The following is a 69,832-nucleotide window of genomic DNA, read 5'->3' on the forward strand; positions in this document are numbered from 1 at the left end:
TTTATATAAATGGCAACATTTGTTGCCTATATCAAAATATTAAATATGGGACATTTGTAGGAAACTTTCATATATATTAGGTCAAAGGACATTTTTATTCACAAACTTGTATTCCGGATGCGTTTAATTGTTTTACCTATCCACCTTTTTCTTGACGTCTCCATGGAGGGCGCCATTACCGCGAGTGACTTCCTGTTTGATGCTCCACACTTCCGTTTTTTATTTGTTACTATGTAAGAGGACATTTATGTATGGTTAAAATGAAAACAAAAATGCGAACGAGTTTGCCGCGTAAAGTAAATAACATTTAAAGACAGCTCGGTCTTAGCTTCTGCTAAGAAAAAGCTTAGTGTGTCCTGAAGAGATATAAGCATCTGGAATACAGAGGCAGTTCTGTACAAGCTACTGCTAAGACTACTGCATTCTGCCCCTCTCAAAAACACCACAACCTATTGTTTACGTCGTTATTTATTAGGGTTCGAGCGTAGCGCTAGAAACCTATTGTAATTGTGGGTTTTATTCTTCTTCGTTATTATTCTTCCCTAAAACGGAATGGGCAGCCCAAACCGTAAGGCCGACAGAGCTGAGACTTGGTCAGATGGTAGTAGTCTTGCTCGCTACTCAGATACACGGAGCCAGCCATGTCGGCCCATAGGTGGCGCTACAGCGATGAAAAGCGCGTTTGCGCTCGTTACTCCTAAACCGTTTGTCGCACACCCAAGTGTTTTACATCATTGTAATCATTGGCTCAAAACTTAAAAAACGTTTATCTCCGATTTCATTTCCGGTATGCAAATTTCCCCGCTAATTTGCATTTTATGCAAAAAAAACAAATGAACTAGTCCCTGGATTTTTGCCCGATCGGAACCAAACCAACGCTGATCAATTCTGTGGAGTGTGAATGTTGAATAATTATTTAAAAAAGTTGACATTTCGATCGGCGGTCGCTAGGGGGCGCCAAAACGTCTGAACCGGAAGTAGACTTTTTCACTCAAATGTACATAACTCGTGAACCGTTTAAGCTATCTTCATGGGGCTTGGACCATATGTGTAGACACTCAGTCCGGGGTCATAGTAAAAAAGTTTGCGTTTGGCCACTAGGTGGCGCTATAATAGAAATGAACTCGAAAAGGGCTATAACCAGTGGCGGCTGGTGAAAAATATTCTCGGTGGGGCTGTGCCATACTTTTTTGTTTCCGTAACCATCGCAATAAAATTTAACACAAACTGCAGGACAGCAGCGCTCAGTGAAATAGTCAGTAATTATTTAATGCCAATATTAAAAAGTTGAGGCATTCGTACACAAAAACATAAACATCATGATGCACAAACACAAGCCTTTTATTTGCATTTAAACTGAACTTGTAAACAATTGACTATTTCTACATATAAGTAACATCTTTTGGAAAGGCTGTTGGTGCCATTGGTAGTAAATAGGCAACACAATATGCATGCTGTCAGAACAGAGTGGAAAGTGGACAATAACATTAAATTATTATAAAGTTTATAGGAATTCTTACACTGTATAAAGGATGTATAATATAGAAATGGATATCAAGTGGCTGAACTCAAACCTTTGACTGGAAGAATAGCATAAAGTATTTTATGATCAAACTAAATGTAACTAATTGTTAATGTGCTCCAGAACTGCAACAATTAATTGATACAAAACATATATACAGTAATATTAGCAAACACACTATTAACATTTTTTAGAGTACCATATATAACTGAATGATTTTTATGCTAAGGTCAACTATATACAAAGAAACGTGTGTGTGTGTGTGTGTGAAGCTACGGGAGAAGCCGCGCATATACTGCTTCCCTTTTTCGCTAGCCTGCTGTTTGGTTGAGAGGTCAGGTTGATCTGGGCCCAGCTCTTTCACCCGAACTTTCTCCGACAAAGTTCTCCTCTCAAACGGATCTTGGAGGAGAGATTTCACCGAGTTAGGGTTGGGTCTTGGAGGAGTAACGTCCGCGCTCGCCATTGTCGTTTAGTAAAAATGGCGCCCCTAGAGCCCAGTCCTTATTTTATCAGGGCTTGGGGCGATAAAATGATCGCCCTTCTTGGATTCTATTTAAGAACGCTGATTGGCTAAATTTTATGTCATACATTCATATCTTAAATTAGCAATTGGCTTAACTGCTACATAGACCCGCCTCCTTGGGGCGCTTTCTCTATCGCCCCAGAGCTGATGAAGCGGTCAGACAGGCAGAGGAAAGTTTGCAAATATGATTTTGTATCATATTTTACATGTATTACTGGGTGCATTCCATATTTAAAACACACAAATATTGACATACTGATGTTTTTCTCATTATTATTACTATTTTTGTTTTAATTGTTTTAATTTTTTTTTTTTGTGGCTTAAGGGGGGCGGCGCCCTAGCGCCCTCTATTGGCCGGCCGCCACTGGCTATAACTACCCAACCGTTTGCCCGATCTACTAATTATTTGGTATGGTGTGTCTTTGTGTCATGCACCATGACTGTATATAGGGACATTGTCTATCTAAAGAAACATGGCGGTCATCGGCCAAAGAAGTTTGAGCACTCATTAGACAGGGTTAACGTAGGCCGATCGAAACGACACTCGCTGGGCTTGTTCGACTCGTGGTCCTGAAGGTCTGTAAGAAATATGAACTCATTCGGCCACCGGGGGACGAAATAACGCTTTTGGAGTGCATAAACAATTGTATATCACATGATTTTTTACATATACTCAAACTATTGTTATCATATGATAGCTCTTCTCATTCTGAACAACTTTGCCTCTGGAAACACTTCTGTCGATTGAACGGTTTGTGAGTTATCGCTGATGATGTCAAAAACCTACTTTCGCGAACTAGTCCTTGGATTTTCGACCGATAGGATCCAAACCAATGCAGATGACTGTGGAGTGTGAATGTTAATAATTATCGAAAAAAAAAGTTGAAATTTCCTTTCACGGTCGCTTAGGGGCGTAAACATTTTAAATAGGCGGAGCCTATTACATTAAAATGCCCATAACTCGAGCACTATTAGAGATATCATCATGGGGCTTGGAACAAATGTGTAGACCATCACTCCGAGATGACTTACCAAATACCGCAGCGTTTGGACACTAGGTGGCACTATAACAGTAAAAATTGCAAAATTTACACATCTTTTGTTGCCTTAACAATTGTGTATCACGTGACATTTGACATTTACACAAACTATCATATCATATGAAAGCTCTCATAATTCCAAACAAATTTGGCTCTTGAACCATTGATGTCGATCAAACAGTTTGTGAGTTATCTGTGATGATGTTAAGAAGCGATTTCAAAATTTCCACCACCGTACAATTCTCTGGACACTCTAGATCAATAACTATCAAAAACATGTTCAACTTTTTCATTTGCGTGACCATTACAGGGTCCTTTATTATATTCAAGTGAACTGTGTACCTTACAGCTCGCTAATCCTTCACAAATAATCCAATTGACTTGCCATTAAGTACAATCATACATCTTATTACACTAAACAAGCATGTTAAATATGATGGTGATCGGACAAGGGATACGTTTCCTGTCTCACAGGAACAAGGTGTTAGACATATAATGCATTAAAGATTAAACGTTGCTTCATATTTACACATCTATAAATATAGAATATGTCTGGCTGGTTGTAAGATGCTGTTTTGCTAAACATAACACACGCCTTTATTATGTACACCAGTTTAATTGCATGTAAACCAAAATAGCTACTCAGCAGTCACATGGCAGCAACTTCAGGGTCATTTCTTAAATATATGTGACCAAATGAACCTGAAAAGATGATTCCCCTCAAGTGTACTATATGTGCATATGTGTGTAATCATGCATAGTGTCTATGAACCGTTGCTGACCGTATCTATAATTTTTCAGGCGTTGGGAGTATCGTCCACTTGGTTGTTTTAGGATGAGAGTCCTCGGCCTACTTGATGAAGGCAAAGCTGCTTTAGATGCCTTAAAAGTGCTCGAACCCGCTAAATGCTGCTTGCAGCTTTAATTTAATTTTATTGTTATTGCATAGTACATCACTATTGAAGCATACACCCAGGGCTAAGTGACATAATAATTTATAAATGATTTAGTTTAATATTGCGCTGTATTCAAACAAACGTATTCACATTGGATGACACAGGAAATAAACACTATGTAAAAGTATTTTGTATGTAATGTATGTATTTAAGTGTATGTTTGTAAAGGTACGTTCAATAACACAAGCAGCTGTATCGCTACAAAACAGAATCAGTCACACTGAAGCATCCAGATGTCTCCAATACCGCGTTATTCTATAAAAGATCCAACGCGATGTGATCAGGTTTATTTATATCTGATGTGGGTATCAAAATCTTTCCGTTAGATTGCGACTCCCCTGTTAAGAACAACAGCTCCGCTTTGGAAATGTGAACTGTTGATGGTTATGACAAAAAATCCGTCCAATGTTAACTTTGCGCATAAATATAAAGTCCATGGCCGTCTACATACATAAGAGAATATCATGTATATATATCAAATGTTCCTGCTGGCTGGAGTGTAATGTCATCATCCCAGTGGATGTCGCTGTCCAACTTCTTATGATGAGAAACAAAGTTGTTTTTTACGGTTTAGGTTCAAAACTCATGACCGTGCGACCTCTGTGAAATAATGCTCTTTGACATAGTGCGGTTTTAAATGAAATAAAAGTTTTATAACGTCTGTTTAAAAGCTTTCAAGCTAACTCAAACGGCGAACCGGAAGTAAGCATCAGTCTAAACTTCTGTTTAAATGTGACACGTTCAAGGCCACTGAAAAACATGAAAATATTCATGTTACTATACGTGATCTCATCTAACATTTATAATAGTTCTTACACCAACAAACCCAATTATATTGTATCAAACTGTACCACATTCACGGAAAGTGTCCCATCTAACAGTAGATAAGCTCCCTGCATAACAACGGCTATATGTTCAGCAGATACAGCTGAACACAATCTCAGTGCAATTATTTGACTTAAAACAACAGAAACCTTCACCCTTGGACAGTACATAACGGGGGCATAGCATACAGTGGGTGGGGGTGGTGTGTGGGTGGTCCACTGGAACATAAAGTAGCAAATGGTTTAACCTTAAAGCCTAAAATAAAAAACTAAACCTATAATAAATATAGGTTTGGTAAACCAGGACAAAAATGCCTGCATGGCCTGGGGGACCATCCAGTTCCAATGGGCACCGCAACATGAGAATGTATCCGAGAACTGTGAGTAAATGCAACTCGCTGTCTATTAGCCAGCTCTGTCTAATCCTTTACCTGCCGAGCTACTGATCCAATTACGAGTGAAGGGCGATTTGAGGAAGCTCCAAGCTGAATCCATTAACAAATCTGTTACAAGCGTTGCCCTCTACACCGTGGCTTACCTTTGTCCCACATATGCGCCCCATTCATTAGCTAAGGCAGCTGATCGACTCAAGGCTTTTCCAACCTCCTGCAGGGCATCGCAAAATGTGAAGCAAATTAAATCTGATGGAAGAAGAAAGTGGTGTGTTGCTTAAGGCTCATCCGTATACGAGTATTTCCTTTCAGTCTGACTTGGTTTGAGAAATTGTAGAGCGAGCATCTGTTTTTGTAAATGATTTGATAAGCAACACAGTGGCTGTGAGGAAATAAACCTATACGCTTCCCTTTTAATCTTCTCCATGTGTTTGAATAAGGTGCTGTTTTGACACGTGAACACAATGTAAGGAGAAACTTCGCCCTCCTGCGATGACACAATATCGCTGGGTTTATAGTATTTCCCTCTCAGCACTCTTTAGAGAAACCAATTCAAATTATTTAGCAGAAAGGCATTGCCAAAATGCCATGCTATCAATATCATGGTAAATTTGAGATCCTGGGAAGTTTAATAATCACAGCGCCATGCCCTCAAGCTAACAGTGTTTGTTGAGACCTTGTGGTTATATTACATGAAATAGTGAGAAAAGACACATAAGTCAAATCTCTCCTACCAAAATGAGCTTTTTAAAAGTAGCTGTAGATGCTAACTCTCAGATACATGGGATAACTCATCACAACTCATATTTGATACGATATATTTTAGATCCTCATATGAATTAAAAAGCTGCAGAACATTTATGAAAAAGTACTAATTTTGTTTCTATGGAAATCATGCAGTTGGGTAGAAGATTAGAGTAAATAAAAGATGAGACAATCTCATTTTCGTGTATATTAATCTTATATCTATTGAATCCACCTTAAACTGACATCAACAGCTTGTTCAACGCTTTACGCCCTGCTATCTCCTAAAGCTCATCATTTATGACAGACGTACCAATATTGGCTTCACCTCAGTGACCGGCGGACACCCAGTGTTCCACTGGATATAGTTTAAAACATTTTCGACTTATTGACGTTCACGTTGGAATTTGGATAGATGCAACTCTTTAACTTTGAATTCAAGAATCTTGACTATTCACAAGCCATGCCTAAATCAATGCAGGCTTGCTTTCTTGGCTTACAATGAATCAGACGGATGAGGGCATAAACTCACATCTTTGAAGAGCTGCACGTTCAAGTCTCTGGATATAGGATAAGCCCTTTGTTCTGAACCTAGAATCCATCTGAAGAGCATTATGGTTTTTGCCCTATACATCACTGGTTTGACATCTACTATAAAATGCTGCCCTTTTCATCTGACCAGAGCAAAGCCTTTGTAGAATTCGGAGGACTATGGATAATTTCTTGGTTAACCGTGATTTATCATTCCATGAAATCCAATGCAAGAATTCAGATAAATTTGATAACGGATTAAAATTGAACAACTTTGATTTAGCCTATACAAAATAATCAGTGCATAATAATTCAAGCTACATTTTAGACATACTGATTTAGATTGCTTACAGGCAGCAAAACTGAGAGGATTAAACATTAACAGTAAACTGAAATTATTTAAAAAGATGTGAAAACAACTTTTTAAAGATGAATGGAAAATGGATACAGGGGCTGTTTCTCAGAACACTTTGACATGTAAATGGTTTCCTGACATGTGGAACTGGTATTATTAGATACAGATGCTGAAAAACCTTGTCCTTATATTTTTCTAGGCCTGTATATCAACGGCTGTAAGCCTGTTGTTAAGGCTAATGTAAAAAAAAAAACGTAACATGGGGTGAGCTATTGAAGTCAGGCTGAAATGAATCTCCAAGCAATACGTAATGCCAATATATTGAAAAGTATCACTAATTATGACTTGCTATTAAAGAATAGGAAAAATAATTTAACTTGTTCTGTCTATACAAAGTGGTCTAAAAAGGTCCAAAAGTCTATAGAGCGGTCAGGCTGTGTTCTAGAACCAACACACCTTAACTTTTTTGCAAACGGATAAGAGGATGAGGTAAGAACTTATTTTATGTCTCTGCAAGTAAGACACTTATCGTCTTTAGAACATGACTCCACCAGACATGTAACAACAAAGCAAAACAGAAAAGCCAAAAGCCGCATATCAAGTTGATCATTTTATAATCTAACAATTAGCTCGATAGGTGTACAACACCCAGATTCGTTTCAATGGGAATAATCACTACAAAGACAAAAACAAACTTCAAACTCAGTTGTTGCTAATCTTGATAAAAAAAAGCATGTTGGCCATAATTACTTACAGTAAGAGAAAGAGGATGCAGGAACCCTAGTAATATGCATTTCTTTAATTTCAATTTGCAAAAAAGTTACATCAAACCAGAATAAGTGTTAGCTTGAGGTCCCTGCGGTACAGCCAAAACAGTCAAGCTGAGTAAGCAATAACTCTGCATCTTTGCAATGTGCATGAAAAGGGAACCCGTTCTGACATGTACAAAATAGCTCAAGTATTATGAATGTGAAATGTTTGATCAGGCTATTAATGATAGCTCCAAAAAACAATGTCCTCATTTTATTCATGCAAAAGAGGTTGAAAACTGTGCCATCTACTGTTTAAATGAATACGACGAGATATACTGTAGCACATGACAAACAACTGTTATGACAGATTGTACTCCTTAAAACAGAGCAAATGATTCTGTGTTACTTTACAAGAAACTAACTAATAATCACATAAGTCAATCACATGCCCATAACTAAAAATGATATTTGTTTATTTCCTCACAGACTTTCACTTTCAGTACATCCTTGAGATGGAACAAAGGACAAAAATACAACATGTGTACAAAATGTAAATATTATTTTAGCTTCCCTCCAACACGTCTGGCAGTGATAATGTATTCTATTTAAGGTCTAGTTTTGAGATAAATGTGCAAACACATTGCCACCAAATCCATTGTGCCAGACTCTTGATGGCTCTCGTAATTCTGATGGAAATAATCCATATTTCACCAGTTATCCATTAATCTGAAGGCAAAAGGTTTTTTTTAAATAGCTCTGCTGTCAGGTTTAGAAACAACACTTTAATAATAACAACAATCATGTTTTTAACCCACCAATGCAAAGACAACAAATATGCAAGGGCAACAAATATGCAAGGGAAAAAACAGTGGGAATGTATGTGCACAGTAATCCATACACGTTGGTCGACTATATTAAAATGTAATTGTTTTTGCAGTTAATTATGTATGTGTATCGAGTATATATCATGTAGAAATCTGGACCCTTTGAAATTAAGAATTTTCTACTTTAAATTGCTAATAGGTTTACAATTAAACTTATGTCCATTCAACACAGCACTTGTTTGATTGTACTCGGGAGTACTTGAGTTGGGACTGTGCCTCGAATATAAAGGTTTGTTCTCAACTCTTAACAGATATCACTTTCCTTTCATCTGGTTCTTTATGATTCAAGTAATCTCTTGAAATATCAGAATGCAAACAAGGACTACAATAAGAAAGCGTCACACCAGAGCAGATTGTACTTGAGCAGATTGAAGGAAAAGTGATAACTTATAATTGATGGAAAATACACTTTGAAGCCCTTTAAAAAGTAGCCATGAACACAACTGCCAAAGATGTAAATGATGGCTCGTTCTTCCCATAGCAGATTGAGTGCATGAATATAGTTAACAAAACATTTTTGCTCAAATATATCAGTTAGAGTCACGCTACAACAGTAGCAGCACACGTCTTCCCTCAATGTCATTGCTCCATATTTAATACATATTCATAGCACTTTAAAGTAGAAAATTCACAGTAACATTCCATTCAATAAGTTTTGTGGTTTGTGCTGCTCTGTACAGTATTGCAATCAGTGCGGATAATTGATGTGATATAATTTATTCATGTTATTCCAAATCATTTCTAGAACACCAAAGGGCAGAATTGTGGGGACCAACACCCTACGGACCTCATTTCTTCTCATGGGTGCCACAGGGTTGAACTCAAAATGTGAATGAGTAAATGATATACAATTATTCGTTTTATGATGAACTGTCCCTTTTAATTGAAATTAGAGGTGCAGACGTTTTTTTGTATGCCCAAACAAAACTGAAATGGTTAAAAATTCTATTCTATGACACAAACCAAGGAGAAATACTAAGCAGTTAATACACTGTCACACAATAAGCCTTAACATTACATGGGAGGTTAAAAAACACTGACCAACAATAACAGCGTACCGCGTACGACATATATAAATGAAATCTAACACTTAAACCATGAACTCTCCAATAGAAAATCAAAAAAGCTCTTCTATCTATTTGCCTGTTGGTTACTTTTTAACCAAGGAATATTGTAGAAGGGCTTTAACGGCATAAAAAATGAACAGAAGCACAGGATGCCTTGTGACTAAGACGTAAGGCTTTTCTTTGACAAAAGTAACCTTTTAAAGTATATTATTATTGCATTAAGTCTAAGCAAGATGGCAAAAGGCTAAAAATGGCTCAGGGTTCTGAAAAACACTGTTCATCCGATGACAATTTTGTGCAAAATGACTGAAAACAAAGCATCTCCTGAAAGACCCATTCTCATCTGTCGATTGATGGCATATTTCCTGAGAGAATCCTGAGTATTAACAGTTGACAGTTCTTCAAAGAGTGTGATGCTGTTCTCCGTGGTAAGAAACAGAGAAGAGAATATTTGCACAAGGCTGGTGGTGGCAGATATATAGCGCTCCGTGCAGTGGAATAAAACCAACGTCAGGAGTGTCACTTAGTATAAGTGTTCTGTGGTTAAGGGTGTACGGAGGACTTGGTATACGCAAGGTGGGATTGTGGGTGTGAAGATTAGCCTGTTTGCTCCCTCTCTGAGGGCAGGATGTGTCTATTGGGCAGTGCAGCCGGTAGGGGGATGCCTGCTGGGGGAAGAAACAGTGATGGAGATGGAACCGAGTACACCTTCTTGAGTCACCGGGGTGGTCTTGGGTGTGCCCGGAGCACAGGTGCTCTGGATCACTGTTGAATGCGCCACGGATTCTAAAAACTCCTTTGTGCCTTGTGTGCACTGCAAAAAGAAGGTAACATGAATATATAAGCAAAGACAGGAAAGGAAAATCAGAGTCATCAATTAGTGGAAAAAGTTAGTGTCTTGGGTAGCTAAAAGGACTAGTTGATCTTGGATAATACAGAGCATGATGCCAGAGCATTGAAAAGAAAGTAGGTTAGTTGAAAAAAAACTAAAACATTACAATATAAAATGGTCCATGAGCTCAGTCGTGGGTCTCCTGGGGACTCATGGAAAACAAGTAGTGAATGAAAAGACTTCCTACATATAAGAATGAACATGCTTCATGACAGATGGATGGGCGCAACATCTGTCTATGATAAGTACACCGCAAATGAGCATCATCTACAAAGCCCATGACCTCAGTCAACAGAATCCCCAGAGAGCGGGTGACAACGAGATAAGAGCGGCCGAGCCGTGATGACACAGTAATTAGGAAACAATGACATAATATAGGAAAAACTGGCGATCTCTGAAGACAGCACTAATGTATGAACACATGACCATTACAAGATGGAGTGAAAACAGATGTCGGCTAACACATTCGACACACCAGGAGCAGAATGGGAACAAAGAGCAGAAAACAATCCTAACAATTTCCTCTCTCATAAGAAACGTGTCTCATGATTGTGGTTTCAAAGCAAAGAATGAAAGTCAAGCAAACAGTTTAAATAAAAAGCAGAATAAAGCCCAAGGAGCCACGAGGAGACTACGCAATGGCATGCAAGCGGCTCTATGACACACCCTTACCATCAAACTTCACAGGATCGCAGGGCCATCAGGCAGTACATGAGAGAGCAAACTCCTGACAGTTCTCCTCCTGTGTGAGGTTTATATCTTAATTCATCAGGGCTTGATACAAGTACATGTCAAAAAACCACAATGAACGGACCTAAATATGCTATAAATTCCAAGCTATAATCATGAAAGAAATTAATTTCTCTGTCTGTGATGAATGCATACTCAGAATGAGTTTGGCTAAGTTTTGACCAAAGCATCTAAATGTTTGGCATATTATGTTAAGCATGTAGGAATACTAAAATCATCACAGAACAACAACTACCTAAAATCAGACCAATGAACAATATCCAATTCATTATTTTAGCAACACACAACAAAATATAATAAACAATTCACTTCTTAAAAAGAATGAAAACTGAATAATTGCCAAGGTAACCAAAGGCACAATCATTTGTCTATTAAAAAAATGCTTAATTCACTAAAATGTTTCTAAAAGTCATCCTTTCAAACACTGATGCCATGCAGTCCAGCAGGTGGTGCTCTTACCATGTTTGGGTCATTTTTGGCCACGAAAGCAGGCAGATCAGCATCAGAGGTGACTGTTGGAGGTGTGTCATCAGAAGGCAAAAAGCCTCTTCTGTCAATCAAGCTGCAGAACAAGGTGGCATGATGAGACAGATTTTAGCTTCTCATATTATGAATTCTTTATTTAAAAACTCTTCTTCATATTAAATACTTAAAGTGGACATGAATGTTGACAGTAAATAAGTGTTTACCCTGCTTGAAAAGTATAGTTTAGTTAATAACCACTTTAGTGTTATAAATCAGCTATTAAAGCTATATCCTTACATCATCATGCAAAAGTTGCAAATATCTTACTAATAGTTACGCACTAAAATCCTTATATAATTTCATAATCTTGCCATGAAGTTCCATTTTATTTAAAGGGATAGTTCACCCAAAAACACAAATTCTGTCATCATTTACTCACCTTCAAGTTGTTCCAAATCTGTATAAATGTATTTGTTCTGACACATGAACACAGAGAAAGATATTCAGAAAAAAGCTAACCACCAAACAGTTGTTAGCACCCCACTGACACCATAGTAGGAAGAATTACTTTATATTTTTTTGTTCTCTTTTTCTATTTTGAATAATGTTCTCTTTTTCTATTTTGAATAATGAAGGACACGCAAACAGTTCTGGGGCACCTTTGACAACCATTGTAATTTATCAAACTATGGTAGTCAGTGGGGTCCAAAGAACTGTTTGGTTAGAAGCATTCTTCCAAATATCTTTCTCTTTGTTCAACAAAAAGAAAAAAGGTTTGAAACAACTAGAGATGAGTAACTTATGACAGAATTTTCTTTTTTGGGTGAACTATCCCTTAAATTACGTACACTGACCATTGTATCTTAAGAGGTTGGTTGATACTAAAAACTGTTTCTGCCATGGTTTATTACGAAACTTTTCAAACTGCACTTAACCCCGGGTTATCTTCATTCTAAACGCCTCTTTCAATCCTGAGTAATCAAATGTTTCACACTTGTAATTTTGAAGCGGGGTTATCGAAAAGGGGGGGTAGAATGATACGACCAGACGCTTAGCGACGGACCCCAATACAAAAAATTTCACAAGCTGTGTAGTCACAGAAGCTCTGTGTACTGTATAAACAATCTTTTGAGTACTTTTTTTTTAAATAAGTAAACAGCCAAAAAGGATTTGCGTGGAGTCATTTTTTTTTCTCGGATGCGGAACAACAAGGTATTGGGCTATTTAAAGGGACCACGCACTAATTTTATTCAGTAAGTTTATCTCTACAGTATTTATCCAATCATGACTGTTTACACCGCAAATAAGAATGTTAACCCAGGGTTTGTGATGTACAGTGTGAAATGTCAGGTTATGACAGGGTTGTGGACTCGAGTCTCATGACTTGGACTTGACTCGGACACGAGAAATAAATTTGATGACTTGTGAATCGACAAAATCTGAGAAAACTTGCGACTTGACTTAGATTTAAACACCATGACTCTGCAAGTCTTTATATCTGACTTTTAAAGTGGCAGTCCCTCAGTTATTTTGAGTAAAAAGCATTACGGAAGTTTCCTCTAAAACGGCAGGTATGTAATTTCCCCTGTATCCGAAATAATATCAAAACACTTCAACACAGCCTCCATTTGCTCTATATGGGTCTATTTATGTTCTTAATTTGGTTTCATGTTATATCATCTGCCATGTTATCTGTGTTTATTATGTGCTACTGATGTACAGTGAAGATTCTCACCGGTGCACTGTCACAGGCCACGACTAAAAACATCAGACTCATCCGCGCAGGTGAGCAGTGCCGAATCACAACTAGCATAAAGAAAATAACTCCGCACATCACCTGCAGTAGCAATTACAAACTGAGATAGCGACAAAATAGTGCCGCTTTAAGTCAGAACCTTATCTATAAGCTATATCTTCAGTCGGGTGTGGGAAGTAAATTCCTACCACAGTGCACTTCATCTCATATAAAACATTGTGAAGCCTTTCTGACATACAATAATATAAACCTACTATACTATTTAATACAATTAAACTGATTTGGGGAAAGAGAAATAATGACTTGATAAAGAATTAAGTTTAAATCTGAGGACTTGGACTCCATGGTCTTGATTTGGGACTTGATTCGAGACTTCAACGACTTGAGACTTACTTGCAAAGCAATGACTTGGTCCCACCTCTGGGATATGAATACCCCAGGATTCTGTTTACCTGGAGTTTATAATAACCCGTGGTTAACGATTTCAAGTTTGAAAAGCCCTATGATGTACTGACCTGGGTGGCACGGGTCCACACAGCACCATACAGCAGTTAGTGAAGATGTTGTTATAGCTGTAGGGATTCCCTGATTCTTCCCCTCTTTTACTGGACCAAGAACCTTTGATCTAGAGATTCCAAAAACAAAAAGCCTGTTATTCAATTTGATTGTGAGATCTCTGCCATACAAAATGTATTAAATTATTATAGAAATTCTTGATTCAATATTCTAATATATACATTTATATCGTTGATAAAATAAGCAATCTTTTTAATATTTACATCTTCGTTAGTTGTGAGATTAGAGGCCACCAGGTAAGTATGGAATCCTGACAGACCCAGAATGGACCAGATGGAGAAGAAGCAAATGACCAGCTCCGCAATAGTGCAAGAAGGGTTAAGGGTGCAAATCTGCTGTAAACGTGTGTTGATGTCCAGTAGTAAAACAGAAGTTATTAAAATGTCATCAGTCGAAATCTTTCCCATCTGCTTGTACTGTCATTCTGCCAGACAATGTAAACCAAAAGTATCTCCTGGATGTCATCCAGACCTGTGGCCTTCAACTGCAAACCTGAAAAGATGCTGGACACCTGCACGTAGTGACAACTGTTGGCATGCTGACAGAAAGGCGGGGTGTGGTGAGTCTTATAAACTGATTAGGGATGAAAGGGATTAGGACAATGGCGTAATTTACAGCAATGGTTTTGTAAACACGCAGGGAACACTGTTAACCTTTCTTTTGTGTGTTTTTAGGGATGGGTTGTGAAAGAAACAAGGATACCAAGGGATGGACAGAGGTATGAATAATCCTCCTGTGCAAATGTCAGGATTTTAGGTCCCAGAGAACGAAAAGAATAAAGTAACTAAGAAAATAATCTGCCAAATGCAGAATGTTATATGTAAATGCTTAAAAATGTCAAACAAAAAGGATATCTGGCTGGAGTCTCCTGTACTGCCTGGATGATGCCGTTCACACGCTGTGATCCTGTTGACCAAACAAAAAGTTACAATGACACATCAATATCCATTTTTTGCTCCAAGAAAATTAAATATTTACAGGTTTTACAGGTTAGGTGCCAGTTTAATTCAAAGGTTTGTGTCCAAATCCCCCACTGACAGAACATCACAGACTTGTTTACAGGCTGTTTACTTTACCTGTTTCATGTGATCACATTAAACAATGTTAATGAAGTGTTACAATGTTAATACTGTAAACAGACGAGTCTAGTAAATCTCTGACTACTCGTTACATAAGTATTTTACATTTAACATACTTTTTTTACAATAATTTTTTGTAACGTTAAAATAATACATTTTAAAGTAATACATTAACTTCACATGGAATTTTTACATTGATTTTGTGTAATTTGCGGCAGGCTTAGAAGTGACCATTCAAAAGACTAGAGATGTCATGTTCAACTATTGTGCATTGCACTACTACAAGATGTCGCTGAAGTTGTTCTGATTCATTCTGAACAACAGCAAAAAAATTAAATGAACCATCTATTTTGTTAAAATAAGGATGTAAATCTTATCAGTCACATGCAAGACTAAAGGTGAACGGAATGCTAAATTAAGTGTTTTAAATGAAAGTCAATTTATTGTTAAGCTAACCAGAACACTGTGTCTAGCAATCATTTTGCACGTTTTCAGAGATGCCCACATATGGGAAGCAGGAGGCTAAGAGCATCATTTTGTTGCACGTGAAAGCTATTTTCATGATAGTTGACTTCCGAATGATCAGTGTATAGTTAAATTCTTGGGGGACTGTTTATTTGTACATTGCATTGGCATGATGCTACTCTCCTGCTCCATTTCTTATCACAAGAGATGTTAGCTCTAAGCTTCTTTGTGTACTTGCATGTGTGTGTGTGACACTTCACTTAAAATCCATTCACAAGTCTATCAGTTAATGCATTAGAGACGTATGTACCTCGGCATACCACTTGTGATCAGATCAAACATACACAAACTATAATAAAAAATGCAAACCAGGTCATGATCAAGAACTGGAGAGATTTGATCTCTGTGTGATGTAAAAAGCATTGTGAAAGGACCAACTTACGCAAAGTGAGGTGAGTGATCACACAGCCAAAAATGAAGGAGGTCAGAAAGGACAGCGACACTATGAAGGTGTAAAAAAAGCGATAGTTGCGTTTCCCGACGCAGTTTCCCACCCAAGGACAGTGGTGGTCAAACCGTTCTGCAAGGGGAACAGAGAGTGCAATGTCACTTACAGGAAATGTTTGTGCATTTTCATTAGAAGTTTCATTATGTTGTCATTTGAGGAAGTGAAGGGTAAAGGTTTTAAATCATCACAGCAACAATGTTTTGTAGCCTTTAAAAGTGGAAATACTTTGTATGCTCTTACCCACACAGTTGTCACACAGGCTGCAATGGGATGTCCGAGGTGGACGGAACATCTTGCAGGTGAAACAATACTTGAGTTTGACCACCTGGTCATTTATAAGAATCTCTTTAGTGCGAGGAGGTGGACGATATGTTGAGGACCCAGAATTATCTTTAAAATATGATACACGTACATTAAACAACTTTGATGTCATATACACCCACCAAAAAATGTAGAACGAACTTTAATTCAAACATAGTTTATTTTTTAACAATGTCGCAATTTTCTTTCCGGTTAGGGACTCACCAATTTGTTTCTCAATGTCTGCAGCCTCATCTGGCAAAGCCCTTGGTAATATACCTGGATCTGCGAAACTGGTTTGAAGGAGGGTGACGACCACAAATACAAATAACACCCCAGCAATCACTGGAATGAAGATGGTAAGGTGCTCCACCAGAAAGGGACAACTGTTAGAAATCAGACACAAAGTTAAACAACTTAGACAATTACTGTCAACTTAGACAATTACTATCAACTGGTGGAGATGTCTCTATTGTCAAACATTGGCACGTGTGTGTGTGTGTAAATGTATACTCACTCAAACGTAAAAAACAAGCCACTGGTGATGAAAATAAGGCAGATAGTCATAGGGAGCACACCACATTGTCTAGATAACATAATACGTCCGTCACAATAAAAGCGATTTTTTCCAGGAAAAACTTCCCATTTCCTCCGAAGGCGATGGGAGCTTTTCCTCCCACAGGACAGGGTGGAGGTCCGGGTGGTAGATGCTGTTAGTGCTCGGGGGTCTATTTGTTGATACTCACAGTTTTTCATTGTAATTTTTTTATCGATAGAAGTATTATTCGACACTGTTTATTACACAGACTGCGACTTCTGATTGCTAACAGTTAAGTTTAAACCAAGCCCTATAACAGTTAAGTCTTAAATAGAAAGCAAAATAGTAAAAAAGCTTGCGCTTCTATCAGCTGTGAACTTCACGACATCTGCTGATGATACCGTCATAAGTATAAAGTCCTTTAAAATGACTTCTGAATTTTTTTGTATGGTAACTTACATTAATGTCAATAGCATTCACAGGACGCAGGGCTAACGTTACCAAAATAAGTAGCTCCGCAACAGAGGTCAACATAGCACTATGTGCCGCTCAATGCACGCGTTTGCCCCAAAATATCCAATTCAGGGAATATACCGACGAATTCATTATATTTTCAAGACATGATAACGTTTACAGTCTTGCAAAGTATGAGTCGCCATGACACTGGATTCAGAAAGCTAAGCTAAAACGGTTGACATTCCTCCTCAAGCGCTACTCAACCGTCAAACAGACAACGCTCAGCCCAAACGTCGGTCTGACAAAGATACGTATTAGTTCAACCGTTAGGAAAAAGGTCTAATATTGAAAACTAGTTTAGATCATTATAACTACAGATCGCTAATTTAACTCCCCGTTGACCGACGGTCGCGACACAATAATGTTAACCCACTTCCTTAGCAGAGGATTACCTGAGCCAAGCGACCAATCAATTGAAAGGGTAGCGTCATCCCAGTCGACCAATGAACAATTGTTTTCGGGGCGTTATGCCCCGCCCCCTGTGTAGTTTATTTCTTATTTACGGGAGCTGGTTAACATGTAGTATGTGTAACTGGGAATAAATGAAAATTACTTCATCAACTTCATTTCAAACTTTTAGTTATACTATTGGCAGACCACTTGTGATACTTTTAACCAGCTAGATAGTGATATAAACAAAAATAAAAACTTAGTTTAAAATGTAAAATCTCGTATGAAAAGCTCAATTTACTTTTCAGACTGCTTACTTCAAAACAAACTAAAACAGTCTGAAAACATAACTAACATTCAAGCATATAGTATATATTTTGGGTTCGTTTTGCCGCACCAGCAATGTTTTTATTAATGCAAGAAAAAAGTATATCAAAACTATCTTTAATATTAGTAGGTGTGAAAACCAATATATGAAAAAAACATGTTTCATTAAACAACTTAGCTGTCACAATATTTGTCAAGTTGTACAACATTCAACAATACATTGGAATGTTCTGAATAGCCAAACTATTTGGTCCAACAACATTTTAGGTCCAGGGAAGAAAGTTACAGTGCAGGGCCAGACCTAAAAACCAGTATGATGTGAAATACCCCAGGATGCAACGTGTATAAAAGGAGCAACTCCTCCAGTGCAACAGAAGGTAAATAATTGGATTATTTCTACACATCCAGTCTTTTGCCGTTTTGCCCCCACATTTTAAGCGATCCTTCTGCTGTTGTATTTGATCAGGGTTAAAAAGACTTCCATCTTGTAGTAGAGGTTCATACTGACAAAGCAGGTGGCTACTGATCCAGAAAATCACAGGTGAGGAGGATGCAAGAAATCTTGTCAACACCTAAAATGAAAACAAAAAACATGTTGAAATGTCCAGCAATTGCATATGTCCTATGTAAAACATGGTTCTTATCCATTACAAGAGACTTACCTGGACATGCATGCAGAATACTCCAAACAGAAGCAAGACAGAACTGTGCACAACATAAACAAAGACTCTTGGGTTATAAAAGCCATGTGTCTTTGTATGTTTTCCTTTGTCTCCAAGCCCCAGATACATACAAAACACTGGGGTAGCCATTATGTATGTGTATGAGGCTACAAACCCCAGAGAGGCAATGGGGACGGCTAAAATAAAATTTGGAATTTGCTTTAAATGGAAGTATCGGAGAAAGCCCATCTCCCAATAAACATCTTGGATGTAGGAATAGAGAAGTGGAATTCGCCATTGGCACCAAATCGGTGTTGGAGACAGTGCATCAGGCACACTGTACCCTTTTTCTTGAGCTAGATTAAGCAGCAAGGGAGGAACCTGCTTATGAGTGAAAGTTGGGTGGCAGAATGTTTGGTAGCCATAAAACTGAAACAAACAAAATGGTAGTGCAATGACAGCTGAGTAAAATGCTCCTGTCAGCAAAAACCGAGTAAGTTCCCAGGCATAATGACACCATCTACTGCTCTCTATAGCTCCTTTACTAAGAGGTCGAGCATGGGCAAGCCTCTTTTGTAGGGTAAGGTACAGCAGAAATCCAGCATTCACAAGTCCATTGGCACGAGCACCAGTAGCAAATCCCAACAGAAGACAAGATCCCAAATAGAACCCTTTTTCTAGAAGACAGAGGCCTGCAAAGGTGAGACCTGCAAAAAGAGTCTCGGAGTATCCTGCTACCATAAAAACGTTGGCCGGCGTAAGACAGTACATTAGGACTGCAATAAGGGCAAGTTTTCTGTCTTGTAGCACCAGCCGACTCAGTTTGTATAGAGCCACAGCACTCAGGACGAAGAGAATACTGTTGCCTATAGCTACAGCCAGAACTAAACGTCCATGCATTGAGAGCAATCCAGAGAGACACCACAGTAAAATGTCTGCCAGTAGTCGCAAAATGACAGGAAACAGAGGAAAGAATGCAAAGTTGTGTTCATATAAGTAACCTCGTTCTGCAATAAAGAGGAAATGTTCAGCATCCCAACGACTAAGGCCACCGAGTAATGTTTCAATGGTGGGATCAAGCAGTAGAGGGGTCTCTGTTCGTGGTGGACTGAAGGCATCTGCCACATGGTCTGGAACAACCGCATTCAGTACAGCCTTTAAAAATGCACAAAGAAATACATTTCATATATAGATATTTGTATAGTTCACAATTTGGGCAGTAGGTGGCACCCTAATCTTAATTTACAACTCAATGCATTTATTAACTCCATATAACTACATTTTAAAAACATTACGTGTTTTTGTTCAACACCATGGCAATTATAAAAATAATTTTAGGACAATTTTATCCTCTTGTGTTTGACATACGTACCTGCAGAAAAAGAGAAAGCAATCGCGTGAGAGTGGCAAACCTTACAACTGTCCACACGTCATGATCTGTTCGATGGTTTGAAGTCGACATATTTTGGTAGGCACAAAGTGTTAGATCAATCTCGGTATAAGGTGTAAATGAGTAACGTTAGACATGATTGAACTATAATTTAAACAAACAGCACAATTACGGATGCAGCATGCTTTAATTTTTGTAGATGATAAAGCAACAAAAGAATGCTTACAAAAGAAAATTTAAAGAACTGTATATTAGTTATATTCTCTAATTTATCGCAACGAGACACTGAAGTTAGCGATAGTGATCACAAAGAAACGAGCGCTACAAACACTTCCGGTGCGGTGTTCTTTACATTTCAAAATAAAAGCCCCAAACCTTAAAGGTATTACCGACCAGAGAATGATTGTGTATATCAGGCTGAAACTTTCTGTGGTTTATTACTCATATCTAGACAGCCCTCAACACTTACTAATGTAAGTACTTCCCACACAAATGCAGGTTTACAACTTTCACTGTACCATTAGCTTCTCATTTTCCTTTTCTACTAAAAATATTTTTCTAATTACATAATTTACATTCAATTAGTAGCACAAGGACAATACTGAATAGGAATAACTAACATATTACATATACAAACAGCAGCTGAAAACAGCTTCATTCAAAGTAACGCTATTCAAAACACTGAATTTTAGGAAGAGTCCATGCCTTTAAACCTTAAATCTCAATGAAAATAATCACAAACATCTTACCAAGATTTAATGTACATTTATTCTTACCACGTGGAACATATAGTATAAAGATTTCATAGTGAATAAATGATATTCATCGAGCCAAAAAGGGAAAAACCAAGGAATTTACATTAAGCTACATAGTCTGAGATACAAATATGCAGAATCCATATCACTGGAGAAAAAATATCTCAACTGTGTTTCTTCATCTAGAATTATTTAGTTGTACCAGGAGATGAAATTAAAATATTTCAGCCGTTCGCTGCACTATGGAGGAACCATGGAGGCCAAAAAGGTGGTTCAGTTTATATACCTAGGGATTCTGATGCAATAAACCCAACTTGAGTGTCCACTCTCATCCTTGATAGATAAAAAGGGGTAAGAAGCAAGAATGTGTGAAAGACATAGGGAGAGAAAGAGAGGTGTAAATGTACAACATCTTATATACAGAACAGCCTGGGCTGCATCTTAAGTTGAAAACCAGTCCTAGGAGGTGATTTCTTTATAGGGGTCAATCATACAATCAAGGGTTAAAGAGAAGAGGTCAGGGTGTTGTACGTTCTTGATACTTTGGGGAGTATTCTCTTCACCATCAAACCGTTTAAAAACACTTTAAAAACTGAGCAAACATTGTCCCGTGTGGAACAGTGCAGTAGGTTTGTAGTATTAGTTGCAGTAACAGTTTCAGAGTACTGTACAGAAAATGAATGCTCATTTCTGCTGTACACACTTCTAGTAAAGTTGACTGTGTAGCATCAAAATACAACCACCAAACAAAGGTATCACCTGTATAGACTCCAAACGTGATCAAGAGCTGTGTATTATTTGCTCCCTCTTGGGAAAGACAAAGGAACAATTAACCCCAAAACTCACTGTAAACAAGACAGTAACTTTGGTAAATAGTTTGTTTTTTCAAGCCATTTATTTTATTCATTTATTTATTTTATTATAAAAAAGTACGTCCCCCCTCAGACAGGACACAAAAGTTGGGATCCCTGTCCATGTCATCTAGTTGGCATCAGTGTTAAAGTTTTGTGTCAGTGTGTTGAGGCTCTGGTTCATGATCCACAGCAAATCGTGATACCCTTCCCAAAGTGAGACGCAGAGAAAAGGGGGGGCCAGTGGGTGTATGAAAGGACTTGCATAAATAAAAAAAAAAACAGTCAATTTCCTCTGCTTTCAGTCCCCGCTCACCAAGGGGAGGGGCAGGCAAGGGGGAGGTATGAAAACCAGAGAAGGTGGAGCCACGGCTCCGCACAGCTGTCATGACTGGCCTATCAAAAACAGTACATCACAGATGACATGGGACACCAAAGAGTTCATGAGGGGGGAGACGGAAAGGTCCAGAAGCCGTGATTCATAGAGCGTAAATTCAGAGTGGTTCTCCTCTACCTTAGCGAAAGCCAGGAGAGCCCGAGCGGCTCGCCGCATCATGTCCACACTTGTCGGCTCAAAGTGGGATCCCTGCATGTGTAGTAGGGACCCTTGGCTCTGCTGGAACTGCGTCGCTGCTAAGCTGTCCTCCAAGAAGCCCAACAGATTCCCTACGCTCCCTTTCTGTACAGCAATGGCACGGGCTGCCATGCTGTCACCCTGTGCAAGATTGGCTAGCAACACGACCGCCATCTCCCGGCAGACAGGCACCTTTCGCTCGCCGACTAGTCGTACAAGGTTCCCAAACAGCTTCTCTAATCTACTAAAAGGTGGTGTTGCCAGAATGAGGTCCACATTGTTGTCCTGAATGCTTAGTTTACAGAGGGTCTCCAGGACAAGTCTCTGAGGGGACAATACACCGTTAAGCCCTAGGCTGGGGAAAGGGTCTTGAGCTTCGGCTGAAGGACAAACAGCCCAATGGAGCAAGCCATCCAGCAGCGGTAAGCAGATGCTCTCAGTGTAGACAGAGAAATCAAGCTGGCCTGAGATGTTGGCAAGAGTGACCAAACAATTTTCCCGCAGCAGTTCCAGACAGTCCCACCACCACTCGTCTTTCTTGTTACCGTGACTCTCATCCACCTCCTCTTCTTTCTCGTAGGTTAAAGGCGCCTGCTTGCGTTCTGGATGCCGATGGTGGAGAAGCAAGAGGCGACCTAGTATTAGCAACAGCCCTGGGTGCTTGGACATCTCCAAGTCATTGCCCGGAATGAATGAGAGGCTGCGGACGATGTTGGAGATGCAGATGCAGCGACGGGAGAGGGAATCTTGCCAATCGGAGAGTGTGACGAGAGGAGTTTCATCCTTGCTGTGTGGCTCATCCTCTAGAATGGAGATGGGACGCTGACCCTGTGATGATGTGCTTGGCCTGATGTTCTCTGGAACTGTCGCCTCTGATCCTTGTTTCTCTTGATCTGCCTCTCCATTTGATTTCTCCCCAGAGGAAGTTTCTAAGCAGTCAGCAGGCCTTTCAGCTTTTGTTTCTGAAATTCCATCGGTGACTTCAGTGGATGACTGCTGTGAAGGCTGCCGGTCCACTTCCTTCCTGTGCTCTTCACTCGATGAGGATGGTGTAGGCACCTCAGAATCCTTCAGCGCTCCTCGTTTCTTGTCTGAGGCCTGGATGGGAAGCCGCTTCCACATGTGTGAAAGATCCACTTTGCTTTCGAAGTGAGTCTGGATGTGTTCTGTTGTATCGCCTCCACCAATACTCCAGTGCAGCAGGCCACTGTCAAATTCCTGTAACCGGCCAAGTTTATTCGAGCAGTCCACCACGAAAGGATCCTTCTTCCGTACAATCTTCAAAGGAAGCTTATCAAACTTGCTAGCCTGCTTGGGCTTCTCCTGAGTCAAGGCAAGCTCGAGGGATGGTGTATCTAAAGTTTTGGCTTCTTTAGATGACTCTCCGTCCATAGCTTGGCAGTCTTCTTTCTTCCCAGAGTCTTCACAAGTCCTGTGCTTTTCCTCCTGTTTTATCTGGAGAGGTTCTGGTGCTGTGTATTGTTCTTGATGTTTTGGCCTCTGCATTTCCTCTGCTTCATCTTCATCCTCCGTTTCTCCGTCTTCCTCCATGCCCTCCACCAGTGTTTCATCATCCACGGTATTTTCATCCTTTTTGAGCACACTAGGATCCAACAGTGCTCTTTGTCCTGGATCACCGACCTCATATTCCTTCAGGATGCCAAATATCTCAATGAGGCAACGCCGAAAATACTCAACAACTAGTTCCAGGAAACCAGGGAGCTTTAAAATAAATTAACAAGTTATAATAAGTTAATATGTTATGTAAAGGATGGGAATGAGAAGTATTCTTATTTCTGCACAATGACTCACCTGAAAAAGGTTGAAATTCGAAATACTGTTGTCATCATACAACAGGATGTTGATGGTATCTAAAGCCCACGTACTCTCAGCCAACAGTCCTGATTTTAAGGACATCATGACTCTCCATGCTTCTGGTGTTCCTATAAAAGTAGCATATGGTTACTCCAAATTTCAACTCTAGCATTCACAAACGTACTCTGTAAGAATGAATAACTCTTACCAATCTCTTTCATGGTAAGACGTCTACGAGGTTTGAGAACAGGCTGTGAAGCCTCTGTGGAGCCTGCAGGGAAGGGCAGGTCTCTTCTCATGAGTGGAGGGTGTACTGAGGAAGGTACAATATGAGATGCAGGGACTGGAGGTCCAGCCTTCTGCATTTTGATACTGCCAGGCATGTAGGGTGATTTGCTGGGTGAACTGCCGCTTTCCATGGGTCGGGGCATGGGCGTGGGGCTTGACACCTGTGGAATGTGGTTCTGCATGGCTTGTGGTGACTGATAGTTGGACTGCAAGGGTCTGCTCATTGGTGGGCCTGCACCGCCATATGGGGGCTGTCGAGGCCCAGGCCACTGGCCGTCATGATTCATACGTGGTTCAGATGACATCATCTCTTCGGAGCGGTTAATTGAATGGAAACCAGGACCTTGACCAGTACCAGCAGGAGGTCCTTGACGGTTGGGGTAACCACCGTACCCTATATCACCTCGGCCTTGCCACATACCACTTTGAGGACCGTCGGGACCAGACTGCATTGGACTGCCTATCATTTGAGGCGGCATGGAACCCTGGGAGTTAGGACCCCCTGCCCCTTGCATCCGATCCCTTCCAAAAGGGAATGGGAACTGATTCTGAGGACCAGGTGGACGTCGCTCTGAGCCAGGGTAAGAACTGTTAAACTGGTTAAACATATCCTGTTGACCACTTGAGGGACCACCAGGGGGAGCCTGTGATTGTGGCTGCTGCGCATTGTATGGCCCACCGAACATCTCGCCGTCATGATGCCGTTTAGCTGGTGGGTAGCCTCCTTCACCTGGCCTTTTGTAGTTCTGTTTCCAAATTACATTGAAAATACATGAATAAGCGTTCATTAAAATGCAACAAGGTCTAATTGAAAACATTGAATAATTTCATTAACTGGGACTGAAGGAGTCTCCTACCGTTTGTTGTTGCGGATACATTCCAGGCTGCTGATTCGGATAGGAGCCACCAGGAGGCGCACCCTGCCCAGGATACTGATTACTATACGATTCATGCCTGTAGAAAACATTTAAGAAAATACAAATAATGTGTGTTTAATAAAACCAAATAATACAAAACATACACAATTAAATGCAACACGAGAATGAACTGATGGACTGACCGCTGTTGTTGTGGAGGGTAACGGTTTGGAGAGTACATCCCAGATTCAGCGTTGGAAGGCATCATGTTTGGCTGTGGCACTCCCGGCCCCATGCTGCCTTCTGGGCCTATCCCTGACTCTGGCCTACACAATAAAAAATACACAATAGTTCCCATGGAAACATTTACAAAACAAAAATCAAACGCCTAATCAAGAAAAATCCAAGTTTCTGTCCAAAAAAAAGAAACGTTCCATAAAGCTATACCTTCTTTCATAACCAGGACCATATGGATATTGGTGCCTCTGACCCATGGGCACGTTCCCCATAGGGCCTGGTGGTCCTCTGTTATACTGATCACCGAGACCACTGTTAGGACCCTGTCCACCAGGTATAAACTGTTCTCCAACTATAACCACAAAATCGAAATGAAATAGTATGTTGTTAATTTAAGTTAGTATTTAATTCTTCAGAAGATGAGAAAATTAAAATGCAATATAAACCTTTGCGCATGCCACTGAAGTGGTCTTTGCTGGGTTCATAGGGTCCCATTCGACCAGGCATCTCTGGAGTGCTCATGCCTGACTGGTAGCCAGAGTTGGGGGTCAAAGTGTTCCGCCGAGAGAAGGCTGGGTCATTATCAGCAAATGGATCTTGTAGGTTCACACTGCTCCTATGAAACAGCACAGGTAAGAAGTGGTTCACAGTCTAAACAAAACTGACTAAAAAAAGTGGATAACAATCAAACCTCACCTGCCACTTTGCATTGGGGGCATCTGACTGTGTGGAGTAGAGGCAGGAGTTGGAGGCTTTAAGTCTCCGCTTTCAGCCATGGAGCTGCTGGTAGACTGCGGTGTCTGGGGCCCCTGGAGAGAGCCGGATCCAGCTGTTCCAGGCAAAGAAAGGTCAAGATGGGGAAATATTATCTTACAGAGTTTAAAAACATGTAGGTTTAAGTTCCACAACTAACCATTAGTAATATAAAGACTAATTTAATACTGTACTGAATACAAAAGGTGCTATTTCACGAGTCTTTGTTTATGATAATTTTAGTAAGACAATCACTCTGCCTAAGGTTTGGAATGGTAAGGCATCGGGTTGTGTTGTACATGTGATTGTTAGGGACTTGAGATTACAAAGCCAAAGACACTAGCACTTACCTGGAGAGGGTGGCTGAATTTTGGCCTGATTCTTTTTGGTGTCTCCAGGAATATCAGGTGGTGGGTCTTCTCCACGCTCAATCTTACATTCAAAAGCATATAGACACTGGATGTACTGCTTTTTCAGAGAGCTGGCTGCACTGCTTGAGGTCCCCACATTCAGATTTGTGGCCAGCTCCCTCCATTTCTTATTCTTATTAACCTGTAATAACATAGCAAAAATTGAGTAAACATCCTTGACAAAATGATAATAGTGTTGGTGATATTACAAATAAAATAAAAGGACATGTGTGTACAATCTTGCTACAAAAGATTCTTTACAGCGATGCAATAAAAAAAATCTTTCCATTTTACTCTAGAACCCTTTTCTACTACAATGAAACAGAAAAATGTTAAACGTTCCTTTAAAGGACTCGTTCAGACAAAAATAGTTCTTCTATGGCATCGTGAAGCAACTCATGTATACACTGATTCTTCCTACCTGTGTAAGACCTCCAATCTCCTTGACGGACATGTAGAGGCGGAAGAGATCAAGGGGTTTACGTCCCACAGCTGGTAGGTTACTCATGCCCAAGGCTTTTTCTTCAATAAAAGCCAGGTAACGGTCCACCCACATCTTTCTTTCTGGCTCTGGGCCTAGCTCATACAATCGAGTGATCTTCTCATTGGTTGTTGTGGAGGAACTTGACTTCTGTGCAAAAACAAATTGTTTTGAAAGATATTAGCAGGACATGCAACTTCAATTTATCAATAACTTACATTTATAAAGACAATATATTCTCTTTTATACGCTTACGCAAACCTTAGATTTTGTTTCCGTCTTGGGTGTCCCCTCAACCTTATTATTCATTTTTTGTGGCTGGTTTAGTTTTCCCTCCATACCAAAATCAGGACCAGGGGACATGCCTAAGAGAAAAATATATATTTCAACTGTGACATGGGAGAACATTTGCTTGTGCAAACAATAACAATGCATTTCTACCAATTGGACCAAATAATGAATTGCAATAAACAATTATATTATTGTGTTTTCTATCTTACCACTAGTGTTGTTGGCCATGTTACCACCCATTGGGTAGGAAGGACCCTGGGTGTTCATTATTCCTGGCATGTTGTTCATTGATGGGCCATACGGAGGACCTGAACCCATCATTGCAGGACCAGGTGACATATTGGGGTAACCTGGTAGTCTGCGATTTGAATAAAGAAAAAACAATTCAACAACTTACAAAGAAACAACTACTACTTGGTAATAAACAAAGATGTTAACCAAAGTCTAGTTGCACTTCAGTTGATGTGTACCTGTTGTGTATGGAGTTTGAGGGTCCGTGCTGCATTGCTGTAGCATCCTGCGGCTTTCTGTTGAGGCCTGGAGGTGGCATGTTCCCCATATTCGGGCCCATATTGGGACTCATGTTGGGTCCCATGTTAGGGCCGTAAGGACGTGCACCCATCTGGCCATGAGGCATCCTTCCAGAAGGCATCCCAGGATACAGTGGTCCTCCTCCTTGTCCGGACATAGGGTTCAAAGATCCACCCATGCCAGGACCAGGATAATTGGCATTAGGCATGCCACTGTAACCAGGCTGCCTAGGGAAACCTGAAGAGGAAGACGACATGTTGTAACGTGAGCCCAAGTTTGTTTAAAAACAGTGTCGAGGCCTTTGCAATTTAGCTTAAAGATATATTAGTCAAAAAGCAAAGCAAACCTACAAAAACTATTACAGAAATCCCATGATCCTCACTATTACAAATGAATATCACCATTATTTAAACATGCATCTTTTGGAGAGCGAAGGAATGAAGTGGTCATCTAAACCAGAACTTCTGATATGAAACTGTAAAAATGTCTACAGATTACATCTGTGCGTCATCGATAAGCATCAGACAAATGTTATGTAGTATAGATGGCCCACTGCTAGGCATTTAAAGAGACTTCCAGGCCCTTGTGTATTCGCAGCCTGTAGTTCTGCTCTACACCAGGTTCACTGTAGCAGCTCAACTGACGTGAGCCATGCTACGTCAACTCCCTTTTTTTACTGGAGCTAAAAATAGCCCCACTGTGATCTACTGGTTGCACAGAGGAAGAGTGAGGAGGATTAAGACAGAGAGTAAGAAGAGAGAACAAGTAAATTAAAAAGATCTAAAACTTAAAATGTTTAGATCTCATTTGCACCTCCACTACAAATGTAACTTCTAGGACAAAATGTTTATGTGAAAGAAGTTCCTGTCTTTGACTAAAGAGATGAAAGACTATAGATCACAACGATGTCATAACTAAAATTAAAAGGATCGTTCAATCAAAAATGAAAACAAAAATAAATTAGATATTTCGAGGAATTTAGTAAAGCAAACAGTTCTGGGGCACCTATAACTACCATTTAAATTTCTTCTACTACTATGGTAGTCAATAGAAGCTGGGAAATGTTGCTAACATTCTTCCAAATATCTTTATTTGTGTTTAACCAAACAAAGAAATGTATACAGGTTTGGAACAACTAGAGGGTGAGGTATTCCTGACAGAATTCACATTTTTGGGTGAACTATTCCTTTAATCAGTTTTCAATGTGACACCTACCTTGTGGGCCATATTGAGCACCTTGAGGCGCATAGTTGGCCATAGAGTTGTTCTGCTGATAAGGAACCATCCCAGCATGGCCTCCAGATGACTGGCGAGGAGACAAAGCAGATCCAGATTGTGGAGACCCATAGGGTCCCATCTGAGGGTTTCTCTGCACATATCCTAAGACGACAAGATTAACATAACGACATAAGAGAGATTTAAAAAAGCATGATGATAGAAAACAAGGCCTCATATCCTTGTGAGGTAGAACGTTTATAGTCGAAGTTACCTCTGTCTTGGGCCATGGCAGGCATGTTCACCGACGAGTGCGTGACCCCGTCAGACTGTCCACTTGAAGGCCGGGGAGGCATCTGGTTTCCTTTAAATATGCAAATCATGCTTAATGGTTGGAGATTGAAAAATGTATTGCTTGTTAGGATAAGAATGATATTATTCTACTATATTGTGTTAATTTGTACAGCATTGCACACTTTAGCCTAAATATTGATAACCTTAGAAAATCATACTTCCAAGTATCTTTATCATGTTTAAATGACATAAACTTCATGATGTTTATTGAACATTATTTATGGTTTACTAGCCTTACCTGGTATGGTGGCAGGGGACAGAGGGCCAGAGCGAGATGCTGTGGCGCTGGCAGGAGAGCCCACCGGCGGAGATGTGTGGGGGGAGAAAGGCGACTGTGCTGGATTACTCTGTTCTCCTTGACTGCTGGATACTCCAGATGTGCTGACTCCAGGGCTCAGAGCACCTTCTGTACCCGTAGGCAGGTCATCGATAGAACCGGAAAGGTCCTATGTAAAGATAGAGGTTGAGAAAGTCAGAAATGAACGATTGAAAGAATTAAAAAAAATTATATCAAAGACCTTCCATTAGACGTAAGGGCAAAAAGGTACATTCTTTTTGCACTACTTTAAATAAAGCTGTCAGCCTTGTAAAATTTTGGTAAGCAACATTGTCTACAGCAGCATCTCTATTCAACAACCATTTCATCATCCAATGAGCCATGTTTAGCTTTCACAGAATTCCAAAAATATCACTGAAAACTCACATACGCAGGCACGGGTACAATTTGCAAACTCTGAACCGATCTTGTTTGTTTAAATTAGTTTAAACAATAAAGAAAGAAGAAATTATAATGTTCAAGATGCATATTTGATTTCTAGATGGCTCTTAGGGGCAGGATGCATGTTCCACAATAAAAATCAGCCTCAGGATTTAAGCTCCCAATAAACACTTCACGGTCTGAAAAATCCCCAAATCAGCACTATGATTTCAAACGCAATTATAAACCAAAAACATTTCCTAAATAACTCTCCCAGTGACAGCTTTATACACGCAACAATGAACTCTGGCACACTTTTTTTCTGGGACACACATTCGCGCTGAAGTACTCTCGTACACATACAATCACACAGCCAGAGGCTGCTGGCCTTGTTTATCTCATCTGGGAGCAAAAAAGTGAGATCACAGCGTCCCTGACGTTGCCATGGCTACAGCAGTCGACTGCACGTGTGCTGAGTCAGCACAGCTGGGTGTCTCTCTGTGTGTCCTTTTTAAACACAGTCTGGCAGGTCACAACACACACACTCAAATGCAATTAAATCCTGCAGACAGAAGAGCAGAACTCAAAAGGCGAGGATGTGGAGGCACTGAAAGAACCATTGACGCAAAGACGTCATGTTATCATTAGAGCATATATAAACCCCAATAGGATCCCTTTGTGTCAACAAAAGACAGTTGTTTTGAAGAATTGTTTATAATTGATTAAATGCAGACTTACTTAAGATATAGAGCAAAAAAAAATATTAGGGTGGGAGAAAAACTCAATGCATCGCGATTCGTTATCTTATGAAGCAGAATCGATTCTCAAAAATTCAGATTTCAGTTCAATTCACAGTGTCACTGTGCGCGGGAAAAACAGAAATATCCATTGACAGATGAACTTAATTGTGCCAAGATGGACAAACTATGACCCGCTCCATGCAATTTCAAATTGGCAAAATTGTGGATTTTGTGAAGACAAAGAGAAAGGTATCGTTGATAAGAACCATACTGTGTGCAAAGTATGTGTTGCCAAATTCTTATATTTCGGCAACACGACTAACATGATGAAACATTTCGCACACTACCAATTGAAGTCATTTAATTTGTGGAATAACATTGTTCTTCTGCATTAGGTTATCAAGATTTTTTGTGACACTAAACTAAATAATTGTTTTTTATTTAAAGATGGTTCTTTGTTAAAAGGTTCTAAACAAACTGAAACTTTGTCATACTCGGTTGTGGATTGAGAACTGCTTGTTCTTAATGATTGTTCTTTGAATGTAACATGGAAAGCCATACCACTACAGAGCTTGTGTGTCCTAAATGTAATTTACTTTGAAGATTTCTTTCAAAACTTTGATTTTAGTAACATTTACATTTTTAAGGTAGCAATACTGTCAAACAGAGATTCTAACTACAAACAAAAAGCATAGTATGGTAAGAATCGTTTTGGAATCGAATCATTGCTCCCAGAATCGGATCGTGAAGTATCTAAAGATTTCCACCCCTAATAAATATATGAACAAATTATTTTATTAGCTTGTGGAGACAGCCATGTAGGAAAACACTTTCCGGATGAGTGGGCTAAGTTATAAAAAAGAGAAGCTAATGGAAAAACTAAATGCTATGACTGACCAATCAGAATCAAGCACTCTACGGAGCCATTAAATAAGAATGTAAAAAAGGAAAGTGCATAATTTATAGTCAAAAGTCCCTGTGAAAAGTTGTGTTCTAACTTCAGTATTGTGACATATTTCTAACTCAAACAGAACAAATAAATAAGAAAATGCGTGGGTGTGGCTTGTCTTTTTCACAGCAAAAAGAGTAGCGTCTGAATACAAATGGGTTCAGAAATACTTTAGAGCCACCCGAATCACAATAAGCTCATTAAAGCTTTAGAGGAGCAATGTGGAGATTTTAGTAGCGTCTAGCGTTTAGGTTGCAAAATACAACCTATGGCTCACTCCACCCTGGAGGATGACACAGGACAAAGATGTCCTTGTGTTTTTACTTCTTTGCCAAAGGAAATATCATATTTTCCAAACGCACTCTGTGGAGCAGTTGGTCCGTTTAGGGCTACTGTAGAAAAAACATGGTGAATTCCATGCAAGGGGACCCGAGGTGAATGTAGATAGAAATAGCTCATTCTATTAAGTGATAAAGACATAATTCTTTATTATCTTAAGTCTTTATACACCATTGAAGACATAGTTAAGTATATTAAATTTATGTCAATAGATCCTTCTTAAGATTACTACACACAGCACCTTTAAGCATACTCTTATGTCTGTGAAAATGCACATTAACTGTCCGCCACTGCAAACATCATAGCCAAGTAGAGCGGATGCGGAATCAAATCTTGAAGAACCAGCCTTACAGAATCACCAAATTAATGCAACAATCAGACAGTTTAAGTCAATTAAAAAAACGTCTCTGTTGCAGTAATCACAACTGAACGCAGTCAAAGGCAGCTTGTGCAACATCAAGTGGGAAGAGAGGTATGAGACTCACTGGTAGACTTGAGGGTCTGCCCTGCATGTCCTCTGAACTTCCTTTAGATGCCAGAGGCTGACTGGAGGGAGGTGCACTAGACTGGGAGCTAAAGGACTCCTGGGAAGTCTCCTGTGGGGAACAAGGCAGCCCAGGTAAGTATATATATATATAATATATATACATATATATATATTTGCATTTAAAGCAAGGTGCACGCTTGACGATTTTGCCATCTGATACCAACATCAGGGATTGTGAGACGTTTTGCCATTATTTATGTTTACCAACAGCAATTTGCCACAAGTCCTATCTTTAAAAAGCATCACATTACACTGTATAGGATTTTATTAGACAATTTGAAAAGCATCAACTGCAAAGGACCATACAAATACAGTCTCCGCCCGACTTGTGACAGTGGACACATTCATGCATCTGTTGTTCTGCTTACAAAAGCCATAGCCTCTCTGTCAGTATGTTTTCAGAGTTAAAAATAGCCTGTAACAATGTAGTTATTACTGTTCTATAAGAGTATTTTAAAGTGATGGCACTGTCATATTAAATGCATTACAGATTTCAAATAAATGCAAAAGCAAGCAGTCATCCAGTGTAGTTCAAACACAGCCGGCGAATAATAAACATTTGGACTGCAGCTACTGTGAATAAAGTTACACAAACATTAAATATGGGTTGCAAAGATTGCAAAAGGGTCTAGAGTAGAATTTCTTCGTTTACTTTTCAAGCTCACTTAAGGACAACATACTGACAACAGATCTCCGTAATTGAAACATAATGCACTTTATTATGGGGAAAACCACACGTTACCTGGGCAGGAGGAAACCGCTGATACGGCGATTGTTGCTGCTGCTGTTGTTGTTGTGGGGGAGTCTGGGAGTATGTCGTGGGTTGCGTCTGCGTCATCTGTCCATGTCCCGACGGCTGCTGGGATGCAGGTGTAGGCGTCTGTGGCGTCTGCTGTGATGACGGCGGCTGGGAGACTTGGCCAGGCGGGTAGCTAGGCTGGGTCTGGGATGCAGGAGGGGCCTGGGAGTTCCCCTGCTGAGGGGGCTGGGACTGAGGCACCTGTTGTTGGGGATAAGGGGACTGAGCAGACTGGGGTGCTGCAGAGGCCTGCGAATATGGGGATTGAGAAGGGCCTGGAGAGGGGCCGGGAATTTGCGCCTGCGGCTGCTGAGGCATGTGGGGATGTTGGTAAGGAGGACCGGCCTGTCCGTGTGAACCAGATGGTTGCGGGCCGTGAGGCTGCTGAGAGTAAGGTCCTTGTCCTCCTGGTTGCCCAGGGGAAGGCTGGGGGTACGACGACTGCTGCTGGCCTGAGTGAGGCCCCTGACCATGCTGGCCGTAATAGGGCTGTTGCCCCTGCTGGACGTAACCCCCTGGTCCCTGTTGTCCATACGATGGAATCTGCGCAAAAAAGTAGAATGACACTAAAGATCATTAAACTCATGGTATTTCCTTTACTGACCTTCTGGCTCTACCACATGCGGGTAAACAAACAAACAAGGAAACCAAAACCTCCTTTTATCAACATGATGTACACATGTTGTACACATTAAAACAGTGACAAAGAATTAATTGCTAAAAAATTTGTTTTATGTAATGCATTCAGATTTAATGTTCCCTTTTTTTGAATGAAGTTTAATACCAATGCAATGTGAGGCAAACGCTTTTCTTGCACTGACCTGTTGCCCATACTGTATACGTCCTTGCATTCCCATAGGGTATCTCTGAGGTCCAGGAGGCCCATACCCCTGGCCTGGGTATGCAGGTCCCTGCTGGGGCCCAGGAGGAGGCCCCTGATGGGGCTGCTGCGGGTAAGGACCACCTGACCCGTATGGCTGTCCTCGCATTTTCCCCATCTGATCCATTGAGGCTGGAGTCTACAAAACGAGAGGGACACATGAGTTGTGTAACGGACGGTAACTCATAAATAATGACCGGAAAATGAACGGAAAGGACAGAAAAAAAATGCAGGAGACCACAGGAGAAGTGAGAGAGAACAGCCAGAGGGGAAATGATAGTGGAAAACTGAGGTGAAAAGAAAGACGGCAGAAACGCTCTGCCTCGGATTCCCACGGTTATTAACCTGACTGTTACCTTGCCCAGCCTTAGTTAAGGAAGTCAACAGTGCTATATATAACTCATTGCAAATGGAGGGCAGTCTGCCGAATATTTAACACATCCCAGCTGTAGCTCCACTTGAGCCTCGGCCAAGCCAGCTTCGTAAAAAGACGGCAATCTTGGCACCGAATGAATGACACAGGGTTTAATGACATGAGGGGAGAGGTCCAGCTTGACTCAGTGAGATGAGAGTTAGTGTAGGCAACAGGATGAGGGGTCAAGTTGTAAGTATTGGAGTAGGAATATCCGTAATGTTTATTTTAAAATTGGTAATTACGGACAAAACATTTGCACATATATGGATAGACCACATAATCTTACAAACAGTTCCGCTGTTGTAGACAGCGAAAGATGTAGAATGCATTTAAGAATTAATTAATTAAATTATAGTTTTTACTTTGAGAAACTAGACCATTGAGGACAATTTACTGCATGAACAAACAGCGTTTTAAAAGTATGCCTGTGTCTTAAAAAATGTTTTGTACTTGTATTACATCTGTATGCCACAGTTCAGAAATGTTATTGTAAATATCATCATACGCATGTGTGTGTGAACAGTAATGTTTGGTGGATATGCAGCAGTAACTTGCAGCCCACCCCACGTTCTCTTTCAGATGTCATTGGAAATTTTAATCAAGGTAAATGATTAAATTAATAAGGCATGTTGCACCGCAATATGTGCTACACTCTCATTCCTTAATACAGTAAATATTTTACCTTATTTATTTCTTACCCAAGAGTGTAAAACCACAGGGCAAGAATAATGTCTCGACACATTGCAACAAATGTAAAATGCACTTCAAACTTTACCTAGTCTTAATTTAGTCAACATTTAAAAATGTTGAAACTTGCATGTCAGTATAAAAGACATTTGCAAAGAAGATAAATAAAAACACGTTATGCATGACCATCTAAACTAGTGTTCTGGTAGGTCATGACCATAAAAGGGACCGAGACCTGATCTTAGAGGGTCATAAATAGCATGGAACAATCGCGTTAGACTATGGGTGGTTTCACATTCTGCTTGATTGCTCCCCCTGCCGCCGCTGGACTGCGTTCAAATTATTATTGTTCATATTCCGAACCGAAGTCGTTTCGCAGGAGAAATGCATAACATTACTTGCTTCACTTTTATAACATTTATGTTTTTAAACTGTAGTTTTGTTTCCAAAGCTTCAGTACATAACAGCATTTTCATCAGTCTTTACGAATGTACTGCAAATTCTCTTAAGAACTCTGAAGGCGAACAGAAGCATTGGAGCTTGGAGCACATCAGTCACGCTCGTCAGAAAAGTAAGTGAAACACACAAGCACACATTTTTATCAAATAATCATTAATAGCGGTTCTCTTCCATGATTTGGTACAATTGCATTCATATCAGCAGCGAAGCGTACTCGAGTTCACATGAAACGCACCCCAGACCTCCCTTTTTAAGCGGACTCGGGTACAGTTTGCGCACCCGGGTTCGGAAATCAGCGTTCACATTAGTGATGGAATGGTACATCTCACCCACAGTTCAATACAAACCTCGGCTTTTCAACAACAGTGTTCGTTCGGGTCTGATGGCTTGGAACATTAAGGGCTAGAGAGGTTTAAAGTTTGTTTGCACAGGCCAAACATTGGTAACAAAACTATAAATCGTCACATACAGATGGATAAATATCCTTTTTAGACTACCTAAATATGTTTTAATTTTTCTAATAATGGTATATTTGTCCACATATATTACTATAGTATACTAACAGGATTCCGCGTCCACATCTAGTTACAAGGACTGATTATTGTCACACACAAACAAGCACAACCACGACAAACCCAAGTAAAATTCTCTCTCACTTGCCCATACAAAATATTAACTTGTCCCGGACAAGCATTAACGTCGAGCCCTGGAAATGTAAAGATTTACACTGGCAGCTCACAGCAGTTTTTGGTTGACTGTTCATCAACATGCCAACAAAATAACCTTCTTATAAGAGGTTTTGCACATCAGAGTATTTAAAATAACGTAATGCAAAACTTGCGATTGCTGTAATGGACATAAACATACGGTGCAAGTAAAACTGCAAACACTAGCGTTCAATGGAAAGGGTCAAAGATAATATATTAACAATGTGCGCCACTGCCATTGCAATAAATTGGAAGAAATGTAATGCTAAATAGCTTCCTGGAGGCGCTCTTGCTATGATGTAAATAACAGTCCGAAAGGCCGCCGAGTGGCATGACTTTCATTAAACGGACTTTGTCATGGTGCTGTAGACGCTCTTTCTGCATGTGCTGGGTGAAAGCAAGACAAACGTGCTGCTTTCGTATGCTGTGTTAAATTACATTCTTGATGTGCCAAATTCGGAAATGATCACTTTAGTACAAACAGCATACAATAAAGCACATTGCTTCTCGTGTTGAAGGCGACCTCGCGTCGTTTAAAAGCTGAATCAAAAATGTGAGAATTAAATGTCAAAGTTCTAAAACAGACAATTAATCGCCATAATCGCGATGATTTATTAGACAATTAACCATCAGCTAAATTTCATAATCGTGACAGCCCTAGTGGGGATGTGTTTATCCATCTCAGTGCACAGACAGAGCCAGTTCAGAGTGTAATTAAGCGCACAGAAATAATTTAAAATGCAAAACCGGAAAACCACAATTCACTTACACGTATTAAACTGTGGAGGTCGTAAAGGGTTCAATATTATATTGAGAATTGTGGCATCCCTAGTTCACATCATCCAAATGAACTGAACTCCGATGTTAATGGAACCCTGGTGCGCACCAAAAGTGCTATGTGAGACCGCCCTAAAATGCAAAGCAATTAGGACAGTAAAAAATGCCACTAAAACAGATCACTTCATATATCCTTTCATGTGCGGCCAAACAAACTTTACCATATTTTGGCATCAGCAAGCCGTGTTTACTAGGCAAAAGAGGAACAATAATCCATTATTTGGTGTAGTGTTTTACACAAGTTATGTTGGTAAACCTATGCATCTATGCTATTTTAAATGATTAAACTTAAGAACATAGCACAAATGTAAAATCTGATGCTGTGAATCACTGTCATATAGTATACATTTCTACGATATTTGTTATACATGTATGGAGTAATAATCGTATATAGTACCTAATGTACTATTGCTCTTATGACATATCGCTTATTGCTCCCCGAAACCCTTTGAAATAATGTAAATAATAGCAAGATGAAAAAAAAATCTGTACATTTTACGATTTAAAATATAATGAACTACCCGTTAAGTGTCACTTAATGCAAAAACCATAGTAGAATAATTATTCTAATGTTTATGCACCCAGTTGTTTATTTTATATGTGTGTAAGATATTCCATTGTGATTACATTGTAAGTTACCTTCAGAAATCTGAAATATTACCTTATGAGGCTTAACACTGAAACCTGGTTTTGACATGTCTAAATCAAATCACAAAGATGTTTAAATTTAGCCAATAACCCAGAACATAAAATCCTTTAGTTTCACAATGTAATGTCAACATTTGAGGCATTCTCTAAAAAGCAAGAAATTAAATCGTATGGAACATATAAAATTACATTTTCAACACTTTGGATGCCGACGTAGAAGACAAAAATCTACATAACGCAAGACTGCAAACAACACTTTAAAATGACCTTTCCTTTTGCCTTGCCATATTTAAGAAACATGTGAAAATAACAGCATTTTATCTAGTGAACCGAAGTAAATCCGGTCTGTGAAAAACTGATTATAAAACAACCTTATTCACAGATGGGCACTGACAGACTCAAACAAAACAGAACAACACAATGTGAAGAATAACAAAAAAAAACACACCATGTCACTATATCAGATTTGCACCAGTGAATCGTCTGGATGTCTGTTTTAGATTTGGCGTGAATTCAAACCTTTGAAATAAGGCCCAGTCTGGCAAGTGCTTCAAGTATGAAATGGCTTAGGGCAAGTCGCTCTTGACATTTTCCTGTGTCCGAATGGAAAAATCAAATAAATAATGGCTGCACATGGCTAATCTGCATAAGATAAAGTGAGGGCTCTCTTGGCAGGAGAGGCTGCTGGACGGGCGCTCTGATTGGTCACGGGGGATGGGGTGGACACCAGAACACTTGCAAATCAACTCAAGGCAGACAGGAGAGATTTCAGAAGCTACAGAAAGCATAACAATAACCTCTTTCTTTTCGAGATTCACAATTTGGGTGTCTAATGAACATCAAAACTCATCAAGCAAATATCTTTAACATACATTTATAAACAAGTGTAAAGAGCTATGATATTGCTTTTAGCTAAATTGCCCGCACTAAAAAAGAAATTTTGCCTACATACATGCAGTGGAACTTTCCAAAATCCAAAATGTTCAAACAGTATTGCAGCTTTTCTTTGACTTGGGGATAACCTTACAAATAGAATAAAACACAAAATTATGATGTTTAAAAAATTTAATTGAAAAAAGAAATAAAAAAAGAGTAAAAGCGAACAACAATAAATTCTGTCTGATTCAGGATGCGTAACTGTTTGGTGATACTGTTGAATTTTTTGATTGTTGAATGGTGTGACACCAACTGGATTTGCCAATAAATAAACCTTTTTCACTTCCACACAAATGCAGTGTGGAGAATCACAACACCACTGAGAAAAATATCACGTTTTCAATCAACATGTTAAGGAATTGTGCAGATACTGGAATTATACAGGACTGTTAAACAAATTTTTCTGGAATTATCAGAGACAATACAGACAGAAAGGATCCAAAACTTAGGGTCCCGACTCCAAATGCAAGCTAGGACCTAAATGCAACAATCCATCCTTTGAAACAAAGTTATTAAGTATGGTAAACAGATAAAGAGCAACCTGGACATACATCAACAATCAAGATCTGATGGAGCTCACGAGGACAAGAGCAGCACATCAACATAATAAACAACTGATTTTATTAAAAAGATAGTTCACCCAAAAATTTAAATTCTGTCATCATTTACTCACCCTCAGGTTGTTCCAAATCTAACTGTCTTTGTTCCGATGAACACAAAAAGATATTTGGAAGAATGTTAGCAATTTTCAGTTCTGGGACATGATCCAAGACCATAGTAAGGATAAAAATATTGTAATTTTGTGTTCTGTTGAACACAAAATGAGAAGATTTGAAGAATTTAGGAAAACAAACAGTTCTGGGGCACCTTTGAATACCATCTAATTGTTCCTACTATGGTAGTCAATGATGTCCTGGAACTGAACTTTTCTAACATTCTTCCAAATATCTTTCTCTGTGTTCATCAGAACAAAGTAATTTATACAGGTATGACATTACACAAGCGTGAGTAAATGATGACAGAATTTTCATTTTGGGGTAAACCATCCCTTTAATAAGAATGAACAAAGGTTCTCTAACTGTATAATCTCAAACAAACTAAATTTACATCGAAATAACCCTAATTGATAAGGCACATTCAGATTGATCAATAGGGAAAACTCACTTTCCATTATCAATTTGGTTTCTACTTTATTTTGATTTGAAAAAAAGATGACAAATTATTAAGCATGAGTGTTAAAATACAATCCCAATTAATTTGAGCAGAAAGAACCTACTCCAAAGATAAAAAACAGCCGGGTTTAAACAAAACATTTAACCTAAATGCATAAATTACAATAGTTTCCTAAAAACACCCATCTACACTGTAAGAGTGAGGTTAGCAACATGAACTAATGAGCAAGTGTTTCAGTGTTACATCATATGTAATTATAAATGGCCAAGAGCGCAGCATGCGGAGCCAATCAGATCTCAGCGAGCATGTCAACCCAAGACCAACTGTCTCCTGCCTTTGACAGGAGGATTTTACCTCCACAATTCAAATCCCACTGCAAACCAATCTGCACTTACTCAAATCACTCAGCTTGTGTTTACAAGCTGCTCGCAGAGAGATCGACATTCAATTCAGCACACCGTTTTAAAGCTTTTCCCCAACAGATGCACTAGCTATATTAGATTTAAAGGCGGTGAAAATCCATTTTCATCCAAATAACAGACATTTACAGAGTATACAAGTGTGCCACGAACGTACGCCGACGCGACACGTTTTTTTCTTCCACGTGAAACATTCGCTAATTTTATGCTAATTTCCATCAATTAATTTCCTAACCGTCACGCACAACATTTCAACTGGCCAAATGTCGCATGTTGGATTAACAGACGATCGATTAAATGCGATAAAAACATAGATTTAGGCATTGAGAGAAGACGGTTAAATTCGTCCAACCCTTCTCCGCGGAGAAGCGGGTTGAGCTAAATACGCATTTTCACTATTATTAAATCAGTCGGAGACCTACCTTCAACTCATAATGGGGAAGAGTTTTAACGACACAAGGACGACCACGAACGCAGCTTTTCTAAAGTTTCATCATTTTAAATAGAAACAAAAGCTGTTAAATGGGCTGCTTGGAAAAACCAAGGAGGCAGCCATTTTATAGACTCTCTTGCTCAGACAATAGCAGGCACAGTGCGTTTCAGCCACTCATGTGACTCAAGCAAAGGGGAGAAGATGGGGGTTTTATATACACTAGAACTGAAATTTTACCTGGTTTCTACCCATGGACTGTCCGGTACTTCCAGGACTCATGGGTGGCGGGTGATGGGTCCTTTGTTGCCAACCCGGATGGCCCCCACCATACTGCCCACTGCTGCCCATATCTGCTGGTCCCTTAGCACCATCCTGGCTGTTGTATTCGCTAGGTGGGTAATTCGGGTAGCCTCTGGCACCGCTCGGGGAGGTCAGGAGCTGGTTGAGGGTCGGGGTCGATGTTGGCTGTGGATTTCCCATGTTATACCTCTGATTATTGTAAGAAGCAGCCATAGATCCTCCCGCTGCTGGCTGCTGTTGCTTGGCTGACTGCCCCCCTACCGCCTGAGCTTGAGGAGTGCTGCGCGGGGAGTTCATGCCGTATCCCTGGCCCGGGTACGGGCTTCGGTTCCCGAACGGACTGTAGTTGTTGTACTGGTGGTTAGGGAAGCCGTGTTCGTGAGAGTTGGGCTGATACGGGTCTATCATGTTGCTCGACAGAGCGCCTGGTCCCGCTGCAGCTGCCATGCCAGGGCTTTGTTGTCCGCCATGTTGATGAAAAGGGGCCCGGCCGTAGTGCTGACTGTAGCCATAGGAAGGCGGCGGAGGCGGAAAACCGGGCGCGTGGTGATGTACCATACCGGGGTGGTTATTCCCGTCAGGTCCGGCGGTATCATTTTGATTATTGTTAACCCTCGACGGATTCCCGTTCCCGTTCTTCATCTCAGACTCCCCTCCTCCCCCAGCATTTCCAACATCGGCCCGGTCCTGCAGTTCGCCGCGATCCGGTGATCCACTGTCTAATCCCGGCTCCTTATTTTCCTGCTGCTTTTCCCCCGGTACCGACTCCTCCTTTGGGTCTCGATCCGGTTTTTTTAGTTCGGAAGGCGGACTGGTGTTGAGAGAGGTAGCGCTGGCGACCTGAGCGGCCATGATACCCCCCTCTCCCTCTCGGCGAGTCGGTCACAATCAAATGCTAAACATTGAATGTAAATACAGTAGTTTTACAACAATTTACCCGTGTCCCGATTCATCCCCACCCCTAACACCGGACCGAATCCGGACTCCACCGTCGGCTCCGTTTTTTAGACTCTCTAGCACCGAAAATTGAGTTCCCGGGGAATGAAATTTACCCGACACGGAATTTGTGGGGGGTTCTGTTGCAGAAGTAGACTACATCCGAGGAACGGATCACACCAGCACGAGGCTCAGCTACATACAGCCATTTTACCGAGGTGCGCTGAGACCAGTAAAACATGGGTTGGACTCTCATCGGCGCACGGAACGGATTCGGGCGCGAGGGGGCTGGGTAGGGGTGTAAAATTGAAGTTGCATAACGACAAGGTTTAATTTTGCTCTTTTTTTTGGCAAAACTGGGTATAGGGAACTTAACGAAATCTTATAGCAGGTCATTATGATTGCATTATAGTTGCATGCATTCTTCCCTTGAAGTAACCTAGCTGGGATAGGCTGCTCCTACAGCTTGCTGTACTGGTTTTAGAAATGCACTGCCTATGAAATAATGCTGTAAAACCAAAGACACACACCTAGTTTTCTTTAAACCATAAAACAGACCGAGAGAAAAATACGAACAGACAGCCTGTTATACACAAATCTAACAGAAACAGGCCAGCAGTTTTAGAAATTGTCCTTTAGGCTCACAATGTAATTTTACTGTTTGTCGATGTGCACGAGAAAGATGTTTGGGGGTTGTGCTGATTAAAATGCGTTAGAAAAATAAGAGAAGGGAGGGTCGGTGGTGGGTTGAGCTAGTCTGCAAGCAGGAAGTGAAAATGAAACGAGAGGGAGGGAGAGAGAGAAAGAAGAAAATCAGATAAACCACACAAAGTGGTTGAAAGGCAGAATACATTATCATCGCAAAATAAGCCCCTCTATTTATACTGTGGTTCAGTTTGGAATCTAAAAAGAGATAGAGCAAAAAATCTCTGGGGGAAAAATATCATTTTAGGAGAATAACAAGCCGTCTCTCGTTCTCCGCTCTCCCCACCCCCTCTCTCCCTGACTGCCTCGCTCTCGCTCTCTCTCTCTCTCTCTCTCTCTCTCTCTAGCTGAAGCTCTACTCGTTGCAAAAGCAGCACAGCTCTGCTTTGGTATCTCGGTGTGGGGGATGGGCAGAGCTGCACAGCGCACTGCTTAATGCAATGCAGAGCCTCTAGCATTGCTGGCCAACTCTTGTGAAGTAGGGAGATCCCCTCTGTCACTTTTTAAGAGCATACTTGTGAGAATCGAGTACATTTCCATTGCTTTATATATATATATATAAAGCTGATGATTTAGAAATTTAAAAAAAATATTTATAGGGAGCGTGATCAGCAATTAATTTGAAACATATCTACAAATATATAATAATTAACAAAAATACTTTTACAAATAAATATAAAAAAATCTAAGGTTGACAGACTCTCTTTTCTCTCTCTATATGTACAACAGATATATTTAAAGTAGAGTGATCTTGATTTAATGTTACACATATTGTCATTTGTAAATAACTTTAACTGAGCTTCATTCACTGGACAACAAAATATAAATTTACGATTAGATAAATTAGTATCAGTAACACATTTAGCACGATTTCTATTACCAGAACTTTTCATATAGGCCTATAGTCAATTCATGATAAAAATAAATATGTGATGAAGAAATCAAAAAGTAAACGAAGCTATTAAAGTAATATAACCCTATTACTTAATGTTCTTTACATTAATGAATCATTATTTAACTGTGATATTTAATATCAGTACATTTGTCAATAAAACACTGACTTAAACAAAAATCAGATTGTACTTGACATCTACAAGTAGAAAAGAAGACAAAAAATCATGATTTGTGCCAAATTGTGAAAATAATTAATTGTCATTCTCTCAGTAAGGGTCAGGAAACAATTCCAATTGCTTGTAGACAGTTGTAACGAAACAGAGTACAAAAGTATGCTGCATTTTCTGTGTAAACACAACCATGTGTATTCAAAGCCGTTCATGACCCTCACCATGCCAATAAGCCACATGCATACGCTGCTGGTAAAGGGAGGAAACTGCTCAGCAGAGCCCTTCATTCAATCAACGTTTCATTCAATCCCTTGTTCTCAGACACACCCCCACATGGGAATCTATAAAGTAGCAAGAGCAGACACAAGGAAGTTGGTCCTCAGCCAGCAGGTTGCTGGGCAGCCGTTACACACACAAAATTACTCTCTGAAGTGTGCTGGGGAAGGAAGTACCACTCCAGAGAGCCATAGGAAACCATAACTGGTACACAATCATGAGTTCAGCGCACATTTCTAACATTTATACATTCTATGTGTGTGACTTTAAAATCTCATTATTATCCTTATAATGTGGTAATTTATGCAGCCTACATAATTTATATATATCAGACACGTTGCTATATGACTTGTAAACACATTGCATTGCCAATTTGAAGGGGAATTTAACAAATTCTACAAATTTAAGGCATAGTACACCCAAAAAAACTGTCATCATTTACTCACCTTCTTGTCTTTTTAAACCTCTATGACTTTCTTTCTTCCAATGCAAGTGAATATGGGCCGGTTACCAACATTCTTCAAAATATTCACATTCATTTATTTTATAGGTTCCATTTTGACCAGTGAATTATACACATTTCACATGTTAAATATAAATGTATTTACTTGTTTTTTTAGAATAGCACCGTTCCCCTGAACTATGATCATACTTAACTTAACTAAACATACTTGTGAGGGTGGAATCAACACTGTTGTCTTCAATTTGTTTTATCCACAGAATTAAATCCTGACCTGAATATAAAGAAAGTGATTAATATACTAATTCCAAAAACTGTAAAAATATGTCTGGTTCTTAAATCTGTTTGACTGCAATGGCCACTTGTCTCATTCAGAATAACCAAACTTTGCTCATGACCACAAAAATAGCTGGTAGCAAATATAGTTTATATAGGTCTCAGACCCTGTAAAGCAGAAACAAATTTCACATTGCATACTCCATTCCCTGTCTGCCTCCTGTTTTTGCCCTGCGGATTGTACTAAAATGTGGACTGGATAATAAGCTGTTTCATAGCTTACTCTTTGGCTGAGGCTGAACACAGTTTTAATAAGACACACAGCATGCAATAGGACAGGCCATTTTTTGCATTTAACACATTCTTATTGTGATCTGCACATTTGTTTAGCTTTTTATAAAAGAATAGCTCAGTATTTATAGTTTTTTGTCTCAGTATATATTAGCATCACATCTAATTTGCTCAAATACAGGCGAGGACGTTCCTTTAAGACATAAAACGCATTAATACGCTGTGCACAATTTCTATATCCACCCTTATGAGAAGGATATCTCTATATCACATCATAACAAGACAGTGTCTATAATCTCATTTTGTTCCACACTTCATACCTGGACACAAAAAGTGTATTTTTGGTAAAACAAGCATTTTATGATTTTTGGCAACATTATTTAAAAGCTGTCTAAAATATAACATAGTTCAATCTTATCCAAAATGTTCTTCCATAATATTGTTTGGCATTTAAATCTTAAGATATAATTAGTATTACATATTTAATAATGTTAAGCCATCTGACTGACACGAGATTTGTTTAACTTTAGGCAAGGGGTGGACAAATATAAGAGATGTTATCTAGGATTGCAGGAGCATTTTCATGATCCATCTCGTGTTTTCCACGACTTCCAACCAGAGTGCGCTAAGAGGCGAATCACCTCCTTCTGGTTCCCGGAATACATCCGTGCCTCACACAAGTATGTGTTAAGGTTACTGTTTTGAAGATTAATTCCTCAAAGAAGTTCTGACAATTTCATGTGTAAACTTAAGTGGCCTTATCATATTCACCTGACATTGGCAAGAAAAACTTGCCCAAAAAACGTACGTTGTACAATCGCTGAGAACTATCTAACATAGTTGTCATGTCTCCTTCTCGTGTACAATGCATTCCAGTAGTCTTCCGCGAGTGAGAAGGCCTTTTCAAGGTCCAGACTACACATTGCGAGAAAGGTGTCCCGGCTTGATAAATGTTCTCTTCTCTGCTACAAGTTCGCAAAATATGCGACCTATGTTAAGAAAACGTGTAAAAAAACTACCCAAATGAATAAACGAATTTCATCCGTTAAAAAGTGATTTCAAAGTCTGTAAATATTTCAAACCAACAGCTTTCACTTTTCCCTAAACATATCTAACCATAGTTTCACATCGAACTCGTGTTTGATGGGGTTTTAGATTCGAAGTGCATGATATTTGGTCAAAAGATAGCAGCGACTGCAGTTTTTCCAATCGCACTGATAAACGAGTAAATGCTGACTACAATGCGGTGTGGAAAAGTAGGCGTTATGATAGTGACATCTAGTGGTGAATTTTATTTACGTGTTTACGTCCTCTTTATGGTAATAGGACGCTTAACACATTTACATGTAAACATTCAACACAGCAATTAAGAAATCGATACACAAATTTTCCAGTGTGAAATATTTAACAGCTTCACCCTAGTGCAAACACACAGGTTAAACTATGTTTGCTTATGTAGATACATCTTAGGACAGGTATTGTTTTGTCGCTGTTTTGCATTGTTCTGCTCCAATCTCTTTTTAAATGCGGCAATGTTATAAACAGAATTATCTTTTGTATGTCAGATTGCTCATGTTTATAATTTCTGATGCAGTTTGGATAAAAGCTTCTTCTAATGACAATGTCTGTTATGTGTTTATTAAATGCGAGTACTTTATTGGAGAATAACAGCCCTGTGAAACTCTTCTGTGGAACAGAATTCCCGTGTCTCTAGCAGCAACTGTTATTTTATTACATCTTTTAAATGAGGCAGCTCTGCAAATTATTCTTAAGAACTTTTTAATTCACATAAAAAAGGTCACAGATCCATAACTTCATCCTCTACAGTTTTTTCATTGGCATCCACATATCTCTCCTGTACTCCAAGGGCACTGAAATAAATGGTTAAGGATAGTATATATATATAAAATGTACATGCAAGAAGAAAACACAACTTCAAAACATAACATAACAAATAATTTGTGTACTGTAGTTAAATTATAAACTGTTATTTTGGGACAGTACACCCAGTTCAACTTGAACAATTAATAATTTATGAATCATACCTCTCGAGTTGTTCTGTGTACATTTCTTAGTTCTGATAAACACAGAGAAAGATATTTGGAAGAATGCTTGCAAACCAATCAGTTACAGGCGACCATTGACTACCATAGTAGCAAAAATTACAATGATAGTCAAAAGTGACCCAGAACTATTTACTTTCGATTATAAGCATTATTCCAAATGTCTTTCTCCGTGTTCATTAGAACAAAATCATTTAAAACAGATTTCAAACAACTTGAGGGTGCGTAAATGAAGACAGAAGTCCTTTTTGGGTGAACTGTTCCTATAAATAAAAATAAAAACTATTTCATTTTTATTATTGCCCTAACAAATGAAATGTAAGGATACGTGCTAAACTTGAAGTCTGCCCCAACAGCGGCAGACATCATGGCCTGCAAGTTTCTCTCTTCCAGGTCTCCAAAGCAGTAACCATTGGCTTTGTCTACAGTTCGCAAAACCTGCATCATGCTTTCCTTATCCTATAGTAAAGCAACAATGGTCAAATGTTATGGATAATCTGCACGTATATCGTCAAAAAACATTCAGACATTTAACATAAATTAAACGTGAGCACTAACCTGCACATCAAGAGGAACAAAAGACACTAGGCTGTAGTCCTGTATCACCTCAGCCAACTTCTTATTCAGGTGATGGAACTTCTTAAAGAAAGGATCTGAGGAGAGGTGCTCCACCAAATACGACAGGTCAAGAACTTCAGTGTAGAAGTCCAAATTGAATGCTTGTAAGAGTTAAATACACAAATTTTATATTTTATAGATTTTTTCAAGCAAATTCAATATAAAACAAAAAAAATCAGTTTGGAAATGTTTTAAAACGGACTGAACGGGCTCCATTTTTCTATTCTATATCATCTTACCAAGTTTGCCATATTGCTCAATGAGGTCAATTTTTGAAAGTACATTGACATGTGGCAATTCTACATGCAGCATGGTGGACAGTGATGTACACAGCACAGAGAGGAACTTGGCTGGATCTGCACAGTAATGGGAATCCACTAGGTGCACTGCAGACAGCTGCCAAAGATAAAGGGGATACAGGAGATATATATTAACAACTGAGAGAGAAGTGCAAAAGTAGTGCCAATGCAAACCATATGCTTACCCTAAAATTCCACTTAGACAGCTGTGCAAATATATTCTTCACTGAATTATGATGAGTGTAAAGTTCCACCTGACCCGGGCAGTCAAAAAGGACATAGCAGTCTTGGTGGTGTTGTAGCTTCGCTTCTAACCAGTCCAAATTGGCCTCTAAATATTCCATACAATAGATGAGGCCGCCATTGGGGCCAAGTTTTAGACTGTCCATCACATCGTCAAGAGTGACCAGTTCAGATATGTCCACTGCACATGAATATGGTAATCCTTCATTGGCAGGGTCCAGGTTAACAACGATCACCTTGCGTCCGAGGTGACTCAGAAACTCCTGCATGCCCTTACAATAAGTGGTCTTACCTGAACCAGGTGGACCAATAACAACCTGGCCAAAACGCAGAGCTGATTTTGAAGGACGTGATGACATTATGAAGTTCGCAGGTTGACAACTATGGAAATATGATGGTAGTCTACATCTAATAGAGAAAGAGAATTGAAAAAAACAACACATCTATCAGTAATGTTTTCTTTCAAAATATTTAGATATGTTACAAACTAATCGAACTTTAAACATGGAATTGGAATAGAATTACAGTTCAGTTCAAAAAGTCAAACGTAATATTATAGGCATATTATTATTAATGTTATTTAGCACATTTGCGCAGTCTGGTATTGTCCAAAGCCCTTATAAACATTAGCTAATACAAAATACATTATACAATTCGTGTAAATCGTACAAAACCGAAATGAAGAGTGATAAATATGCTCAATAACATACATAAGCACAAACCTCTGAAACCAAATAAAGTCTATCCATGCAACATCGAACGTTATAAAACCCGGATGTGGAGGATTACAAAATAAAAGACACCGGCCTGATAAAAAAATCCTACACCTTGTTTTTGAACGCGGAAGTAAATGTGACGTACATCCTTTTTGTTTGGCCGTCCGAAATAGCCCCCATTACCGAACTATTTGAGGGGACATCAATTTTTAGTGGTGTCCGAATTCGTAGTGGACATTATTGAGTGCACTCATTGAATCCCATGATGCATCATAACAAATGTCCAACCGATGTATGACGCTCGCGCTTAATGAATTCCCGCGTCTCGGCAGAATATGGCGCCCGCAGCATTTCCAGCGTCCGAATTTACTCACTCGTTTTCACCCGCTCCTTAAAGTGGACTATATTACTAAACTAATGTAGGGAATAGTGAATGAGGTTATAGTGGGCGATTTTGGACACAGCTTTTGTCTTGTGGCTTCCCTTTTATTTGCCGGTCGGTGGAAAATATTGTAAGTGGTGTCGCGGGAGCACGCTCAAAACACCATTAAAACAGCTTTTTATACAGAAAACAATATTTTCAAACCCGTGATGTATTACACTGTGGGAGGATGAAGTGGCCTAAAATATAATATGAAGATATATTTTGTTGTTTCGTATTTTCTCTCGGAGTTGAGGGGTCTTCGATTTGCAGTTATAAAAGCACAGAGACACAAACTTACCAGTGACTTACATGTACAGTGTGAAAGTCAGTCATCATTTGTTAATGACATTCATGAATTCGTGTTTTAAAAGCATATGTGAATCCCCTTCAAAGTGGAACAAACATTCCTGGCCTGGTTGCATAAAGCACCTTACATTTTTCCCTATGACACTTAAGGGGTAATTTCCCTTGTCCAAAGACAATAGGAGAAAAACTTAAGGAAAACTTACACTTAAGGTGCTTTATGCAACCTGGGTCTGTTTTTATGTCTATTAAATTAATACATAATTTCATGTTGTTCATTCTTATTTACTCCTGCTGTAATCATCATAGTCATGTGTTGATAAAAGCAAATAAATGAAAATGTAATATGTGACTTTTAACTTAGTCATGCAGCTGCCATACGCTTACATGAAGTTTTGCTTTAACCTGTTAAGTTTACATATAAAAATGGTAACAGCTAAATTTTAACCGCTGCTGATATTATTATAATTTTTTATTTAGTTGTGCTAAATATGTTTTGTTTAAATATTATATTATATATACATATATACATTTATGCATCTGGCAGATGTTTTCATCCAACTTCCATTGATACTATACAATTATATTTGTGTATTATGCAATCCCTGGGATCAAACCCATAATTTCAGCGTTTCTAGCACCATGCTCTAACCTCTGAGCTACAGGAAAGCATTAATATTAATATTTTCTAAATTTAGTGTCCATAAATCTCTCCCTTTGAACGATGTTTACAAGTTATTGTAGTCAAGAAGGTGAATTGTCCAGGAGAAAGGGCATTCAGTAGGCTAAATAAATGAATGATGGATGCAGATTCAGCTCTGGCGTGGATTAAGGTAAAAACGAATGTTTTGCAGACATTTGTTGCGTTTGTACCGACTATTATGGCAACCTCTGGCAGCACACATTTAGCTTGTACCTTTGGGTTGTACCAAATGGTGACATCCATAACGTTGGAATAGCCCTATAATTATTCAGGTTGTTGTTAATGCACAGAAAAAGTGACATACGGTCTGCATTAAGCCAGGGTCACACTTGTACTCTAACCGGTCTACAGTGACCAAACACATACAACTTTTTGTTGAAAACATTACTGATACTTTTTTTTCTTCTAAATTCTCTTTCACGTTAGATGTAGACTCAACCTAAGTCAATGTCATCACGTCCATCCAAATCAACTCTTTGTTTAATTTCTGAGTCACCTCGGGCGCAAGGTGATCGTTGTTAACCTGGACCTTGCCAAAGAAGGATTACCATATTCGCGTTGAATTATTGTCAACTTTTGTACAATAATATTATTTAATATTTAGTTTTTTAGGAGAGTTGTTTACAAGTTTTATGTAATATTTATGCAACACATATGATTCTTATTAGTTTCCATTCATTTCCTGTGGGAGTCATTCTGACTGAGGATCACAAGTGTGACTATATTTTAGGACTGTTTACCCTTTCCTATTCAAATCTGAATTATTTTTGTATAAAGCCAAATGCCATAAATGTCAGCTTTCATACCACTCTTATAAAGAGAAACGTTCAGTCAATAGTGACAAATGATTACAACAGGATTAAGACAATCATACAAGTATTAAAACCTTTAGATTGCAGATATAATATGCTCTCAGAATTTGTAAAGTCAATAAAAAACACTCATTATGACCTGATCATGATCTTTATTTTACATTACAAAACATCTAAAAATCATACATGAGTGGTACTGTGAGAAAATAGAAAAGGTCTAAAGAAAGATGGCATCTTACATCTAACAATATATTGACATTTGCAATTTTGTCTATTTTTTCTGAACAACCACAAGAACGATTACTTTCTTCGTGAGTGCTGGTTAAGTGATGTGACTAACAAATGTTAAAAAGTAACTAAAACTCATAAAACAAGCACTCAGATCAAATACATCCAGTATATTTACAGTAACCAAATCTGGACATAATATTCAAAGTATCCAAAATATATCTTTAATGAAACTGAGTAATTAGGTCTTTGAGCACTTGCTTTGCAGGGCAACACTTTACACAGTGTGATAGAAAAACTGTCTGACAGGATACAAAAGATATCCACCTGAGAACAGAGTTAAACAGAAACAGGGCAGGCTGAAGCATCATTGTTTCATTGTCTTAATAGAAATTATGAATCACTGAGAAATTCATGCCCAACCTGTTCCTACAGGGGAAATTATTTTGAAAATTCCAGGAGAAAATTTGGTCAACTCTGGGCAAGAACTACTCATCAAGGCCTTCGTCTTCCTCATCCTCTTCCACTACCTTGGCATCGACCTCAGCTGTGTCAGAGAACTCATGAAGGAGCACATACTCTCTACTGCTGAAGCCAAATTTCAGCACATCCTTTTCTTTGAGCTCATAGTAACGCTGGGAATCTATTCGCTGATTGTTCAGGTAGGTGCCATTACCGGAACCAAGATCAATGAGGTATGGCTTCACTCTCCTGCCTGCGGTGCCATCTGCTCGTGTGAACTCCACCAATCTGGAGATGATAAAAGAAACAGAACATATCATGAGAAGATTTGTTCCACAATTCAAGTGGATCAAAGGTGTAACATTATTTTCCATCTATAAAATTAAAAGACCCCAAAATTAAACTACAAGCTTTAACAGTATAAAAAAAGATGCAAATTAAATTGAATGTTGACCGAGCCTGCCTTTCCTTTTTCTATATCCCCAAAAAACATACAGGTTTGGAAAACTCAGAAGATACAAAAGTAATGAATGTAATTTTTGCACAGAGGAATACAATAATAACATCTTAAATGTTCTGACCTGTACTGAAAAACAGCATGCTGTTTTGAACAAGAAGGGTGGTCGATAGGAATGTCTGCTATTTTCCTTTGTCGTCCAAGTAGATAAGCACTCTGCCTGTGAATATACATGACCGGCAGCGGCTCATCATTTTTAAAGGGGTACAAGCGCCACCTTCTTTTAGGGATGCGGGCCTCGGGGGGCTCATTGTACTTGATCACCACCCCCCTGTACGTATTGGTATCTTCCACCAAGGCACCCGATAGTTCAAAGTTTGGCTTTTCCTTCTCAGCAGCAGGGGCGGAATCACTATTCTGTTGACCACCGAACTCCTGCGCTTCATCCCCACTGCCACTGTGAGCCTCTCGTCGGAGGCGATTCTCCCGTCGGCGTTCATTATGCTGGTCCCTCTCAGCTTGCTGTTGCTGCTGTATGTGGGCATCTCTTTCTCTTCCCCTATGCCTCTCCTGTTCTCGCTCTCTTTGTCGGGGGCGTTCTCCCTCCCTCTTTAACCTGCGGTCATTTGAATCATCCCTTCTCTCACGATGCCTATGGGTTTCGGCTGCTCTGTGATCCTCTTGTTCCTAGAACAAAAATACCTGTAAATATTTCAGTCTTGGTACAGAATATATTCAAGACCATTTTGCAACCATTTCTTTTATTGCAACTTTACAATGACTCATCCAGTTATACAATACGTTGATTCAATATTGTAGTATGTTATTACCCTCTTTATCCGAACGTCAGTGCCCCGATGTGGGCTTCTGCTCCTCCGGGGTCGAATTGACCTCTCCTGCTGTCTGCCTGATGAACGGTCTCTTCTCGGTGGGGATCTGTCCTTTCTTCCAACTGGTGATCTACAAATACAGTTAAAACATTCCACGTAAACCATTGACTAAAAACAAAACGACTTGTTGATGCCTCTCCCTCACGTGTTAAAGTTTGAACAGTGTGACACGACAGGCACCAGGAACAGTTGCTTTATTCCGCTGACCCGTTTCGTAGAAAAGCAAGGTTGCCAGGTGTAAAAGGCTCACCTGCTGTCTCGTCTTCTCGGTGGAGGGCTGCTGCTGCCGCGGCTGGATCCTGAAGAGGATCGGCGTGACCGCTGAGGCCGCACGGGGCTCTCTTTTTCCTGCTTGACTTTTATCTTCACATCCCGGGCAGGAGATTCTCTGTGTCGTCTCTTGTTATCCATTACGAAACGAGCTAACCTAGAAATTTTGTGAAAAATAAAAGTCGCTCATAACAGACGTGAGCGCATTCAAACCGCATTTACCAAACTTCCATGGGCACTTCCGGTTCGTAGCTTGAACGTTTGTGAAATGCGCTCCCCTTAAAAATACACAAAAAAAATTGGTTCCGTTTTTCTTTGGTTTTACTGAACGATGTAGCAAAATAAAGGTAAATTAACAGGTCTCTATGTAATTTAAGTGTTTGTATAAAAGGGTAAACAATATATTTGTTTACACAATAACCAGAGTATCATTATTGAACAGGATATTAAACGCAATATCTTGAGTTTATATTCATTATATATAGCTTATTTAATTGAGTTTAACATCTTGAGTTGACTTAATATGCAATGTATCGTGAATATACGTTGGTAACATAATTTATTATTACATAAGCCTGGTGGTGTGATCGCAACAAGTGTCGTGTTATGGGTACATTAGGTACTTGTATTATGAAATTTGAATAATAATTGTCTTTTGGCAACATATTCTTAAAATAAGCAAGCAAATAAATAAAACGAAAATGATAAGAGTATTATTAGAAACATGTATTTTATCAATAATACTAGAGCTAGTAGTAGACTGTTTTTACGGGTTTCCGTTTGTTGACCAAAGGTTGGAAGGGTTGAAGCAAGTTAAGTTGTCATACCAACCACAAACAATTAACCGAAACTCTGCAACAACACAAGTGCTTACGAAGATTTTTACCCAAAACGTAACATTTCAAAGCCTTCTGTGCATTTTCACTTTTAAACCATGATTTCTCCCCCCGACTCCTTGCTGAAGTATGATACTCCGGTGTTAGTGAGCAAAAACACCGGGAGAAAATCCCCAAAGGTAAGTGCGGACCTCGACCACAAAGATGAAATGTACCTTCAGTTATTAATAATTTACCTTTGTGTCTGGAGTGTTATACGCATGTTTCAACGCTGTAATAATAGAATGATACAATACATTATTATGTTCTCTCATTTCTACTCAAGAATCGCCCTTTAAAAGTTAGTCCTCAACAGATATCAGTCAATGCCCCTGTTCCACCCCCACCTAAACCAAAGAGTCCCTCAACGGATGCCAGCCAACAGCAAACAGAAGAGATCTTAAATGCTATTCTACCACCTAGGTATTGACCACCTGACTGATTTTACCCACACGATCTCTAGCACACTGGTGTTCGCCTATTTGTTTGATCACTTTGCAAACGCTTCTGCCATAGGGAATGGATGGAGGACAACCAGTTATGGGTGCAGCAGGTGTCCACCGCACCGTGCACAAGGTTAGACGTCATTCATTTAAAAGAGCAGATGCACAAAAAGCTAGAGCAGTACCAGGCCAAGGAGACAGGCATATGCTCCGTCCGCAGGGAACTTTACTCTCAGTGCTTTGGTAAGAATGCACATGACATGGCACATTGTCAGTAATATCAAAGGTCTCATGAAATCAACACCATTTTCCTTTTTAATCTCAGATGAGTTAATCAGACAGATCACGATTAACTGTGCCGAGCGAGGCCTTCTGCTGCTGCAAGTCAGAGATGAGATTCGCATGACTATTGCTGCCTATCAAACATTGTATGAGAGCAGCATCGCATTTGGCATGAGGAAAGCTCTCCATAGTGAGCAAGGAAAGCTGGACAGGGAGAACAAGGTACACTGTTAAAGGGATAGTAACCGAACAGATCTCACCCCCCATTGAGTTCCATAGAATTTACTTTCCTTAACATGGCAGTAAATGGGGGGTGAGATCTGTTGTGATTCTTCCAAATGTATTCCTTTATGTTCAGCAGAACAAAGAAATGTTAAACAATCTGAGGGTGTGTAAATGATGACAGAATTAAAGTTATAGTTCCTCCTAAAAATTTTAATTGTAGTTATAACAAAACGTTGACTTAATTTGAATATCTGTATATCAAGAGCTGACAAGCTCAAGTTAAATTTGTGAATCTCTTAAATCGGTCTGGTAGACTTTAGAGTTGGAGAGCGAAAAGCGAGATTTGGAGAGGCTGGTGAATGACCAGAAAGCTAAATGTGAGGCCATTGAGAGACGGGAAGCTGAGCGAAGGGAAATTGAGGAAAAGCAGCATGCCGAAGAGGTCCAGTTTCTCAAAAAAGCCAATCAGCAACTCAAGGTAAAACAGCTGGCAAAGAATGACAATCACATTGTAAACACATTTTTGGGGACAAAAATGATTTTCACTTCTTTTCACTAGGCACAGCTGGAGAGTATAATTACCCTGAAGAACAAACCTTGAATTATTATAACTGTTAAAACATACTAACGCTGAAGTTATTTTTCTCAACTGTTCAGTTTCAATTAATAAAATGCGTGACATTACAACCTGTTTAGTATTTATTTTTTTGCTCCAAGCAAGAGAACAGATAACGATATATAGGTCGATACATACATGATTTATGTTTCAATATGCTTTTAAAATGCATAGTCTGAAATGAATCGTCACACTTCAATCAAAATGTCCAATAGGATGGTCACAGTATGATTCAAGTGCATTAGAATGACCTTGTCACAGATCAACCAAACTTTCAACTCTAAACAAATCACTTTGATTCCAATCCAGATGTTCCAACGTAGCCCCAACACGACTTTGGGAAACTGGGTGTGAATGTAATGGGAATCAGACCAGATCTTATCTCTTGGCTCGTTTTGCTCGTGTACCATCCAGGGGCATTTTACGGTTTTTATTTTTGTTCTTGACATTGTGCGTCTCGTAATAACGGACTCCAATTTTCTTTACTCTCTGGGCACGTTCCAGTCGTCTTTTCTGTTGGGGAGGAAGTTGAGAGAAATTGATATAATGTGGTGTGAATAGCAGCATATAAACATGGAGAACAGTGCAAACCTCTTTTGATGTGAGTTTAGGCTGTGAAGATTCCTCATCATCCAAAGCTTTTCTCTTTTTGGCCAATTGTGTCACAGCTAGAAAACAAAAGACATGATGAGTGATATTACTCACTTCTTTGACCAATCAATGAAACAGCTTCTAGTTTCTAGCGTACTTCCATAATAACCTGGTTTATAAATCATGACCTATGATCACATATAGATTTAAGATGTACATTTAAAATCTTTCCCCTAGTATTTCTTCAGCACTTTTAATACATTTTTGCCTCATTTAAATTGTCAGGGTGGGATGAATCATTTGACATTTGATTTTACTTACCTTTCTGTTGTGGATTCTTTGGACTATTCTGCTTTGCTATGGTATTCATAAACACCTTTTCAGAAAGGGCTTTAGGAATTCTGTAAAAATGACATCAAGACGAACACGTTACAATGTTAATATCCATAAAGAGTGGAAAATTCATCTAAATGATCATCTAAAACATCTAAAAAATGTCTACACCCGGACTGGGCAAACAAGGATAAGCTCAGAGAAATCAAAATATAAGGGTACACAAACCGTAAGGCAGAGAAGCGTTTAGACTTGGCACGATCAAGAAACTGTTTCAATTTGGCTATTTTCTCATCCATCTCTTTATTCACTTCTCGTGTGCTCTTAGTAGGGGACCCGACTACAGAGGACTCATCCTGTTCCTCTTCATCGTTATTCTCCTCTTGTTCCTCATCCTCCTCATTTTCTTCATCTTTCTCATCTTCTGATCCAGAGGGATCAGATATGTCAGGCATTTCAACAGGCACAAGATCTTCTTCACTGAACTCTGGGGCAACGTTTATTTTGCCAAAGTTTTGCTTGACATTGCCGAAGATCTTCTGCATGTCCTCATGTTTCTGTCTCAGAAGCTGTTCAGCTTCCCGTGTGCTGGATGATGCCCCCTCCGCATTCTCCACTTCAAGTTTGTTTTCAAACTCTTCCGTCTCCATCTCGGGCACCTCCATTGATGGTTGTGCTTTGCTCTGAAAAGACCGAATGTCAATGTGGTAACATTGTTTTTAAAAAATGCAAAAGGGTTTGCCAGTATAAAGATTTGGAATGGAATTTTAGTCACTCTGGCCAACAGAAGGATTTGTGCCATGTAATCTTATACACATTACAGGCAGCTGGGGCATATATAAACAATGAATAAACAACAGCAACATTTCAAGGCAAGAGGCATTCAAGGAAATCCATTTCTAAATATTATATTCGTTTTTAAGCTGAGATCTTAAGAATACAAACTTTGCGGGAATGTTTGTAATGCTAGTACTGAAATTAAACCAAATATTAATTTACCTCTTCCTCCATATCAACCCCAGGGGGCTTCACGAAAGAGGGGATCCGTCCTCTCTGCCAATCATTTAAAACCATTTTGGACACAGTACTCAGGTCTGGCTCTCCACCCTGTTATACGGGAACAGGCAAAAAGAAAACATTTGAGGGACATGTTCCATATTCAGAAATGAAGATCCAAAATTACATATTAAAGCAATACAGTTAACCTACTTTCAGTCCAAGCCTATTATGTCACTAAATCTTAGTGGTTTTGGTAGAGTATTTCTCAAAAGTATCAGGAATTGGCTATTCTAGAGTACAACAAGAATTTCCCGCCAGCTCAAAGTAAGCAAACTATTACAACTCAACTCAATTTGACACCCTAGGGACAACAGTTAACTTCAAGCAAATAGTTCATCTTATCAGATTCATTCTACAATCACGCCAAACCTTAAGTAATTTTCCGGTACGAAAGGCGAGCTTTTCCAAGAAATCTTCGGTGGAGCTCCAGGATGGAATTCGGTATGTTTTCTGGATGTACTCAGATTTCGCCCTCTCCAGCACCGCGCCGATGTGATCCTCTGGATTTCGGATCTTCTCCACTTGAACCTAAGAGAAAAGTGCAGTAGATGCAAAGTGACGGGAGGAAACCGCTGGGAACAACGAATAAGAACAGTTCGCTAAGAGAGTGGAGACCATCTTACCACTCCCTTCAGTACGATGTCAGTCTCGCTGTCGTCTGAGGGGTAGACGACGCCAGGGCAGTCAATCAGGAAAATGCGTCTCATTAGTGTGATATACTGCCAGACCTTGGAAAGAAACAAAACGATGGTCAGTAATGGCATAAAGGTTCCATTTAACAAACCACAAGAATATTTAAACATAAACAAAACTGCATTTTCCATGAACAAGGCACTAAAACACCATGTTCTTTGGAACTATTGTTGAACAAAATATTGTCAGGCTCAAATATTTAACCCCCCACTATGTTACATCAATTCAGTTTTAAGTGTTCACGGATAGTTCCAAACAATTAATTTAGACATTACTTTGATTTAATTATTATAGGATATTTAAAAACACAGCATTGTGTAATGCCGACACCTTTTGTTTGCAACAGTTTTTTGCAAGTAAAAGTTACGAAAATTACATTTAAATTACACAGTAAGTTACTAAATTGCAATAAAACACATCCTGATTTTTCTAAGACGGGAAAATCTTACTGGGTCAACATCTTTGACATCAATCTTGTCAATTTAACTCATCACCTCAACCTATCGCTTCAAATTAAAGGGGTCATATGACACGGCTAAAACTAATATTATAATTTGTTTAAGGTGTATTGCAATGTGTATGCACGATTTAAGGGTCGAAACGCAGTTTTTTTCCACATACCATACATGTTTGTATCTCCTCTATGCCCTCCCTCTCTGAAACGTGCGGATTTAAAGGTCATTGCTCTGAAAAATGAGGTGTGCTATGATTGGCCAGTTAACCAGTGCGTAGTGATTGGTCGAATACTGTACACGTGTGACAGAAATATATCCCCTCTTACCACATTTGGATCATTAGGTTCAAAAGAAATTGTACTGATTTAGATGGAATGTATCATTTGTGTCTAATACATGGATGGGCAAATATATAACACAACAAAGACTCAGAAAAAACACACAGTCGCGTCATATGACCCCTTTAAAGCACAAAAGGAGATTGATAAGAATGTTGTAAAAAGTTTTAGCCTTTGACTAAATGTTGTTGTTACAATACCAACAAGTTTGTCGATAGGGCACGTTTTATTTTAAAAGATAAACTAATTCATCCAATAAAAACAGCCCTAGTCCATTAGGTTATTTTTTCCTACACTTTCATGCAATCCCTGAAAGTGCATTCTTGTAGAATGAGGGGGGAAGCAATTTTTCACACCAATACATAAAGGTTGCTGCCAAAAAACTTCTGGAGACTTAAAACGTTTAAAATGTTAACACATGTCTAGAGCTGGCACTTACTTGAATGTCATCTTGTTCTGAACAAAGCCAGATTTGTTTAATGTCAAAGACTCAATCAGTTGATGCTCATGATTATTAAAGAATAACTATTTTAAGATGTAGTAAAAAAGTTTCAAACTGAGTGTCAAAGAGTGGACTGTGCTGTTGATTCATTTCCTGTGAATCAGTTCAAACTATTATTACTTCCACTATATGAACACAAAACAACAGAGACATTTCCACAGAAAGAAGAGTCATATACAGGATTTAACTGACATTTGGGTAAATAAATGATAACAGATTTTAAAGTAAACTATCCCTTTAATCAGTCAAGTTCACAAAACTCTCTCAAGTCTTACCTTAGTTTCACCAGCAATGGGTGCCACTTTGCAGACTTTTTTGGAGCGTATAGTGTTGATAACAGAGCTCTTTCCAACGTTGGGGTAACCAATGAAACCAACACTGATCTGCTTTTTGTCTGAATGAAGCTGATCAAAAATGAAAAGGGACACAGTAAGGCAAATAGGCGATAAATTTAAAAGAAACACGCATATAATTTGTTTCACGATATCCAGGTTTGGGATAAACCTTCTTGGGTGAATTTTTACCCCAGCAGTTTGTAGACACCCCCGAACATTTAAGTAACACTATTTTTGGGCAACCAAGGAATAAAAAGTTTTCCTTCGATCTTAAAGTGTTTCAAGCCTTCAAAGCCTCTTTAAAGTCATTATACCTGCAGATTTATATTGCAGCCATAGTAACGAGGTTATTTGTCTGCAGTTTCTGACCTCGTAAAAGACCTTTCAACTAAATTTATATATTTTTAAGCTTGCTCTCCTTTTTAGTACTTCCAAGTTACTGTTTACGGCTGCATTCCCAAAAAAGGGGGCCAAGACATATGTGAGGACAGGAGCAGAACCTGACAGCATGGAGAATTGGGCCAAAACAGGGGGTGGGGTGCACCTGGTACTTCGCCAAACAACTGGTCAACAATCTACTGACCACATAGAAGACCAGTCATGAGTGGAGATATGATGTGTACCGCTATGCATCTAAACCTGCCACCTTCTGTTTCCAAAGCATGATGTGTAGCGGACATAACAATACACTATAAACGATGAGGTCTTACCTTGCCAAACTGCCTCAGGAGCTGGATGAGCGAGCCTTTACCGAAAGAGTTGGTAAGGCTGGCGTGAAAGGCAAGAGTCGGATATTCCTGAGAAAGGAGGGCTACCCAGCGTTTCTAAAACATGTTCACGAGAGCAAGAAATTAGTCAAGACTGTCCTCCAAAATTTCACAAGTTTTGCTCAAAATGTCTAAAGACTACAAAGCATTTTTATGGTTTTTAACTTTTTGTTAAAGGAACAGTTGACCCTCAAGTTGTTCCAAATCTGTATACATTCATCTGTTCTGATGAACACAGAAACAGATATTTGGAAGAATGTTTGTAACTAAAATGTTCTTGACTTCCATAGTAGGAAAAATTGCTTTATAAATCTCTTTGTTCCGTTGAACACAAAATAAGATATTTTAAAGTATGTAGGAAAGCAAACAGTTCTGGAGAACACTTAACTACCATTGTAAGTTTTCCTACAATGGTAGCCAAGAACTCTTTGGTTACAAGCATTCTTCCAAATGTATTTTTCTGTGCTTATCAGATCTTTTTATTTGTGGGTTAACTGTCCCTTTAACCTGTAGTCATTATTTAACTTTTTAATGTAAAGAGAGAGACATCTGATTTTGTTTCCTACCGTGACCCACGTTGGGATGAGGTCACACTTATTCAGCACAAAAATGAGATGTTTCCAAGGTTTCTCTTTCTTCATGTAAGTCTCAATGCTCTTGGAACGTGTACCCATAGGGTCTCGAGCGTCTAACACTTGAATAACCACATCTGAAGAGTCGATAACCTGTGCAAAATCATTCAATGTAGAATATGTTATCAAATGATGGTATAATGGTTTTGAATAAAAGAGTTAATGAGGATATCGTTGAGTAAGGGCTACCTTATACAGCTCCCCCCAGATCCGCTTTGACTGTCCCTTTTTAAAGATTTCTTCCTGAACTTCATCCCTGCAGTGATAGGTAAACGCAATGGGTTCCTTATTTTGTCATGATTAGGACTGTCAGAAAACGTATGCGATTAATTAAAAAAAAAAAATGTTTATGGTGTTTTTGAAAAGTAGCTCACCGGACTCCGCTGTCCTCGGTCACCAAATCACGATCTTTCTCGGAGCTGTAGCTCTGAGAGGAGGCCTCAGCCTGCTCGGCTAAATCCTTCAGCTCTCCCGCTGACAAGTTGGGCCTCTTTCTCTGCGACTTCGGCCCAAACGTGGTCTCGAATGTCTCAGTGTCCAGAATGTGCACCTTGGAATTCTAAAAACGGACATATTATCATTTTATTACTCATTTATAATTAACTACATGTCCTGAAACCTTTTATAGATCCTCTTCACAGTAATCATTTTTATATCTTGAAACAATTTTCAGTTCAAGTATCTGATATTTAAAGCCTTTTAACTGTTTTGACATCTTTCTGGGCTTAGCTCTTAGAACTTGATTCATGGGAGGGCATAATGTACTTATGAGCACATTTACGACTGGCCTTAGTGTGTCATAAATAATCTGTGCCCTGTAATTTTTTACAGCCATTTGCAAAATCCAATATATATATTATATTTGTGTTTGCCTTTAACTTAACAATTAAAGGCAACATTTCAACCAAACAAATAATAGATTTAAGATTCAGAAACATGCAAGAGGTAAAATCTAGTAAAAAATACCACAAGACTGCTTTGTAAGTGAAAGAAAAATAAATGACTTAAGAAACAATAGTTATATTAACCTTTCAAATTTTAAAAAATATTTTAAAGGACAAGTTCATCCCCAAATCAAATTTGTCCGATTTTTTACACACCCACGTTAAACATGTTTTGTGACCTCCCGGCATCTTCAGAGCAGAATTAAATATACTTAGGTGACATCCGAGAGATTTCCAAGCCTCCTCATAGACAATGTTTTTAGTTGTTGTCAAGGTCTAGAAGATACTAAAGACATCTGTAAATTGGTCCATACGCTCATAGTGGCTCAATTGAATTTTTTTTAAGCGACAAGAATGCTTTATGTTTGAAAAATAAAACAAAATAACCACTTTAACCAAAATATTCTCCTCAGTCATGTCACGCTATGGTGCGGGTTCATGAGAGCACTTCGACACATGCGCATTCGTTGGGGGCAGACGCCAGCGTTCTGACGTTGTATACAAGCTGATCTTCGCAAAAAGTCTGATGATTTCGATATTGAGGAAGACTTGCACTTTTTTGCCCAACCGCACAAACTGAATGCGAAGTGCTCTCGTGAATGTGCACCATAGACTGACAGGAAAGAGGAGAATATATAAGTCATTATTTTGGTTTGTTTTTCGCACATTTTACATTTACATTTAGTCATTTAGCAGACGCTTTTATCCAAAGCGATAAAGCACATAAAACATACTTGTGGTTTCAAAAATTCAATTGAGCCAGTATGAGTGGACGGACCAATTTTACAATGTCTTTTGTTCTTTCTGGACCGTGACAACGTCTAAAACCATTATGTCTACGAGGGGGCCTGGAAATCTCTCGGATGTCACCTAAAAATCTTTATTTGTGCTCCGAAGACGCCGGGAGGTCTCAAAACATGTTTATTTTAGGATGAACTTACCCTTTAATGTCTGAAAAACACACTGTAGAAATTTGCAACATTTTAGATAATCCTTAATAATTGTTTAATGAATTTACAAAATGTGAGAGAAGACGACATCACAAGAACAGTCTAAATGCATGCTATGAATCACAAAGCAATTTAAAATCAATACATTCAAAGGTAAACATTTTATCATTATGTGTATGTCCTGGGAATTGAACCCACGACCTTTGTTCAGCTCAGGCAATGCAACTGAGCTACAGGAACGCTGATAAGCATGCACTGTAACAGAAATTTAGATCACAGAATACATAACCTGACCTGTAAATTCGATCAGAAACAAATGGTTGTTAATTTTTTTCGGAACAAATGCCTCCATCAGGACAGAATCAAGTAAAACTCCATTCAGAATTAGCAGAATTTCACAAAGTTAAGATCTACAACTGTGCCAGGTCATTAAAACAAAACAAAAGCCATACCACTAATGCAGTAGAGGGTGGAATAAAACAAGCAATTTAAAGATCTTGTCAAAACCTGTAACATTTCTCGTAAGAAATCCTACTTCTGGTAAGATTACATGTAATGGGGACAATAATAAACAACCTGATTTGAGGCTAACCGCCACATCACAACGTGTTCAAAATATTTCTGAGAAAGCAGAGCAAATATGTGAAGAGCTTTCGGCCAGTGGCATTCACTGAACGAGTAGGTCAAACACCATTAAACACAATAAGAAGTCATGAAAATCAAAAACCGAGATGCAACATTTCCTTGTCTAGCAGTTTTCTGCATCCAAGGTGGAATAACAAACATCAAAGGGAGGATGTCACAACAGTGGATGGTGGTGGTACATTCATTTTATGTAGTCCTGAAAGTATTTACTCACACATGGAACAGTTTAAATGAAGAAAAATCTTCAACCGAGTCAACAACATTGGCAAAAGGAACACGAGGAACAGAGCATAACATTGCACTTTATTTTAGAACATTGTTTTGTTCTGTTCTTTTCTACTGGCAGCCTGCCGATTTCACCTTGAAAACCCTAAAACTATTCATAATGCCTAAAAGATCCGGGCATTGGCTGACCTTCAAAATAGGGTGAGACAGCATTTACATATAGCACCTGCAGCTTGAACCGGATTTCAGAACATGTCAGATATGCCCAAATGGAATCCATTTGTAGATGAGTACATGCCCTTCAATTCAATTTTATTATAACTTTTTATTAGACTTTATATTTCCTATTATTTCTCAAGTCAAGTTTTATGCATTTCTTCCAATTCCTTTTACTGTGGTTGTGTAAAGCACTTTGAATTACCTTGACTTGCTTGCTCCCTAGGTTGTTATACACTATATAAAGTTGGAGAATATGAATCTATTGGCATTTGTATACTCACGTGAGCTTTGATTCGGTCGTGCAGCAAGGACATTGGTAGCTTGCTTCGTTTCATCACTACTCGGTAGGGATCTTTCTTGATTGTATTCATCTCATCCTGGAATTTCTGCAAGGATGACTGCTTGATCACACGTGTATTGGCTGGATAAAGAGAGAATAGAAAGATCTTATTTATTAGTAACGGTGAGATCTCGAACTTACTGTTGTGTAATCCTATTAGGAAATAAAATGACGAAAGCCAACTCCTGTTAATATTCATTCATAAACATTCGGATGCATTAAAAGTCAAAGCATAAATGCACTGGTCTTACCAAACCACTTGATGTTGGGTTCAACTCTGGCCACCGTGCCAGGAGCAACCATACTCTGGTACTGCAAACGCTTGATCACTTTACCTTGACTATTACTGTGGGTGTGAGTGAAATAAACATGCATGTCAATAACTTAAATTGTGACTAAACATCCTAGTCCAGAATATATATTTTTATATATTTAGCCTAATGCTCAAATAAAGGACATTTCAATTTTTTAAGTTACTGTAAGATTGGAGTGTTACCATCTCTGTTTCTGTCTGTACATATTCAAGCGTCGGATGGTGGCACGGTCCCTCATGTTGTTACCTCCAGCTCCCTTAACCCGGTCTGTGGGATAGACAAGGTTAAGATGTAGTACAGTCATTTTTGTTGCACATTATAATACATAAACCATAAAAACTGATATTTACCAATATTTCTTAAACACGGCTGTTAACTGTATCCATATATTTAATAAACCTTTGTGCCAAAGCCTACCAAGATTCTTGTCAATAATATAAAATGTATAAAGTATTTGACGAATGAGAAAGCGCTTAGTTTATGTGACATACATAAATATGCATATCATTAATATCATGAAAACATACAGTGGGCATTTGATCGTGTGGCCAATCATTGATTAGATTTAACACGTATGTTAAGTTAATGTCTAGAACATATTGTTAGCTCTAAAAAAAAATACAAACACTGCTAAAATGATTCAAAATTACGGCTTGTGACGTATTTAAACGTTTCAACTTCTGCGCAAAAACAACACATGATATAAATAAAACATTTAAACATTGACAAGTGACAACAGTATTTGACATTCATGACAGAAGCGGTGGTTACACAAATTGTTTATTGATATCGTATTCATGCTACAATGCAATGCAATACAATATGCAGCAGTGAAAACTTAAGTGTGGGCTAACGTTTCAAGCTAATGTTTTTTAGCAGTTCATAGACAGCCTGTGCTTTTTAGTCTTACCGGGATTGCTGCTGGAGCTTGAAGGGTTTATGGAGCTTTTCCCTTTGAATTTTGGTTTAACCATTGTGACAAGTTACTCGGGAGCGCTTCCAATACTGTAAAATACAGAAATAAACCCGATGTTCAGTCAAGTACAGATTTCCACGTGTTACAGAAAACTATTCAAACCCGGAAGTACGTCATCAACAAAGCGACAATTCCCCTCTTCGCTGCAACGAAACATTTTCTGAATGTTTTCGAGTGCTGTTTAATTTCTATGAGGTATATTTCAATAATTTATTGTATATTATAAAGAAGAAATCCCACGTATGCTTTATACAAATATATGGTACGTAAAATAAGACTTTTAGGTAACGTTCGCTCTCTCATCGAAGCTTTAAACAGGGTGCACGTTAATACATTATAAGATTCAAGATTTTTATAGACAGATAATACACAATTAAATTAACACAAATGCAGAAATGATCAATTTTTATTTATTATATTATCACCCATTAGGCATACAGCCTTACTTTATACGTATGTATATATATATATATATATATATATATATATATATATATATATATATATATATATATAATTAATATATATATATATAAATATATATATATATATATATGTAGCTTAATGGTCTCATGATAAAAGGTTTGCTTGTACTTTAGTGAAGTACTATGTAAATAAGAGTGTATGTGTATGATAAATTATTGCATACATACAAATTCTTAACATCATCATATTATGGACAACTTCCATGTATCCCCAGAAGAGGGCATGCCTGCATAGATATTGTGTCCTGTCTGATGAGTTGGGCTTTACCTGTTTACTTCATCTAATCGATACTTTTTTTTGTCAAAATTAAAGGAACACTCAGATACATTTGATCTGATTTTGCCTGTACCAAAAATAAATGTGTGTAGTATTGACAGCCGGTGTGTCGTGTAAACCTAAAACCTGTACAGAGCTATTGTGGAATGCGTAGATAATGGCTTCTGGGGCAGCCCACACAGTCAATGAGAACCAGGCATACTTTGTATGATACTAACATTCTAGTGAAATTTCTATTGGTTTGAAATCTCAAATAATATCAATTCTTGTGTAATGATCTAAAAGGTCTACTAAGCTTGAAAACTCTCAAGGCAGAGAGATAGAGAGAAAGAGAGATGGAACTTATTTATATTTTTTTACTGAAATTGAATAAACTATCAACAGCACAATTTCAAGTTTTCAACTATCTTCTTACATGATATTTTACAAAGTGTTTAGGAATGAAACTCAAGATGAAATTACTTTGGATTCATTCACTCTTCAGGGAGAAATGTGAACTTGTGCACAGATTTACACTAATATTGTAGAAAATGGTTCAGGCTCTGGGATATTTGTCGTTTTGTTCTCTCCAGCTGCTCGCTTTTACTCAGTTCAAATTGAATGTGACAGCATCTGAAATGCACTGCAAACAGAGGCCAACCAAGAAAGAAAAAAGAGAACAATATAACAAAAATCTCATAAATTATTTTCAGATTTATTTTTTATTTTTTTAAGATCCACATCTCATTGAAGTTCTGGTTGTCATAAACAACAAGCTGACATCATATAAGAGAATGACAGGTTTTTAGATGTTGCTTTTAAAATGTACCAAAAATATGAAATGTTACGCATGCATTGAATTTTATAGAGTAACCTGTGATGTTTGGTTGATGATAAATAAACAATATCTTAAGTAAGGACATAAATACATTTGGCAGACGCTTTTAACCAAAGCGACTTACATTGGATTGGACTATACATTTGTTTCTGACTATGTGCAATCCCCTGGAATCAAACCCATGACCATGGCGTTGCTAGCGTCACGCTCTAACCACTGAGCCACAGGAAAACACAGACACTCACTTAAAAGCTAAACACTAAGAACAGAAGCTCAGGTTGACTAAACCTTTTTGTTTACAAGCATACAGTGAGCTTCTTTATTCTTAAACAAACAAGTCAGCGATTATAAGCTTTTATTGAGCCATTCAACAGCAATTGCATTAGGTGCGATCTGACAACTGACGCTATAGAGAGGGAGAGAGGTATTTCTATAACGGCTTGCTGATAGGTGTAATTCATTCTAGTCAGGGCAGGGAAACTGCTTGTTTGATTTTCCGTCAAGATAAGGTTAAGTTGCAGGGTCATGATATTTTTAAGATATTCACCTTAAAAAAGATATTCATCTGTTTGTTCTCAGCAATGCCAGTAAACTGCCTGGCAGCCACATGGCAGAAAGTATGGATGGAAATCCACCGTGCATGCTACCTGTGTCACCCTTATTAATAGTAGGATGTCCACTTGACTGATATAATTTAGTATGTAATTTAAATTAGATAATTTAAAGCAACATTAATATAGTATAAGTATTTAATTAAAGATAAAACAGAAAAAAAAATTCTAAAAAAGCATATTGCCAGATTTGTTTCTGGCAGGTTGCACTGTGACAACTTACTCCATATTGTATGACAACACTTAACCAAAGTTTGATGTGTGTTCAATACATCAACTCTTTTTCCTGGACAATGAATCATATTCAATATCTTTTTGGTATGTGGCTGAAAACTTTGTGTGATATAGCCTCTCATGCCATGATGTAAGCACACTCAAGCACAAAATCAAAAATTCATGTTAACATAAATAACGTTTGCAACGAGGGTCAGGCAACAAAAATAAACGATTTTTTTCAGCCAGCCATCTTCTACAGTCAAGTAATAAAGAGGGATTATTACGAAAAAGCTCCACAGATAAAAACTGAAGTCTTATAACTCATATTAAGTGCAGAAAAAGCCCTTCAGTATTGAAGTTCCCTTTCAACAGTCAGTCACGCCTTGCAGTCACTGCTGTGTTGGCTATATGCTTTCAAAACACTGCTGCAGTAGCTTAATGTTATGTGCGTCGAAGTTGGAAACACGTTACAGTTATGGGGCCCCACCATCATGCCTGAGGTGCTAGGCAACTGACTGCACTGCCTATACGTAGCGCAAAGGTGTCCTGAAATTTTATCCTACCAGGCATGCGCACATCAATGTTTG

General features: G+C 38.9%; 7 protein-coding genes across 13 annotated transcripts; 1 reads left to right on the forward strand and 6 right to left on the reverse strand.

Annotated features, from left to right (window-relative positions):
* Nucleotides 1-7,681: 7,681 nt before the first annotated feature.
* Nucleotides 7,682-17,282, reverse strand: zdhhc18a (zDHHC palmitoyltransferase 18a). Its single transcript, XM_079468883.1, is given in 12 exon segments — nucleotides 7,682-10,236; nucleotides 10,239-10,407; nucleotides 11,695-11,797; nucleotides 13,972-14,081; nucleotides 14,236-14,338; nucleotides 14,887-14,938; nucleotides 16,019-16,156; nucleotides 16,325-16,474; nucleotides 16,610-16,770; nucleotides 16,902-17,040; nucleotides 17,043-17,089; nucleotides 17,091-17,282. Coding segments are annotated over 12 exon segments (1,464 nt in total). The 5' UTR covers nucleotides 17,141-17,282; the 3' UTR covers nucleotides 7,682-9,994.
* Nucleotides 17,283-17,972: 690 nt separating this feature from the next.
* On the reverse strand, nucleotides 17,973-20,545 carry pigv (phosphatidylinositol glycan anchor biosynthesis, class V). Its single transcript, XM_079468757.1, has 3 exons — nucleotides 20,190-20,545; nucleotides 18,818-19,972; nucleotides 17,973-18,727 (listed from the first exon to the last, which is right to left on the reverse strand). Exons 1-3 carry the CDS (start codon nucleotides 20,277-20,279, stop codon nucleotides 18,419-18,421), a joined length of 1,554 nt encoding a protein of 517 aa, XP_079324883.1. The 5' UTR covers nucleotides 20,280-20,545; the 3' UTR covers nucleotides 17,973-18,418.
* Nucleotides 20,546-20,956: 411 nt separating this feature from the next.
* Nucleotides 20,957-42,751, reverse strand: arid1aa (AT-rich interaction domain 1Aa). 3 transcript variants are annotated; one of them, XM_079468694.1, is made up of 20 exons: nucleotides 41,522-42,751; nucleotides 34,512-34,709; nucleotides 33,634-34,233; nucleotides 32,830-32,940; nucleotides 29,858-30,065; nucleotides 29,540-29,629; nucleotides 29,266-29,430; nucleotides 27,990-28,287; nucleotides 27,729-27,877; nucleotides 27,490-27,593; nucleotides 27,169-27,378; nucleotides 26,688-26,889; nucleotides 26,281-26,413; nucleotides 26,031-26,194; nucleotides 25,795-25,936; nucleotides 25,551-25,673; nucleotides 25,348-25,444; nucleotides 24,411-25,236; nucleotides 24,200-24,330; nucleotides 20,957-24,109 (listed from the first exon to the last, which is right to left on the reverse strand). In XM_079468694.1, the coding sequence occupies exons 1-20, from the start codon at nucleotides 42,434-42,436 to the stop codon at nucleotides 22,199-22,201; spliced, it is 6,777 nt and encodes a 2,258-aa protein (XP_079324820.1). In that variant the 5' UTR covers nucleotides 42,437-42,751; the 3' UTR covers nucleotides 20,957-22,198. The 3 variants fall into 3 exon arrangements, with proteins under 3 accessions (XP_079324820.1, XP_079324819.1, XP_079324821.1); XM_079468693.1 differs by having other exon boundaries at nucleotides 26,031-26,200; XM_079468695.1 differs by lacking the exon at nucleotides 32,830-32,940 and having other exon boundaries at nucleotides 26,031-26,200.
* Nucleotides 42,752-46,847: 4,096 nt separating this feature from the next.
* Nucleotides 46,848-49,816, reverse strand: gpn2 (GPN-loop GTPase 2). 3 transcript variants are annotated; one of them, XM_079469594.1, is made up of 7 exons: nucleotides 49,538-49,618; nucleotides 49,108-49,223; nucleotides 48,758-48,996; nucleotides 48,513-48,669; nucleotides 48,214-48,374; nucleotides 47,984-48,114; nucleotides 47,216-47,463 (listed from the first exon to the last, which is right to left on the reverse strand). In XM_079469594.1, exons 2-7 carry the CDS (start codon nucleotides 49,172-49,174, stop codon nucleotides 47,391-47,393), a joined length of 828 nt encoding a protein of 275 aa, XP_079325720.1. In that variant the 5' UTR covers nucleotides 49,175-49,223; nucleotides 49,538-49,618; the 3' UTR covers nucleotides 47,216-47,390. The 3 variants fall into 3 exon arrangements, with proteins under 3 accessions (XP_079325718.1, XP_079325719.1, XP_079325720.1); XM_079469592.1 differs by having other exon boundaries at nucleotides 46,848-47,463; nucleotides 48,758-49,223; nucleotides 49,538-49,816; XM_079469593.1 differs by having other exon boundaries at nucleotides 46,866-47,463; nucleotides 48,758-49,223; nucleotides 49,526-49,618.
* A 1,966-nt stretch (nucleotides 49,817-51,782) lies between these two features.
* snip1 (Smad nuclear interacting protein) lies at nucleotides 51,783-55,332 on the reverse strand. Of its 2 annotated transcripts, none has more exons than XR_013787398.1 (5): nucleotides 54,061-54,352; nucleotides 53,751-53,880; nucleotides 53,045-53,607; nucleotides 52,425-52,751; nucleotides 51,783-52,328 (listed from the first exon to the last, which is right to left on the reverse strand). XR_013787398.1 is itself a non-coding variant. In XM_079470221.1 (5 exons), the coding sequence occupies exons 1-5, from the start codon at nucleotides 55,176-55,178 to the stop codon at nucleotides 52,490-52,492; spliced, it is 1,158 nt and encodes a 385-aa protein (XP_079326347.1). In that variant the 5' UTR covers nucleotides 55,179-55,332; the 3' UTR covers nucleotides 51,907-52,489. The 2 variants fall into 2 exon arrangements, 1 of the variants encoding a protein (XP_079326347.1); XM_079470221.1 differs by adding an exon at nucleotides 55,153-55,332 and having other exon boundaries at nucleotides 51,907-52,751; nucleotides 54,061-54,237.
* Nucleotides 54,648-56,631, forward strand: dnali1 (dynein, axonemal, light intermediate chain 1). 2 transcript variants are annotated; one of them, XM_079470223.1, is made up of 6 exons: nucleotides 54,648-55,095; nucleotides 55,242-55,378; nucleotides 55,472-55,641; nucleotides 55,724-55,902; nucleotides 56,219-56,383; nucleotides 56,465-56,631. In XM_079470223.1, the coding sequence occupies exons 1-6, from the start codon at nucleotides 55,015-55,017 to the stop codon at nucleotides 56,504-56,506; spliced, it is 774 nt and encodes a 257-aa protein (XP_079326349.1). In that variant the 5' UTR covers nucleotides 54,648-55,014; the 3' UTR covers nucleotides 56,507-56,631. The 2 variants fall into 2 exon arrangements, with proteins under 2 accessions (XP_079326349.1, XP_079326348.1); XM_079470222.1 differs by having other exon boundaries at nucleotides 54,876-55,095; nucleotides 56,219-56,541.
* On the reverse strand, nucleotides 56,617-67,015 carry gnl2 (G protein nucleolar 2). Its single transcript, XM_079470220.1, has 16 exons — nucleotides 66,774-67,015; nucleotides 66,046-66,130; nucleotides 65,801-65,895; nucleotides 65,491-65,630; nucleotides 62,601-62,785; nucleotides 62,416-62,482; nucleotides 62,161-62,319; nucleotides 61,538-61,651; nucleotides 60,768-60,896; nucleotides 59,128-59,232; nucleotides 58,874-59,032; nucleotides 58,445-58,552; nucleotides 57,674-58,128; nucleotides 57,434-57,513; nucleotides 57,113-57,189; nucleotides 56,617-57,034 (listed from the first exon to the last, which is right to left on the reverse strand). Exons 1-16 carry the CDS (start codon nucleotides 66,835-66,837, stop codon nucleotides 56,900-56,902), a joined length of 2,157 nt encoding a protein of 718 aa, XP_079326346.1. The 5' UTR covers nucleotides 66,838-67,015; the 3' UTR covers nucleotides 56,617-56,899.
* Nucleotides 67,016-69,832: the final 2,817 nt, after the last annotated feature.

Source organism: Barbatula barbatula, assembly GCF_947034865.1.
Source record: "Barbatula barbatula genome assembly, chromosome: 12".
Classification (NCBI taxonomy): domain Eukaryota; kingdom Metazoa; phylum Chordata; class Actinopteri; order Cypriniformes; family Nemacheilidae; genus Barbatula; species Barbatula barbatula.

Excerpts from the sequence above, each read along its gene's own strand:
- pigv (XM_079468757.1), bottom strand. The coding sequence starts at position 20,279 with ATGTCGACTTCAAACCATCGAACAGATCATGACGTGTGGACAGTTGTA. Across the intron at positions 19,973-20,189 it reads TGCTTTCTCTTTTTCTGCAG|GCTGTACTGAATGCGGTTGT; the intron begins GTACGTATGTCA and ends GCATTTTTAAAG. Across the intron at positions 18,728-18,817 it reads TATTCTGCATGCATGTCCAG|GTGTTGACAAGATTTCTTGC; the intron begins GTAAGTCTCTTG and ends TTTTCATTTTAG.
- gnl2 (XM_079470220.1), bottom strand. The coding sequence starts at position 66,837 with ATGGTTAAACCAAAATTCAAAGGGAAAAGCTCCATAAACCCTTCAAGC. Across the intron at positions 65,896-66,045 it reads TACAGACAGAAACAGAGATG|TAATAGTCAAGGTAAAGTGA; the intron begins GTAACACTCCAA and ends TCACACCCACAG. Across the intron at positions 65,631-65,800 it reads ACCCAACATCAAGTGGTTTG|CCAATACACGTGTGATCAAG; the intron begins GTAAGACCAGTG and ends CTCTTTATCCAG.
- dnali1 (XM_079470222.1), top strand. The coding sequence starts at position 55,015 with ATGATTTCTCCCCCCGACTCCTTGCTGAAGTATGATACTCCGGTGTTA. Across the intron at positions 55,642-55,723 it reads ACTTTACTCTCAGTGCTTTG|ATGAGTTAATCAGACAGATC; the intron begins GTAAGAATGCAC and ends TTTTAATCTCAG. Across the intron at positions 55,903-56,218 it reads AGCTGGACAGGGAGAACAAG|ACTTTAGAGTTGGAGAGCGA; the intron begins GTACACTGTTAA and ends TCGGTCTGGTAG.
- arid1aa (XM_079468693.1), bottom strand. The coding sequence starts at position 42,436 with ATGGCCGCTCAGGTCGCCAGCGCTACCTCTCTCAACACCAGTCCGCCT. Across the intron at positions 32,941-33,633 it reads AGCGGTTTCCTCCTGCCCAG|GAGACTTCCCAGGAGTCCTT; the intron begins GTAACGTGTGGT and ends TGTTCCCCACAG. Across the intron at positions 26,201-26,280 it reads CCCCCAATGCAAAGTGGCAG|GAGCAGTGTGAACCTACAAG; the intron begins GTGAGGTTTGAT and ends GCTGTTTCATAG.
- gpn2 (XM_079469592.1), bottom strand. The coding sequence starts at position 49,174 with ATGTCATCACGTCCTTCAAAATCAGCTCTGCGTTTTGGCCAGGTTGTT. Across the intron at positions 48,670-48,757 it reads TGTCTAAGTGGAATTTTAGG|CTGTCTGCAGTGCACCTAGT; the intron begins GTAAGCATATGG and ends TATCTTTGGCAG. Across the intron at positions 48,115-48,213 it reads TTGTTCCTCTTGATGTGCAG|GATAAGGAAAGCATGATGCA; the intron begins GTTAGTGCTCAC and ends GCTTTACTATAG.
- snip1 (XM_079470221.1), bottom strand. The coding sequence starts at position 55,178 with ATGCGTATAACACTCCAGACACAAAG. Across the intron at positions 54,238-55,152 it reads ATAACACTCCAGACACAAAG|GTTAGCTCGTTTCGTAATGG; the intron begins GTAAATTATTAA and ends CAAAATTTCTAG. Across the intron at positions 52,752-53,044 it reads CATGCTGTTTTTCAGTACAG|ATTGGTGGAGTTCACACGAG; the intron begins GTCAGAACATTT and ends TATCATCTCCAG.